We start from the raw sequence: 72,089 nt of genomic DNA on the forward strand, positions 1-72,089 counted from the left end.
ACCTATTGATTTCGTCCACAAGTTTTTATTGAGTTCCTACCAAGTGACAAACTATATACCAAGATCAGAGGGTGGGGTGCTTACACAACTCTGCCTTCCTCCGTTGAGTTTATCCCCTGAGAGAGACAGCTATGAAACAAGGAATCATAGAGATGAAAATTAAAAATAAACTAGTAAAATAAAGATATAAAAATAAACTGATAAAATAAAAAAATTTAAAAATGAAGAATAAAAGTGTACTGTAAGGTTATGTAATAGGGGAATGAATTTCGTCATGGTAGCTGTGGTCATCCCTGAGGAAGTGATGATTGAGCTGAGGCTGAAGTGTAGAATAGAAGTTACTTAAACAAAAGTGATGGTGGGAAGGAAGTTGGGTTGGGAAGAGCTTTTGGAAATGCCCACAAGAGGGTAGGAACGTGGCCTGATGAAGAAACTCGAATTCCTTGAAGAGAAGCATAATTCATTATTTTTAAAATCCCAGCAAAGTCTAAGTCTAACACATAATCACACTCAAAATCTGTTTGTTGAGTGATGCCTCAACATGGCAGATGGTGCCAAGGTAGCTCTCTGTCTAGTGACAGAGCCATCAACCAACCGCCCAAAGCAAGTAAGAAAGTGCAGCCCTCACACCCCAAAGCTTCTCCTGTAGTAAAGCTCCAAGAAAGCCATAAACTTTCCTTAGAGAAGTTCTATTACATGAATCCATCCTTCCTTGGCCTTTCATGTGTTCATTTGCTTATTCACCAAATTATACTGAGCACCTGATTGTGCTAGTCACTGTGGGGGATCCAAAAAAGATGAAAATGTAGCCTCAGCCTCAAAAAACTTTTGGTCTACAAGGACATTGTGATGTGCACTGATACGTATTCTACTCCCAAAGTGTGACAGGTTTGGGGGGCCTTTTCTAAAAGAAATGAAAAAGTTAAAATGTTGAAAATTTAACTACTTTTTCAAGATATAAACTCATTTTTAAAAGATAGAGTGAGGGGAAACATTTTATTTTCTATAATGAATGTCAATCAAACTTCACAATTTGAGTAGGATTTTTAAGTATGATTTTCTTCATAACATATTTTACTATTTAAAAAGGAAGAACAGATGTATTTTGGCAGACAAGTAAAATCTAGAAAACACAAAATTTGTTTTAGCAATTGGTATACAATATTTTGAAACAATACAATTATATAAAATTATAGCAGATCCTATGGCCTGTAAAATTTCCTTTGGCACATTTCATTTGGTAGAGTTCAACAGAGAATCTTTCTTAAATAAAAATTAAGTATCAACACAGTCCGTAAGTTAGGTTGTATATGTGGAAAGAACTATTCCTTGAGTTTCCAAAATCCTTTTCTTCCATGATAACCCACATAAAGCACGGCTAGTGAGGTATTTGGGCAAAACACTGTTAAGCAGACATACTCTAAGGAAAAAGTGCATAAACAAAAAAATTCTTCCTGTTTTTATAGAAATAACAGGTTAAATCTGAGCTTCTTGTTGAGGACCTATAATACTTTGGCAGAATCGAAATAAAGCCAGAGAAATGTCTTTGTTCAAGTCCCAGCAGCAGTGGTAGGTCTCCTTTTTTAGCATTACCAGATTCCACAACATAGTCAAGGAATCAATGAGTAAGGGTGATACTAAAAGTGACTCACGTCAAAAGTGAAGCCATGTGCACCTGGACATCTCCTCCGACACCTCCAACCTTGGGGTCTTCTTCTAAACCTTCGACCATCTCTTCAGATGAGGCAGGGTCAAGCATGGTGTCTGAATCACAAACCTGCAAAGAAGAAAGTAAAAAGTGAATTAAAGAAAATAAGACTATGATTATGCTCCCTCTAGTCAAAATTGGGCACATATATTATTGCCTTCAGACTTACTGTCACAAGGCCTCAATAAGCAAGTATCACAGGGATGACCGGGTTTGTTATATCATGGCCAATACACAAGGCTTATTTCTCAGCAAGCTCAATATTTAAGTTAGTGGCATTGCTGGCTAGGGCAGCTGAAGTGATGAGTTAGGTATGTTTTGCAAGGGGACCAGCTTTTTCTGGTTTGTCACGGATGCTCGTAATTTTGACAATGAGAGTCTCATGTCTTAGGTGACATCATAGGTTTCCAGGACTTGGAAAACATCTTGGGTTTGTCATTCTGGATATCTTTTTTTAAAAGTTGCTTTCATCAAGGCTTTTAGGCAACTTGTCCCTCAGGTCTGAAAGATGATTGGAAAATTCTATGAAAGTATTAAAAAGAAGGCATGTTTAACAGTAATTTTTTTCCTTCTATTTTAATATGGTGAATAGAAGACAGGAAAGCAATTCCTCTACAGCTGGATATGTAATTCTGGAGCAAGATGTCTATATAATCTTGGCTTAGCAAATGATACTATGTCAGAAAGGAAACTTGCATGACCTTCAGACCCGTTTTTTTTTTTCATTCTGGACTATTAAGTATTCATTTAGCAATTTGTATATAAAAGCAGATGTAAATTACCTAAAGCAGTTGTAGAAATTCTAATTGTTCTTAAAAACAATCTTTATATGGATCAAAAAAGCAATTTTGAAACCAAACAAACAACAACTTCAAGAAAATTATTGGGATTTTTCTATACCATGAACCCCTAACAGACATTTTGATTGGAGGCTCAAGGTGACAGAGTTATAAATAGTACTTTTGTTTCCAGTTTGATTTCTTTTTTTTTTCCCAGTCTGACTTCTGAATCAATTGAAAAATAGAACAGAGCTATGAGATAAGAAACCAAAATATCACCTGTATACACATAGAGCTAATTTGTAGAATAGGCTATATCTGTAAAGTAGCAGCCTTCATAATTATGTTTCCCAAATTAGACTTAGTCCTAAATAACATCTCTGTGGGGCAAGCCTCCTTCTGCAGATACAGTGTATCCTCCTTTGAAACATATGGCAGATACCTGCTCCTTGGTGGTGGCCCACTCTCAGAAGAAAGGTGGAAGGATGAGCTGGCTTCCCTTTACTCCTTCCATAACTCACCAAGTCACTGCTCTGATGGAGGAAGAATTGAGACAGCTGGGAAAATTTATGCCTATGGATGGAGCTTCTTCCAAATGATCAAAGAAAATTAGAAGTAGGAAAAGTGCTGATTAAAACCTCTCTATCCCTGATTAATACAAATAAGACATTAAAAGAAACAGGCTGAAAAGGGAGTCACTTGTGCTAAGGCCACATCAACAAACCAAAACTCAATACCTAACCTAATTGCAGTTTCAGCCTCTCCCAGGGATGCAACTTGTAACCAGTTAATTTGGAATTCCAAGGTCAGCATGAGTGAAGTAATCTGCCTGACAGATACCCCACCTTCCCCCAAAGAAAGGATACCTTGCCTTTTCCACCTCCTTCTACCTATAAAAGCCTCCCATTTATAAGGATCCTTGGGGCTCCTTTCTATCTGCTGAGATGAGATGCTACCCCATTCATGAATCATTAAATAAAACCAATTAGATCTTTAAATTGCTCAGCTGAATTTCTTTTCTTTCCTTTTCTTTTCTTTTCTTTTCTTTTCTTTTCTTTTCTTTTCTTTTCTTTTCTTCTCTTTCTTTCTTTCCCTTCCTTTCTTTCCCTTCCTTCCTTCCTTCCTGTCTTTCTTTTCTTTCTTTCTTTCTTTCTTTTCTTTCTTTCTTTTCTTTCTTTCTTTCTTTCTTTCTTTCTTTCTTTCTTCCTTTCTTTCTTTCTTTCTTTCTTTCTTTCTTTCTTTCTTTCTTTCTTTCTTTCTTTCTTTCTTTCTTTCTTTCTTTCTTTCTTTCTTTCTTTCTTTCTTTCTTTCTTTTTTCTTTAACAGATTTGTTGGCTGTGACGGGATCCAAAGTGAACTTGTGACAGCTTCTTGGACAAGAAATGCAGGTGTGGTACCCCTGACCCTTTGAGTTCTCTGTCTTTTTCACCATTTTTCAGGGCTACAGGTAAGTTCCTCTCAATTCTGAACTCTCTTTACATCAAGCTCTTGATCAGATTCGATTTCCAGTCTGGAGCAGGTCACCTTGAACTAGCAGATGGTTCCACCCAGAACCCAAGCCCCTAGCTCTTGGTTCAGATGATAGGTCCCCTTTTGATTGGATAATCTTAACCCTTGATTCTGCCCCCAGATTTCATGGTGGGAGCAGCTGGCAGTTTAGTCTGAAGTTACCCATTTGTTTGGAATCAGTTTGCAATCCCCTTTCTTTGGGACCTGTTGGGTCAGTCCTTTTTCTCCTAAAGGAAGGTGACCTTGCCTAAAAAAATTCACTTCTTGCTAGAAACTCCCTTGTCCCACCCCTTTCTACCTAGAAAATCTTCCATTCTGTACAGCTTTTTGGGGCTCCTATCTACTAAGATGGGATGCTCTGATGCATGAATCATTAAATAAAGAAAATTAGATGTTCAAATTTACTTAGTTGAATTTTGTTTTCTAACATTACTCTTTTTGGGGAATGCAATAAGTATAAACTGATGACAGTTGACATGTAATGAACCAGTTTCACATCCCCATCCAAACATTAAATGATGATTGGCAGATGTGAGTGCTGTCTGCAATTCCTATTATTTTGCCAACAAGTCTGGCAGTCCTGCATGAATTTAATCAAGATTTAGCTTAATTATTTATATCAAAAGTAATAATTTTTTATACTTCTACCACTACTTTACAAAAATAGTAGAAATTTGATATACCAGTTTTGAAAAAAAAACTAAGAAAATAATTTGTAGAAATATAGACTTTCACAGTCAAGGGGAATTTCTAGATACAGCGTGACCCTCTCACATACTTTGCTAAGGAATTATGTGGTATCCAGTTATAAAAAGTGAACTTTTCACCTCTCTGGATTTAATTAATTATAGCAATTTTAGGGTAACTTCTGAATTTCTTATTTTATTTTTTCTGATTTAGAAACAAAATAAATATACTTTCTAGATAAAACCCATTTATTATTTTCTTGGCATTCTATTTTGGTCCAGCATAGTCTCAGATATTTAGGGGAAAAAATTTAGACAGAATATAGACATAAGTTTTTCATTGTAGAAAATAGGATTTTACTAATACTTCAGTGTACACCCAAGGGTTCCAGGCCTCAGAGACCTAAACAAATTCCTCCAGTGGTGACATTTTGCCTCTCCCTTGTCCTGTCTGTCCCTGTTTTGCATGTGGCACAAGACAGGGAGGCCAGTAACTAAGGTAGTAAAAAGTAAAGGCAGACATTCAACCCACCTTTCAACCTCCCTGCGTCCTGAGAGTTTATGGCCACACCCACTTCTATTGACTTAAGCTGCAAAAGGCAAAAGCAGAAAGCTAAAATAAGACTAAAAACAACAGGAAAGGGGCCACCTAGAATTAATGTTCAAGTAACTCCGCCTGCTTGTGAGCATAAGCAAGCCAAGGGAACTGCCTCTTTGAAACGACTAAACTTGAACCAAACTTGTGCATATTTAAATTGGCCCTGCCCCTCCCAGTTTCCAACAGCACAGTGCCAGAAGTTCTCTGAGAGACATTGTTCACATGGTGAGTTTAACTGTCAGGCGGGAAAGCCCTCAGCAATCTCCTGGGAGGGGTTTGTTATAGTGGGATTAAACAGCTTTAAAGCAGTTCAGTCCTGGATGTTATTTGGTAATTCAGTGCCAACTAGAAAGCCACCATCTATGACAGTCCATGAAAGCATGTATGTTCCCAGACATAATAGGATTGATTTATTAGGGAGTAAAGAGTGTAACTTCAGCCCTTCTTAAAAGCAGCCTAGTAGAAACAGGATTTCTAGCTGTCTCCTCACCAATTAATGACAAGTGTGTAATTTCACGAATGTTGGCTATTTAGCTCTGGACTAGAAGCTGTGGGAGAAAGACACCAGTTCACACAGAGCTTAACCTCACACTGGGAAAAAACCACAGCACGTGACTTGCACACCAGAAACAACTATAGAACAAATCAACACATCCTTCTTTCCACACTGAATGTATCACTGTAATTTGTTTAAACTGCATGATTGCTAGTCATAGGGCTTCTCACTAGGCGATGTGCAAAGGAAGCAAAGTCACCAAATTTTGACTAAAATGAATGGAAAAATGCCAAGACAAGAAGATATTAATTGGGAGGAAGCAGCCACCTCAGTCTTAACCACAGAATCAACAACTAAGATGCATAAGACCCCTGCTCCTACTCCTTCACTGTTCTAGCCAAGAGTTAGTGTCCTTTTTTCCCCTTCCTATCTGAAACAGGAGTGGGCAAACTAAGGTCTGCAGGCCAGGTTCAGCCTGCCACCTGTTCTGATACAGCCTGTGTGCTAAAAAGGTTTTTGTCTTTTTAAATAGTTGAAAAACCTCCAAAAAGTTATTTTGAGACACATGAAAGTATGTGAAATCCACACTTCAATGTCCATCAGTAAAGTTTTATTGGAACCCAGGCATGTATATTCATTTTTTCTTCTTCTTCTTCTTTTTTTTTCTTTTTTGAGGAGGGAGGCGATTAGATTTACTTATTTATTTATTTGTTTAGAGGAGGTACTGGGAATTGAACCCAGGATCTTGTGGATGCTAAGCAAGCACTCTACCACTTGAGCTATACCCTCCCTGCCTGTTTTCATATTATCTATGGCTGCTTTCTCACTAAAACAGCAAAGCTGAAGAGCTGCAACACAGACTGTATGACCTGCATAAGCCTAAATTTACCATCAGAACTTTTACCAGCACAGTTTGCCAACCCTGGGCCTAAAATAATTGGATGCAGGGGGAGGTTTCTCTTTGGTAAAATTAAAAACAAACAAACAAACAAACAACAACACAAGTTGAGATAAAACACATTAAGTCCCAGGTTAATTCTACTAGGAATTTTAAAGTTGCCTCTTACGTCCGTGTGTTATGAACAACAGTAACTGCATAACAAACGTGAAAGATGACTGATAAACTACACTGTTTTCTTTAGCCAATATTTGTCTATTAGAAGAATACATCAAGAAACGTCCATTAAGTCTTGCGTTCCGTGCCTTACTACTTGTATGATCGTGAACAAATCATTTAGCACCATCATGATACCAGAGTGAGACACTGCATGCGAAAGTACTTCATAAGTTACAAAGCACCATAGAGAAGTGTGCTGCTGGTCTCGGGTAATCACCTTTCATCTTTTAATTCTTGCTAAGTAAACCCACATCTCAAAGATCATAACAATCATTACCAGGAAAAATGACTCAGTAGAATCACTAAAAGGAACAAGGAGCTGATTATCTATAAAAATATCTTATCACAACGAATAAATTCAAATGTATTGGGAACTACCTGTAGAAATTAGATAGACTTCTATAAGTCTATTATGTAAGCTGTTAGACTGTAAGTCCATTCCAACTCATCTCACTGATCTTAAAGTTAATCTACCCAACAACAACTTAAGTAAAAATCACCTGTAGAAATATTGTTACATATTTTACCAAATGCCTTTCAAATTCTAAGACCCAAGTCTGAAATGCCAAGTATCTGTGTTTCACCTTTTTTTTTTTTTTGACAAATTTCCTTTCAGACTGACTGGTGGATTCCCCACCTCCGTCTGCCCCAAACCACCTCAAAGGGCGCTGGGAGCTACACGGGAAGAGGAAACCTTAATTCTTGTTGCCTTCAAGGAAGAAACAGGTTGAAAATGAATCAAGATCGTCTGTTGCCACTGCCTTCATCCTCTGCTTGTTTGTGAGGTGCAACCCTTTCTTAACCTTGACCCTTCATCCTAACCTGGACCCAGTGAGACTATTTCTTTCTACCATGTTTGAAATTTGCTCTTGGTCATGACCCCACTACCTACTTTTCCTGCCACAACTTAACCACAAAATAAATGGAAAGTCTTCTTTTCTCCTCCTTCCCCTGGGACATTTCTCTAGTGGAAAGGGGTCAGCCAGAACAACACCAAGAACATCACAAATAGTTAGTTACCAGCAAACACAATATGGTGCCAGCCCCCTGAACTCCTAACCGTATTGGACCAGAGTAAACATACTACTGAAAGGGAAAGAAGAAGCTATGCAAAGCCTTGGAATAAGACAGATCTGAGCCCCCATCTACCCTTTATGAGTTATATACCCTTGGACTGGCTCCTTAACCTTAGACTCCTTACCTCACCTTTCTGAGTCTCCATCTCTCAGGTGGAAAATATGGATAATCATATCCACCTCATAAGGTTATTGTAATGGAGAATTACTTGGATAAAATATGTATAGCACTTACAAGAGCGAGCATATAATAAATGCTTAATAAAAGAAAACATATATATTGAGAAATGATAAATCAAAACAGAGGCACAAACTAAGGACACTAATCCAGTGAGGAAAGCAGTTCTTCTTATCATTACCGTAAATAAACTATGACACGCTCAGAGAGCAAAAATAACAGCCTAAATGTCCATCAACAGGTGACTGGATAAAGAAGATGTGGTATATTTATACAATGCAATACTACTTAACCATAAAAACCAACAACATAATGCCATTTGCAGCAACATGGATGCTCCTGGAGAATGTCATTCTAAGTTAAGTAAGCCAGAAAGAGAAAGAAAAATACCATATGAGATCGCTCATAGGTGGAATCTAAAAAAACAAAAACAAAAACAAACAAAAACAAACAAAAACAAAGTGTAAATACAGGACAGAAATAGACTCATAGACACAGAATACAGACTTGTGGTTGCCAGGGGGGTGGAGAGTGGGAAGGGATAGACTGGGATTTCAAAATTGTAGAATAGATAAACAAGATTACACAGTATAGCACAGGGAAATATACACAAAATGTTACAGTAGCTCACAGAGAAAAAAATGTGACAATGAGTGTGTATATGTCCATGTATGACTGAAAAATTGTGCTGAACACTGGAATTTGACACAACATTGTAAAATGATTATAAATCAATAAAAAATGTTAAAAAATAAATAAATAAATATTAAGAGCAAATAAATAAATAAATAAATAATGCCTGGTTCAATGCCCAACCAAATTAACTCTGTTTTTGAGAAGGCAATGTAAAAATCCTTAGACTGGGCTGTCTACTAAGGAAAATAAATAGTTTAGAGAGCAGTTTACAGCTGATTATGGTTGATGTATGGCCTGAATTTTATCCTCGGGTTACAATGTGTGAAAGTTTATCTACAGCAAACTTACATCAAAACTTACGAAAGTGTTTGTTGTATCTTGAGTCAGCATCTCTTCATTGACTTTGAGCCTGCTGAATGTGGTGCTACTTAAAACAGGAACATAACTTTTGGTTTGGGAAGTACATAAATGTATATGACACAATTTTATTTGTTTAATATAGACCCTGAGAACTGCATTGTTTGATGAAAAAAAGAGTATGTATAATTGGTAATTTGTGTGGGACCATTTGCATGCAGGAGGTAGGGAAACCAAAGAATTGGGACAAAAAAATAACTTTTACAAAAATACAATATTGCACACAATTTAAAATTTCTCATGTAACCAAAATGTCAATCAAGACTCATAGTGTATGGTCATTAATTATATCAAATGAACTTCTCGGACTTAATGTTATATGCTATTTTCATTTTTAAAAAAAACTTCTTTTCTATTTATTTGGATTCTGAATAAATGGGATTTACATGTAAGCATAAAACTAAATTTACCACCTTTGGATTAAGTGGCAAATATGAAATGGTAAATCATGGGAGTGGCAGATACAAAATCATAAAACCTAAGAATTTCAGAGCTAAAAAGACCCTTAGAAATTAATGAGGAAAATAATTCCAGAAAAAAAAAATCTGTCCTCAAAAGAACCAAAAAGATAACTTTTCTTTTAGGAGAGAGATGGGGAATGGGGAGGATGTTCCTCTCTTATATTATTTAGTTTAGGGTATAAAATCTCAAATCTAGCCAATGGAAAGCTTCCACTTCTGGACACCGAAGCAATTTGGCACTTTTTTATTACTCTTCTTGGATGAGATTAGGAAGACATATGCCTTATTCTGTAGAATGAATTACCCAATTGTTATACAATGATTCTTTTCATCAGTCAACCTCGCATCTTTTCAAAATATTAAAGTCAAAAAAAAAAGGAGTCCTTTGGTTTTTCTCCTTTCCTTTCTAGGAATGCTTATTCATGAGTAAAGTGTACAGAAGGTGTAAAGCAGAGGTGACAAGCCAGCTGGAAAAGTGAGAAACCAAATGTTGTCACCTCCATGTCTTAAGCCATGAAACGTACTTGTTCCAAATGATTGGAATTCTCATTCTAAATGAGGGAATCAGGAAATCCCATAATGATGGCCCTTAAACACCAACGTAAACCTAGAGTTGAATCTAGATTCGGATTTCCCCATTCCTAGTTCAATGTGTCCTTAAACTTACGATACTATAAAGGCCCCAGCTGCAACTGGAAGCCAATCATTTTGGCCAACTCCTTGCAAAGTTAAGCAGGGTTCTCCAGCCAGGTTAGCAAGTAGGAGCAGATGGTTAGTTTCTACCCCTAGCTCCCAGTCTCTCTTGTGTATTATTACTGATCTTTGCTTCCTTCCATCCTTAACCAACTTGAACTCCACATCCAATCACTTACAACACGCAGGAGCCAAGATCCTCAATCTTCTCTGCCTTTGTCTTTCAGCGGGTTCTGCTCTGTGACTCTTGGACCTTATGTCAGTTAGAATGGAAGATGAGAATGTATTAATTTGAACCTTAGAAATTTCCATTGCTATATGGCAGAAATGGTTAAGTATCTGGGGATTTGATGAGAAATGGCAGTATGAAATGTACTGGTTTCAGAATGCCAATTCTTTTTTTCCCTCGTTTGAATGCTTGGAATGGGCCGAGAGTCCAAAAAGGATTCAGGGTCCAGTTAACAGCTGTGGCTAGGGCCAGCCTATCTGGAGGCTTCATCCAGAAGGAAGGAAAGTTCTCAAGTATGTTTAGGGCTGAAGTGGAAAGCCTTTTCTAACATTTCATGTTTTGTATTTTTTTTCCTGGACAGGCACAATGTCAAATTGTCATGAATACAAACAAAATTCAAGACAAAAATGATGGGAAAATGAGATTCAGGAGGAGTAGGTTAAAAAAAAAAAAAAAGAAAACCCCACACAGTCACCTCTTGATTAGAAATGACAAATTAGCAACTGTTTCAACTAGAATTAAAGGCAAAATATCAAAACAGGTGTTCTCTCATGTTAGGGTTTTTCTTCAAATCCTCTGCAAGTTTCCAAGTCATCCCTTTCTTTAAATGTTTCATTGTATCTTCTCATCTGGGCTTCAAGTTGCAATCAGTAAATATGTAAAAAAGAACTGAGTTAATTAAAGCTACCTGAAATATGATAGTTCTAGAAGTTAGAAGAACTTGGGGGTGAAACTCTATCAACTCCCTAGAAGGAAGATTAATAGTCAGATGGTATTTTTTTAACATTTTTTATGGATTTATAATCATTTTACAATGTTGTGTCAATTCCAGTGTAGAGCACAATTTTTCAATTATACATGAACATATATATATATATATTCATTGCCACATTTTTTTCTGTGAGCTACCACAAGATCTTGTATATATTTCCCTGTGCTATACAGTATAAACTTGTTTATCTATTCTACAATTTTGAAATCCATAGTCAGATGGCATTAACTGAAGAAATGCTTCAAAACTCTCCAGAGGTTAACCAAATTAACTCTGTGGTGGCCACTGACACATACTATAGTTTTCAAGCAAGGACTGGACAATCACATAAAAAGTAACAATACTATTAACAAACTGTACTATAAACAGCAAGCTTTTTAATAATATTAACAACACCATCATTAACAACTTCTGCTGAGCCCCTTTGGATACATTCTTTGAAAGAATTATCCCAAACCTTTTGTGAGACTGGTTCCTTCTATCCAGATAACGAAGGTTTGGGAGGTGGCCTTGCTCAAGGTCAGCTGGCTGATAATACCTGTGATTAGAACCTCTGTCAAATGACATTGAAGCCAGTGCCCTTTCCCATCCCATTACCCAGAGAGACCCACTGGGCATACTTTGGGCCCACGAAGTCCCCTAAAAAAGAGATGGATCTCCTGAAAACTAGAATTTCACTTTGAAGAGAAGAGGAAGAGAGTCCAGGTGATATTTGAAGCCAGAGACATTTTTTCCTTTCCAATATTATCATGAGCAAAATCTACCACAGTGTCTGCAGAAAATTACAATGAGAAGACTCACAGGGACCCTGCTAACATCCTAAAAAAGAAAGCCTCGGTGAGAAATAGGAGAAGAGAAACCCTAAAGTGAGCAGGCAGGAAACTAATGAGAGACACAGCCTGTCTAATTTTCATGTAAGCAAACACCATCACAAATGGTTTCAAAGGCCAGTTGCAGGGAGTGAGGTAATGCTGTTTGGGGAGTGAAATAAACATGACTTAGATTTTTCTCTGGGAAGCTACTTTTTTTTTTTTCACCTTTTCTTCCCTATTTTTATTTTTCTATTCTTTTCCTTTGTGTCTACATTTTGAATTCCCTATTCTTTTAAATCAAATTTATTTTCAGCACACCCATTTGCTCTAGTCTCTGTGAAAAATAGTTTATAGCATGTCTTCGGGCCTGCAGATTTTCTCAGACTTCTCTGCTGGGACAGACACTATTTTCTTGCAAGGCTGGGGATTTTAAGCATCTGGAAAATAATGTTGGATTTGACTTGGCAGGTCCAAGGGGGCAGAGAAGGTAAGAGAGGGGAAAAGAAGGAAGGAAGGGTCTCCTATTCAAAATAATCCTATTTTCCAACCAATAACACTGCACAAGTTAAGCGCTTTCATAGTCTTAACCGTTTTATAAGATTTTTTTCCCCTCTCTTTCAGAATGTGCTCTCAACAGTCATGCTGTTTTCAAATGAACTGAAAGGAGTACTGTGTGCAGAAGGCACAGGATGGACTATAGCATACGACTGGACTGCAGTCCTCAAAAGGCGCTTTATGTAAATGGACGTTTGCCCTGGCAGATGTGGAAACCTACCTGCACATAATCCACACTCCGGCCCAGTGCTCTGAAGGCCGTGTCCACGACTTCTCTTTTGCCACCCCATTTCTGCATGATGCAGATACTTTTGTTGGACAAGACCAACTGGGTGACATGCTGTGAGCTTTCTTTGTGTGACTCCTCCGTCTCACCAGGACCCTTCTCGTGGAAGTTGTTCTTCCAGATGTAAGTGGCTGATTTGTCCCTGCCCATGACTTCACTGAAGATGTCCATCATGTAAAGGTCATCTTCCGAGTTCCCGTGACTTTAATTCTAGGGTAAGTTAGCCTTTTCACAGATTGCAAACACTTTCATAAATAGTGTAGATCTTCTTGATAGGCAGCAATGTGAAGAGTAACAGTTTTGTTCAAGTTAGTGGGGATATTTAAGTACTTTTTCATTTCTCGGTGCTCCAGAAAGGCAAACAAGTTTTGAGTGATGATGTGTAAGGCTAAAAAGGCACCATGTGAACTAGGGAAACATAAATATAAATACAAAGCATATCCAGTGAGAGATTTTGCATAAACAATTGCTTAGCGTAAGTTACCATTTAAAATCAATTTACTTAGCGTTCAAAAACTAGTTGAATTAAAGGAAAATATTAAGTATTATTTATCTGTGAATATAACAAAACCCTAAAGTTGGTGTGAGTGATTAACACTGGGGACACTGCATTGATACTAATTATGTCCCTCATTATAGTTCATTCTTAGAAAAAGAGGAAATAAGCTTCAATAAGAAAAAAAATGGATTGCTGTGATTTATAGTAAGAAATATGTATTTAGTCTTTGTCCCATTTCTGGTACAGAATATACTCTCAAGAAGAAATTTTCCTGCTAAGGTAGAAATGAAAAGATTTCTACTGTCTGGAACTTTAGGGTTTACCAAAGCATGTCTTTGAAAAATCTGTACAAAGTGTTCAGCAAAGGCCTTCCAATGGTCTTCTCTCTGAGGGCACAATATAATGTCAGACCAGTTTACCTTAGGGGACAATGCTTCTGCTATTGCTCCTATCAGCTCCTGAATATCAACTCCCAGGTAAGCCATTTTCTAGTCATTTGTGGGAGGGTCTGGGAGAAGTTCCAGCCATCTGTTTCCTCTTTGAGGGGGGCGTTCTCCAGGGGGGCACCTGGCTTGTCTGACAACGATAGCATAATTGTGGATGGAAAGAACATCCCATCGCAACCAGTCTAGGTCCCTGTGAGTAGAGTTGTGAGTGGCCACTGGTCTTTCTAACACCTATCTAAATTCGGTAGACTTCCCTAAAAGTGTGCAGATAAAAGGGCTTTACAATTTAGAAGATTCACTACTGTCCAGGGGACATGAATGATTTGCACTGGGGGTCTGGGCTACATCCACAAAGGACATTTCATAGGAAAGCCTGAAGCCAGCAGAACCAGATTATATAACTACACCCTAGAAAGCAGGCCTAGTTGTAAGGGACAGCCAAATGAGCCCTATCACCCACCCTGGATGATTCTGATAAATTTATTTCCCGGAGTTTTTGTATTTACATGAGTAATCTATATACCCAAGGCCTGGAGATCAGGCTGGATTTGCTCTCTATAAATCTTTTAAAGAAAGGGAAATCAAAACAGGCAGCTGGATGTTTAAGGGATTTTCTAGGGAGGCTGGAGAAGTTTGAAGATCTAAGGGCATTTGCTGAGGGGATGGGGTTAGATTTTTAATGGGGGATGTGGTTTAAACCAGGGGCCCAGAGATCCAAAAGATCTGGAGGGGCAGGGACAGGGAGTTTGGGAGAAGGGGAATCATGTTTGATGTGGACCTTACTTTTTGTTCTAAGTATAATTCTTGTTTTGTCTTGTTAAGGAATTCCCTAAGGCTGGCCATTATCCTCCTTTGTATTCACGTTTCAGCATGACCTTTCATGAGTACCAATAAGACAATTGACTAAGGTGAGAGCTCTTTATTTTTTTTTCTTTTAAATATAGCTAATTCAACGGATTAAATTGATGAGCAGGATCTATTCATCTCAATAGCTACTCAAACCAAGAAGCCTTTTTATGGCTCAACCACAAATGCAACAGACATCCCAAAGAAGAATGCAAAAGATACAGTCCTCACAGACCAAGAAAGTTTACTCTCAGTTAGCCTAAGAAAACAAAGGCCCTCGTACTCATAGGCAGTAAGAAGGGTGTAACAGAAACAAAGAACAAAACAAACAAAACAATCTCTTCCGTTTCCCATAAGAACATGAGACATCTCTAGACACAGCTCTGCTAACCTGTCACCTAGTCAGGCGTGACTAGAATGGGCTTTTCGAGCACGAACAAGGCAATGACGGTGGAGATGACAAAGACTGCTGTGGACTGGGACCCCTGTGAATGAAAAATACTGCAAACCATATCAGTAAACAAAGAATGCTGAAACCATCAAGTCATCGGTGGCTGCCGCCACCCCCCAGTGAAGACAAGCCTGCAGCCCGGCCTCTGCAGCCGCTCACAGTGGTGCACCCTGAGAATAAGACTCAGAATAAGAAAGGACAGGACCCTGGCCCTAGATAGCTAGGTGCTTGTCGAAGGAATGAATTCAATGAGCCCAAATATTTGCTTCCTCCCATACATAGAAAAGCGCTTAATTCTTTAACTTGAGATACCTGGTTTTCTTTAGATAACAAGTAATCTTTTATTGTTCCAACTACCTGGTCTTTGTTGTAAAGCTCCTATATATTCTAGCTCCTCCCTTACCTCTGGAGCAGCCCCTCAGAGCGATCTGTCATCCCAGCTTGACTCCTCCCGCCAAATAAAATATAACTCTCAACTTTTAGGCTGTGCATTTATTTCAGTCGACCCCCCTTATGAAAAACTCCCCTGAGAGCTTACATGATCAGACAAAGATGTTGCTGCTTGTGAATTTATGTCCCGGAATCCCAGTCTATTCAACTGGCTACCAAATGCACATCACTACGTGCACCTTCTGACTGATGGAGACCAGAGGAAATATTCTCACTGGTCACAAAGCCAAGTTCTCAAGACAGAGAACAAAACAAGAGTAAAATCTCATACCAGTGAGTCTCCTCTTAATGACCAATGACACAAAACACAAAAGCAAAAGAAAACAAAGACCAGGTCTGGGAGGAAAAGGATCAGTAGAAAAAAAGAGCACCCATAATCAAATTTTTACCAGAGTCACTAAGAAACCAAATCACAAATAAATCCCTACTAATCAAAATTTAGAGAAAAGAAAGAAAGAAACTTAACACCGTTCTCATTTCACCAGACCCTGCAGGCAGAGATCTAGAAGACTGACATGGTAAGAATTCTTACCTTCTGCTGGCTCTTGTCACAGGTCCCAGGATCTCAGCTGTAGCAGCTGGTGGAAATGTTGAGCGCCAAATTGTAAGAGAGTAAAACTTCTCCCTTCTTCCCTTCTAGGGTCTTTGGCTGATTAAACAATGGGACATGATATAAGATAGATTAACAGGAGTAAAAATAAATCACGTTCAACAAGAGCCCCATAAAGATGACTCAAAGAGCAGCCAGGTGTTGGAGGCTTATATACCATCCTGGGCTAAGAAAATGCCTGGGAGTCTGAGGATGCAATGGGAAGAAAGCTTATTCACAGGAAGGGAGGAGATGTTTGGAAAACACAGGTTGCCTTTGTTAACACAGATAAGTTTCTTATGTAAAAATGTATCTCTGGTATGAGCCCCCTTTACAGTGCAAATTTAGGCAATGAAGAGGGAAGTAAAGAGCTTTTATTGAATCTGCTGGGCTTTAATTGCCTTTAGCTCAATATAATCCTTATGCCAAAGAGACACATTTGGGGTGGCAAATTTTGCTCCTCTTCATCATACATTGAAGTGATGCTGAGTGATATGAATTACACTTAGGGGAACCTTAGTGTGGCTGCTCACAAATTGTGTTTCCTCTCTGTCTGATCATAGACTGCTTGATGTAGCCATGACGTTGCAGACTTACTGAGATACAAGGTGGTCCACTTCCAACAGAGACCCTTAAAAGACACAGGGTGGGACTCCTGCATTCCCTCTTTTCCTTCTGTAGGCTTGATGTACCTTTCAACAAGGTTCTAGGACATTTCAGAGCCCAAAGATAGAGGGAGTTTGGTCCTTAAATTTCCACATAGAAGGGACTCAGCCACCAATCAGGAATACTCACAAAACCAGGAGACCCATTTACTCATTAGGTCACTGGTTCATTATAAAAGGATACAACTCAGGGACAACCAGGTGGAAGAGAGGCACAGGGCAAGGTGTGGGGAAAGTCACGAAGCATCCATGTTCTCTCTGAGTGCACCACTGTCCCTGAATCTCCACATCCATCAACGCAGAAGCTCTCTGAACCCTCCCCTTTTGGGCGTTTATGGGGACTTCATCACATAGTCATGGTTGATTACATCATTGACCATCAGCAATTGAACTCAGTCTCCAGCCTCTCTCTCCTTCCCAGAGGCCTGAGTGTGGGACAGGAAGTTCCCACTGCCTACCCCCATGGCTGGCTCCATTGGCACCAGCCCCATCCTTAAGTGCTTTCCAAAAGTCACCTCATTAACAGAACAAATGACGTTTCTAATGTTGTAGGAAATCTGAAGGGTGATAGGAGCTTTGTGCCAGAAATAGGACAAAAACCAAATGTATATTTCTTATCATAATTAATCACAATATCATAGGTTTTCTTCCTTGAAGTTTCTTTCCTCCTTTTCCAAGAATGAATTTCAATGAGGGCATAATCGGTATAATTGCAGGGTCCAGATTTTTAATCACTCACAACAACCTTAGGTTTTCTTTGCCACATTTACATATAATTAATACTTAGCCTTTTCCTTTAAGTCAAATAGTTTTTGAAAGCTAAGTAAATTTATTTTCAATGGCAACTTGGGCTAAGCAATTATCTGCAAAATCTCTTGCTGGATATGCTAGTTGCAGTTTCCTATTCCACGGCAAGACAACTGAGTGTTGACATAACACTTATTCATATCTTGATTGTCACTAGTTGTGGGGCAATCCCGTCACTCAGCTCCAGCGACACCGTTCACATTCTAGTCCCTGGAGTCTTCACTGAGGTGGTCCTGAGTGGATGTGCATCACATGCAGGGTAACCGTGTGGCTCCTCACCAGCTGTGTTTCCCCTCCTTCTGAGCACACTGCTTGATGTGGCCATGGCACTGCAGTCCCTGGAAGTCTGAGATGGGCCACTTCCTATAGGGCTTTTAGAGGAGAGAATGGGCCTCCTGTGATACCCTTCCCATCCACAGTCTTGATGTACGTATCAGCAGGTCCTTGGGGATCGATCACAAAGCCCAAAGATTCAAGCAGCTTGGTCCTTGAACTGCCATCAGGAATACCTGCCTTGGATTCTTACGTTAACTAGAAATAATTTTTGAGTTTGTGTTTGTTTGTGTGCCCATTATACATATTGGGTTCAGTTTCCTTAACTCACTACAATCTACATAATGCAAAGGAGGCTGGAGACCAGGGTTTGAGCTGTGGACATTATTTTCCCTTGTTAAATGGAGATGATAGTACTTGTCAGTGACCCTTCAAAGGGCTGCAGTAAGGAGCAAAATCAAAGTGTTCATCAAAGTGTTTTAAAAAAAAACAGAAACACAATGCAGTTTAACGTGTCAGCTAACGTGGAAGCAAAAAAACAAATGAAATTAAAAAAACCAATGTGCATTCCACGTCTAGCGCTTGTACCGGACACTGCAGTATGTATCACATGAGCCTGACAATGGTGATCATGACCCAGATGCAAAGTCCAGGCTGCCGGGGAATGGTGAAATGCTGAGTTTTCAGTGAAAGGCAAAAGACGACAGCATCCCTTGTTAATTAAAGCAGATGACAGGATGCTGAAAACTCCCAAAAGTGTACATTAACCAATGCCTAAATGTGCTGGGAGCACCCGACTTGGAACTTGTCCTTTCCAAGACGTGAGTCATTCTCACAAGAGTGAAAAATTTCAAGGGAACTAAAACACACTCTGCCTGGGAGAAGCTTAAAAGTGTGTTTCAAATCACCATCACCAGCAAAAGAGCTGCCTGCCATTCTTTTCCGTTATTCACATTTTCCTTGCTTTTATCAGCACATGTGGACACAGAGAGTGTTCGCATCGCATCTGCTGGCCACTGCTGAAGTGGGAACACCCTCTGACATCATAGGCATCTACACAATGTCTTTCTGAAGCCCGGGAGAAGTTGCTAGTGAACTGCAGCAACAGAACCTTTCAGTTTCTGCGAGGTATCGTGTCATCGTCTAGTGTGACAGACGCAGCATCTCAGTGGAGGCCGAAGCGTTAAAAGGCACGTTTAGAGCCAGCATCACTGAGGGTACAGATGGATGTCAGGGACTGACACACAGGATGTGTTTCTTATAATTTCCCCTGGGTGATTGCAGAGATATGGGTACCATATGTGTGAGAATTTCTGAGACATTCCCCAATTTTATTTCATAAGCAAACTCTCCTTGTCAGACATAAGGTTTTATTGTTAAATTGGAAAACATGGTTAGTTGCATCGTAAATCGTAAGCACTTACTACTGATAGAATGATATTTAGAAACCTACTTTCCATAGATATTTTAATTTTTAAAAACTCATAATGTCATATGATTAGGAATTGTCTTTTACACCTCTATTCTGAAATAATAATAATCAATATTTATTGAACACTGGCTACTTGGTGCCATGCTAAGCAGTTTAATACATTCCATTTAATCTTCACAGCAAACCTACCAGGTCTTATTTAACCCATTTCACAAATTAGGATTCTAAGGCTCAGAGAAAAATATACAGCTGTTTATGGGTGGAGGTGATATTCACACCGAGGGGTATTTGACCCTGGAGACTATGACCTAGACCACTATACCTTATTATATCTTTTCACTAAAATATTCTCATAAATGTGGGAGATGATACCAGTTTCCCAGACCAAAATAATTTTCTCTACGTTTCTGAGAGGTGGGAAGACTAAAGTTTGCTTTGTCAGATACCAGGAACACAGATAACTAAATCATCTATTAGAATTTATTTTCCTTTGATATGAAGTCCCAAGTAATAGGAAGATAATGAGAATCAAATCTCATCTTGTTGATTTCTTTATTAGATATTAAAAATGAGATTAAACTTAGTGAATCTTCTCTGAGACACTGTAAATACCTAGCTGACTTCAGTGTTTTGTTTCAGAATTCAAAAGCCACTTGATTCTGCTAGCAGCCTTTTCTTCCCCCTCCCCGGGTGGGAAAAGTATACCTTTGGGGCAGCTATGAAGCTTCTGTAGTGTAAAGATGAACAATTATAAGTAAGAATATACCCTCAGACATAAATTTCCCCAAATACTTTCAAAACAGACATTTCTTAACCCTCTTTCACTATCGTATCAGAACATTGAGATTTTCATCTTTTGCATTTTATTAATTGGGGTAAATTTTTTATTTGAAATCTTTCAGCATGATCCTTCAGGACAAGATTTTATGAAGCATCTGTTTTGCACATCTGCACTATAGATAATTGCACTGAATCAATTTAGATAACCAGTCACAACTTTTTTTCCTAACAGAAAAAGCAGTTCGTAAACATTTTTTGATTTACTCGTGTCCAGTTTTAGGTTCTAGGTATAAACAACTTAGAAATGTTTACATTGCTTGGAAATCTCTACCTTTCAGTCGATGGCTAAGTAGTCCATAAAAATAAAGGCTGAATTTAGGTGTAAGAAAGAGGAACGATTAACGCAGTATTTGTCAGAGAGTAAAGTCTAAAACATGTTGGATTATTTACCTAAAACAGATCAAATGAACGAATTATGTTGCTTGGGACTCCTTTCAAAGTAAACTCCACCCTAGTTAGGGCCAGTGCGGATTTTGAAAGTCCAGAAATCAGAATGTCCATTTAAGATAATAAAATGGAGTAGCTAGGCAATGTCTGATGGAGCAGCACACTCTGGTTTTCACACTGTGGACGCCGGCCTTCACGATCAGTGTGATTTAGGCAGCTTTCTGGGATGGCACAGCTCCATGACCTCCATGTCCAGAGCAAATGTCTCCAGTTTACTGCAGAGTTGAAAGGAAAATCATGCTGCTGGTTGCAGTGGGTGCTGACAGTTCAATGACAAAGAAGCACAATGCAACACAAAGTCAGAGTTTATCCGCCCCTACAATTCTCATTGCAGTTCTGGTTGCTGGAACACCCAAGCTTAGCAAACTCAGCTTCAGAGAAAAGCATTCTAAGTAAAGATCCCAGAAATCGAGCTCAGCGGTGCCCCCCCTTTACATCGTCACATCACATCTGGCTGCTGTAATCGCTGGGCGCTTCCTCTTTCTCTGTCTCGCGCGGGCACATGTGGTACATGCTAGGGATCATACTTAGTCACCCCGGAAAAAAAATAAAAGAAAGAAAGAAAAAAGAAAAAGTAAATGGTCTCCAAGAGCTTTTCCAGAAATTGTAAGTTGCAAGCTGAGTGACTTTGCGAGTTTAGGCACGAGCGATTATGCGATTATTTTTATCAATTTGAAATCTAGTATTGTTACAATATTTATATCCATTAATCCACACACTGCTTTGTGTTTTGGTCCTAATGACATGCATGTGTGTGTGTGTGTGTGTGTGTGTGCACATGACCATGTATTGGCCTCTGGAACGGCCAGACTGAATTGGGATAGATTCCTGGTTCTTCCTCTAAAGTTAAGTAACCTTGATCCCTTGAACACAAAAGCACAAAGGACAGTAAGGGATATGGAAAGAATGTTGGTTTAGTGAATACATTGCTCAAGGTCACATCTAATAAACAGCTGGTTCTGGTACACAGAGTTTTCTTTAGCTCTCACCTAAATGTATGTTGTATGGGAGGAGGGAGCACTAAACCACTGATCATGTGTAGAATGATTAGAATTAGGGGTATTAGACAGGTGACACTAGCAAGGAATATGGACCCCTCCTTCTTTGTAATAAGACACATTCTGTTGGTGACCATTTGCCTGCTAATGGTGGATTAGGAAGTATGGTGAAAAGAGGTTAAAAAGCTGTGGTTCCCAAATGTCGATGAACATCCAAATCACTGCAGAATCTGCAAAAATTACTGACGTGTGGCTCCTACAACACCCTGAGTTAATTAGCCTAGAGTGCTGCAAGGGCATCGGGAGTTTTAAAATCTCCTTAACTGATTCCAATTGCAGCAAAGTTTGGCAATCACTGGGTTAAAAAGTCTAAGGAAACTTTCCTGGTGTCCTTCGCATGGATACACACCCCTTCTGTGAATTGCCTGTGTTGCCTCTGCTACTGTTCTGAACTAGAAATCCAAACAGAAGCACCCACATGAAGACTCCCAACAGCCTTCACGTTAGAGCCCATGACCCTCCCTTACTCCCTGTCTGACCTCCTCTCCCTTTTCTGGCTTTGAAGTTGGCCTTTTTCTTTCCAGTCTCACTGCACTTATTCTAGAAGAGACCCTGGAGCTGAGCTCACAGGATTAGAAAAGATGCCTTTCAAAGACCTTGTCACTGGGTCTGCTGTGTCTGGATCCAGAGATTTGGGTTTCAGATTTCTCTTTCTTTGCACCATCAATATTGATCAATGACTTCCTAAGATGACTATTCTCCCAAGTGTGCTATTGATTCCTGAACGTCACCATTCTAAACTTCATCCCTAAATTCACTGTTACAAAGGGGGAAATTACAGGAAGACTCAGCATGGAATCCTATTTCCACATGTCCCTCCATCAGTGCATGAGCACTGTCTCTATAGGTCATTCCCTATGTAGCCATGTGTACCACAGCACCAAGTCTCCACAAGAAGTCTTCCTGATTTCTCAGTCAGATGTGATTTCTCCTGAATTTGAGCCCCCATAAAATCTGACTAGTCCAGCTGCAGCATAGTCCAGTTCAAGGGTGTTACATTCAAGAATTCCTGGATTAAATTCCACCCACTCTTCTTACTAACACTGTGACTTTGAGTTGGTTACTTAACCTAAGGCAACTTTCTTTTCCTTTTTTTAATAAAGTTTTGTGTGTGTTGGGGGGGTGGATTAAGAACAATGTATGCCAAGTATCTAACTGAGCACCTGATATATTTTAGAGACTTGATAAATAACTGTTATTATTTTACTTTTTTTATGGGCCAGGTTATATTTTGCCTTATACTATGGTTATTTAAAAACTTCTTTGAGTATGCGTTTTATATGATGAAATCCACTAAAATGTGAACTGCATCCTATTCATTTTTAAATAATCTACTCCACAGTTGTATGCACTTAAGATACGTTCATTTATAAGTGTTTTGTTATTTAAATTGAATAAATATTTAAGAGTGAGATCTCCTTGTATTGGTTTTGACTCATATATCAGTGACAGTTTTCTAGATTGTGGGCAAGGCAGTATATATATGAACTCCACATAGATGACATTAAAAATATTATTGAATAATTTAAGATATATGCAGTGGGATGATACTTGGTCTATGCAGACTGCTGTTAGAGAGGAAAGAATTAAAACCAAGTTGGGGCGATGGAAATCATTTTTCTGCAGGGTGGGTTCCCCTATTCAGCTGTCATATCAGCTGCCACTGGTTCTATCCTTGCAACCTCCCAGTGAAACGCAGCCTGGGTGTGCATGGATCAAAAAGGACCCTAGAAAGAAACAGGAGGGTTTATGCTCTAATTCTCAATTACATTAACTCAAAGTACCCATATTATATTAAAGTCCAGAAGTTAATAATGTAACATACTATTTGTTCTTAGATTAAAAACGTAACTGTGTAATATAACTTTCCAAAGGGGAGCTCCACATTGACTCATAGATAAGAGCTTTCTGAAAGTGCCAGTAATAGAAAAATAAATAAATCAGTGAAAGATATGTGTTTAAAAATTCAAGAAACTTTGCTTTATAAGAAAATCTTAGCTGGTAAGGAAACCATGTATGAAATTTAATATTGTGGGGCTATTCTACAGACTTAATAAAAATGATTAGTTCCAATCTGACCTATGTTCTAGTTAAGTTTCTTGTTCATTTTTTGCACAATTCCTGTTTTCCAAGAAGGTAGATGATAAATATCATCTTTGCTTTGTGTGGAATGACTTTCAAAGTTGATGCTAGGCACCAATTTAAGACCTTGAATTTTTATAAGCACCATAGCCTTCTCTGATAATGTAAGGATTCAGATCTAGGTACAATACAAGCAACTCAGGTAATTTATATTTGCCAACACATCTACAATATGTTCTTCTATTGACCCAACTCAGATATTATATAAATAAGAAAAAGAGAATAGGAGAAATGAAATCCTAATTACAATGCTATAAGCAGAAATGTCTAACTAGAATTCTGAATTTGTCCCCAAATTCTAACGCATACACAACATAATGTACATACTAAAACAGGTACTTTAAAGAATTAAACTTCTATTGAAAATATGAAAGAATAGGCAAAATACTAGGAAAACCTTTGATGGAGTATGACAGTTATTAAAAAAAAAAAAAGAAAAGAAAGCAGTGTCAAAACTGAGTATTCCTAGCCTCTAAAAAAATACAATGAAAACTAATACAATGAATGAGTGAATTTGTACACATTGGAATGAAAGGAAGAAGTTTAAAATTTAAGAATTATTTTCAACTCTACTCTGTAAAATTTTAAATTTTATCTACCGAAAGTTTGATGCAGAAAACTATTTGTTGTACCCAACTCTATATAAATGCACATTTTAAGTATAAGCCTTTCATCATTGGCATGTGTGCTGACCTTTTAAAATGTTGTTTAAATGACCTTTAAAAACAATCATCATCCTATTTAAAACCTCCAAAGGTACATTATCAGGTCTTCAGCGCAATGAGAAACCTGCGGGGATGGAGGGAGGGCTCAGGGAACCTTGGAATCTACAAGGGGCACTGAAGTAGTTCTGTCTCTTTTCAGTCGCCTCCCCTCTTCAGCTACCAACTCCTTGGTTTTACTCTAATACTGAGCAGAAAGTCAACATATACTCAGGCCGGCAGTTCGGAGAAGCATTTTGTGGCCAATCAAGACTTGGCAATCTATTGCATCACACCTCCTCCCTGGGTTGGGCCGTCAAAGGCACTCCCAGTCCAGCCAAGTCAGCTGGAGAAGTGTAACGTTTTGGGCAGCTGTTCAGGAGACACCCGGCAGCCAAGGTCCCCAGAGGTTGGCAGTTGAGCAAAAACAGGTCCAAAGGGCTTCTGCGTGCACTTCTGGGAGCAGCGGGGCTGCACCGGCTCGCTGGGCTCCACCCGGAGGAACTTAAGATGGATGAGTCCAAGTACAACGGGGGAGCTTAGGGTTGGGAGGAGAGGAACTGGGCGAAGCTGGCACTTAGGGCTGTGTGCTAGGACCTGGGTCTTGTAAATCCTCTTCCCCAGGCACCGCCTTTAAGCCTCCCGTCCCTCTTTCCAGCCTTAATTATCCCTTCAAAGCCATTTTCCCTTGGTGGCGTTTTCGATGGCCAGAGGAAAAGCTTCTCTGGCCTCTCGTCCTCGCCCTCCCACGGACCCTCCGTTTAGACCTTCCCTGCTGTTCACAGGGACGCATTTCGAATCCCTCGCTCACGCTGGACGGGAACCAGCGTGAGGAGTTCCGCCCGAGGTGCTGGTTCAAACCATCCCGACCCAGACTCTGGCTCGCCTCCCAGGGTGGGCGTGGCAGGCCGCCACTCCGCGAAGAGACGCCGGGGACAGAATTTACTCTGTAGCTTTTGCGGTCAGTGTGTTCTCGTAATTTGTGTTATTTGAATACAAGCACATATTTTAGGGTGTTTTGGTGGACCCATCTTACACGGTACAGACACGAGTTGAAGCTTTAAAGAGCAGAGTTTGATCCAGTTTGTGCATCTGTTTGGTGAGAACTTGTCACCACTCATAGGTTTCTTGGCAACTGAGCTATTTTTACCTACAGAGAACTAAGGAAGAGCTGAAGGGCATTTAAGCAGCAAATTCCCAACTGTTTGGCATTAGGCTCTGTGAGCCGGCCCCGCATCTTCCCGGGCAGCTGCCTCCGCTCTGACGGCCCCGGAGCCCCGCTCCCAACTGACCAGACCGGTCCCGAGCCTGCTGTGCGGGGACCGTGGGAGCCGGCGGGACGCCCAGGCCCCTCACCCACACGACGCTCAGTACACGCTTGTCAAGGGGGAGACGCTGCCGAGAGACACGGATGATTCCTACCTTGGAGACCGTCTGCAGTTTATTTCAATTAATTTTCACGAGCAATGACCGATTCCCCCCACAGCTGCCGGGCACCGCGGGCCTGGATTACACTCTGGCTCAGAGGGTCTCTGTTGGTGGAATCTCAGCAGGTTTCTGAGCCTCTTTAATGCTCAGATACCTTCGGTGGTAAACTTGTAAAATAACGCCCACCCAGCAAACTTGTCATGGGAGTCACCTGGTACAGGGCCTGAGCTATACCTCAGCTCTGGGAAGGAGGGTAGAGGAGTCCTTGCTTTGACTTTTTCGCATTTTCTCTGTCTCTTCTTTTACACTGTCACCCAGTGACTATGGGACCCTATGCAGGGCTTTATTTTTAAAGAAGTGGAAGCTTCATTCCATTTCCATCAGTTCAAGGTAATGAGAAACTCCACTGTCCTGGATACTTGTCCTCAAGGAAGTGATCTATGCATGGGAAAGATGGTTGTGTATTTTCTCAAACTACATCATTATTACCACCATCACATTCTCATCACTGTCATTCTGCCTTCACCCTCATCAGTAATAATTATGCTTGACGCCTCGGTGTTTAATATAGCCCAGGCACTGTTCTAAAACCTGTCTGTGTAGAACCCATTTAAGCCCCACCATACCCCTTTGAATTTTTTTAGCTACTGTTCTTTTCTAGCAACGATGGAGAAGTGATCGTAACTGGGCTCTCAGTCACTAAAGCTAAACTTGCTGGGTTGAGTCCTTGTCTGCTGAGTGCTATCCTGTGACCTGGCCAATGTTATTAATCACTCTTTGCTCTACTATTCCCAAAAAAATGGTGATGAGTATGATGAGTACCTGTTTCATAAGAATATTATAAAGATTACATGAGTTGAAATCATACATAGTGTTTTGAGCATATTTCAGAGAGTCAGAATTGCACGAATGTTTGCTATTTCTTATCTCTGTATTTGAGGTGGGGAAACAGAGTTGGGGTGTAACTGACTAGACTAAGCTTGTGCAGTTATTAAACTCTGGCTCTGAGACTCAGCCATAGGCTGAATCTGATTCTGCAGCTTCCATTCAAATCCTCTACACGCCACATCTAAATAGAGTTTAATCGCTAAACCCATCAACCACTGGGGAACTGGTACAACGTCATCTGAACCTGAGGGCCTGGGTCTGGCACACAAGATCGGGGCTTACACGTCCCCGCAGGCTGGAGAGGAAGTGAAATGCAGTTTGGCTTGGAGATTTCCATGATGCTCTGGAAACAGGGTGGAGACACACTGATTTAAAAGCCTTCAAATCCTGGAGATTGAACTGCAGAAAAGGTCAAGAGCAGGGGTACGGAAATCTCTCGTTGGCCTTTTGAGGCCTGAGCTCGGTTGGAGTTCTAAAGGGCAGACAACAATCCCTCCCTGCCTTCCCTTTCCTCAGGGGCTCAGTAGACTAAGCCTGAGGACAGCCTGTTCTGAGTGCTGGTAGACGGCAGAGGTTGGACACCCAGGGAGGCTTAAGTTCCTGAGCGGAATGTGGAATCCAGCCTCTCTGCTGGAGGTAGCCAATGGTCTGGCTGCCCTGCCCGGAGAACAGCTTTGTCAGGAGGCTGTTCTCATAATCTCAACCCAGGCACTCCGCTGCCGGCTCTTTCTAGGATGCATTTAATAACAGCCGTGACTGAGGTTTGACTGAGAAGTTTGACTGTGAACGAAGTTACTGACTTCACATTTTAGAAGAACAAATGAACATTTTTTTCCCTCTGTTATTTTTATTATGTTCTGAAGCCAAATTTTTCTGGACTTCAGGAGTGTTTCTTGTGGGTTTTTTTTTTTTTTTCCTTTTTTTCTGTCAAAGCTGGCATCCCAAGTGTTGCAAGGCAGAGTTGATTCAGAAGTTATCTCCAAGCCTTCTATTTGGGGAGGTCCAAACAGCTCTAAGTGAAAACGAGCACGGCCAGCCCTAGGGGAGCCTAAAGTTGAAATATAGGATTTGTAATGGGGCCCAGTTGCTGGGAATCCTCCTGTTTGTTAGAAGGAGCTCAGGGTACTCAGGTTTTCCAGAATGCCGTGGTCTCTGCTCTGCCTGTAGAAAGCTGTGTACACAGCATACGGCTCCCTGATTTTTGTTTAAGCGTATTGGTTTTCCAAAAATGAAGACAGAGTTAGGTATCTTTAAGGATACAACAACTTGCTGTGCTTCCCTTTTCAGATCCATGGTCCTCAACATTCTTAGCTTATTCTGCAATGTGAGAGTATGCAATGATAAGGAATGAAAATGACTAGACTCTCTCTCTCGTCCCAGCTACATGTGTAAGATTGTGTGACTCTGGACTTCCATTCCTAGTACAAATGTTCCTTGTAGGCACAAATAATCCTCCACCTTTGGGCTTTGAAGAAAACAACTGCTTACTTCTGTGTAATAAAGCACATTTTTGCTTAGCAGCTTTGGGGACAACGTCTCACTCAATTTCCATTTAAAAATAGCCAAGAGTATTAGTGATAGACCACCAGGAGGCTCAGAAATTTTGTCTCAAGTTTTGTCTCCATAATATTTTATTGGAAGTTGGTCAGATCTAGGCTTGCTGCATCTCAGGGAGACTGACATCATTCTACAACCTCTTCAGAGAAGAAAATTAGAGAAAAGTATGGCTGAGAAGCAATTTAGGGAAAAAAATGAAATGGACCTTGTACTTAGGAAATTTCAAGTGTTAGAGAAATTTATCAGTTTCTGCATCTACCTATTATCTATATTCTAAAGAGGCATCCTGAGGATTTGGGAAGGATGAACAGAGAAATTTCTGACTGAGAATGAGGAGAGAGGAAGAACAGGAAGAGAAGCGCTCTTTGAGTTGAGGCGTTGACGTCAACATTTATCAGAGCAATGTTAACGAAACGAAGACAGAAGTACAAAGTATATGCGAATTACCTGGGCTATTGTTGAGATGCATAGATTCCTAAGGCCCTCCTGGAATCTATTAACTAAGAAATTTTAACCACTTGGGAATCTGAACTTTTAATGCACACACTATAGTAGAGGCAATTCCTATTTCCCTGCTTTAGGACAGAGATACATTTTCCCCCAGCTACCAACAGTATTGGCTGTTGTTGAATGACCGTTGAGTCACTCCCCAGGAACTTCCCAACACTGAATTAAGCTGCCTTGACCCCATGGTCAAGGGGTCTTTTCCCCTGCCTCCCATCCCAGAATACTCTTCATCCAATTATTGTTTGATATAGGGGGGCTGAGAATTAGCAAAAACAAATTAGCCTCCTTGTCTAAATTTAGGACAACTCTGGAGGGTCATTCCATTTCTAGAACCTCTGAGGGATACACTAAGGCCTTAGTTCCAACTGCATCTTAGCTCAACTTTTCCTCTGTCCATTCCTATTTCTTTCATTATCTTTCAGTTATTTTTTCCTAAAAACACACCAAACCAACCATCTGGGGAAAAAACAAGACCAGACCAAACCAAACCTTGATTTTAAGGTCTTTTTACTGAAGAACTGGATGGAAGACACACTGTAAATATTCTCATCTCTAGATTTTAGGAAAAATCAAGGCCCAAAGGCCTCAGGCTTGGGATATGGTGGAAAAGCCCAGGAATCTTTTTCAGTCTTCATGGGTTGCCACTTATACTCTTAAATCATTCAAAAGGAGCAGAGGGGACCAACTGGAAAGGACCACTGTGAAGAGCTTGTTCATTGTGCAAGTCACAGTAGAAATGGTGGCCACAAGAAACAGCAAGAACAAAGCAATGGAAGCAGGGTTAAGATGGCAGCTGCAACAGAGCCAGAAGACAGTTTGCTCCAGAGGTAGCCCAGTGGGGTGCCCAGCATACAGAGCAGCATCACCTCCCCTCACGAAAGGAGAGGACTTGGTCAGTCACTGCAGAGACGAGGTGTTCCGTGAGAAGTAGAGGTGATGGAAGACAGAGGGAGTTGGCATTCCCGCAGTCATGCTCATGAGGGTTCACCAAGAAACTCTTGTTACTGAATTGTGGGTTTCCTGTTAGGGTCTGGCACAACACATGCAACTGACACATGTGAAGTAGTCTGCTCTACCTCCCTCATCTTGAATTCCGCTCCGCATAGTTACCACAGGCAGGAGAGTGACCCTGCCTCACAGGCTACATCCATACAGATGACGGGCTGTAATGAGCTGAAGTGAGCCAATCACAATTTCTTCCTCAATGTCTTTATAATAAATTTCCCTCTTTAGTTAAATTAGCTCTACTCTGGGGGGGAGGGTATAGCTCAAGTGGTAGAGCACATGCTTAGCACACACAGGGTCCTGGGTTCAATCCCCAGAACCACCCCTAAAAAAATAAAAGAAATAAACTTAATTACCCTACCTGCACCCCCCAAAAAACCAAACCTAAAATAAATTACTCTTCAAAATTTTTTTTAAAAAAAGAATGATTTTTAAAAATTAGCTCTACTTTGTTTCTTCTAACTTGAAGAGATTTCTGATAATTAAGAAGGAACATAAATTATTTAGAAGGAACATAATATTCATGGAGCACTACTGTGTGCCAGGCATTCAAACAGGACTCAATTTACTAGCCAATTATGGTCAAAAATAATAGCAAGATATTTAATACTGAAAGTAATCACACTTGTAAAATATAGTAAAATGAACATTACTAAATAATCTCCAGCAAGGGATTGTAATCAATTCATTTTGGTTACCAAGGGTATAAGCTTTCCACAGCTGTCACTCTCATGCATTAGTATGCACTTCCAACCTTCAGCAAGGCTGAACTCGAGACTCCTCGCTCATATGCTGTCTGGAGAGGTGGGATGTGTACTTACTTGCTCGACATACTCACGCCTCTGTTCTTTCTAAGACTGAACATGGCTACTGTGATTTTATCATGATCTGGTTAAAAAATGCTTGCATCTGGGGATCGTACTGAAGACAGATTCCTGGGCCCAGCTGCAGGGTTTGATTCAGTGGGTCTGGGGTAGGGCCATGAGTTTACACTTCTAACAATTTCCCAGGTGATGCTGGTGCTGCGGGACAGAGGAAGACAGATGTACTGGGTAGCACTAGCTTACAGGTTAGTTTGATAGCAGAATGCCTGGACTTAAATTCCACCACCACAACTGACTAGCTTTATGATTTTAAGGGACCAAATCTCTTTAAGCCTCAGATTTCTCACCTGTAAAATGGCAATAATAATGGAACCCTTGGGACTGATGTGAGAACTAAAATAGCTGATCTATAAAATGTGCTTCTGGCAGGACCTGACACGTGACGTGTAGGTGTGGGCGTATTTAATGGTACAAAGAAGTTAACTGATTCCTAAAGAGCAGGGGTCGTTATGCTGTGGCCTGCAGTCCAGACCGCGCTTATCCATTGCCTGCATGGGTGATGCCAGGGAACCGAGGATAGTTCTAAAATGTTTAAATGATTGAAAAATACCAAGTGAAGAATATTTTCTAATGTGTGGAAATGACACAGAATTCAATTTTAGAGTTCATAAATAATGTCATTGGAACACGGCCACACAAATGTTTACATACTCCCTATGGATGCTTTTGTGGTGTAGTAGCAGAGTTGAGTAGTCACGTGACAGACCATATGGCCAGGAAAGCCTGTTTTGTTTACTGTCTGGCTCTTGACATTAAAAGATTGCCAGCATCTAATACAGCACCAAGCGACTTTTTAGTAAATTATTGAGACAAGAACCATCACTTTCTGGTGTCTAGGGTGGCAATGATGTTCAATGGTTACAGTGTTTTGCTTTGTTTTTAATGCAACTGTATCAAGGCAATGAAGGATTCTTAGGAACTGAATAATAAAAATAGGGAAATAAGATGAATTTGAGGGATATGTGGTAAAATGGAGTAACTACCATCAAAGCACCTCAAACCAGGAAATACTATTAGATGCCCCAACCCACTCTTTAAAGAAAGCAGTATTTATTGTCCTTTTCTGATTATGAAAGCAATATGTGATTATGGTATTTGGAAAATACAAAATGTATACAGAATAAAAATTGGTCATATTCCCAAGTCGAGATAACTACTCTTAAACATTTTTATCTGGAATGTTCCTATACAAAATGGTTATATATTTTTAATGTAACATTTCTCCAACATCCTCATATTCTCTGATAACATTGTGTTTAATGGGTAATGATAGTCTATTGTTTGTCTGGAAATGCCATAATTCTTTTAATTATTGCCTTCATTATTGGATCTTAAATTATTTTAAGATTCTTATTATTTGCAAATAATGCTATAACAAACTTGCTTACGACTTTTCGAAAAAAATCTGTGACTTTTTCCCACTATGACAAATTATGATAATTTTATAACTTTTGTCTAAATTTGGGCTGCTTTTAAGGGAAAGAGAAGAAAATTAGAGACAAGTGTTATGTTAGTTGGGGTGGTCTCTCTCTCTCTCATTTTCCCAAATTTCCAACCATACTAGCTTTGGAGATTTCCACTTTATGATTAGTAACATTAAATGACTTCTATAATCTTTGACTATGTTTATTTTTCTATATACCCCATTCATAAATCCATAATACCCTTACAATCAAAATAAATGCTTTGTTTTGTTTGAATAGCCCCCTTCCCTTAGAAAAAAAGGCAATAATCTTATCAAAAATATTTTATTTACAAAAAAATTCAATTATACTATACATCCTATACTGGAAATACATTGAATAATTGCTAAAATAAATACAGGCAATTAATTCAATCTTTTATAAGAATGAGAGAATTTGACATTTGAATGTTATCAAAGCTTAACTTAGAACATAAATAGTTAAAAAGGCAAACTCAAGTTTTAGTCTCATTTAATGGCATGGTGTGTTTGTTTCCCACAGGCTCTCCAATCAGTGAGAGTCTGAGTTGCAGAATATTCTGTACCTTTTTGTACTCTGAAGGTAGAATGTGCAGTTTTTTTCTTAGGCAGGATAGATGGAACATAGACGTCTGCATAAAAAGGAAACAGAAAGGCAGGAAGCACATGATCAAACACTTCTCTACATCGCTGCTTCATCAAAATACATTTTATGCAACTATTCATGTGCTCAGTTGTGTTCTAAACACAGGTCAACATGGCACCAACCACAAGGCAAGATGGGTCATGCTGAGTCCAGATGGATAACTGAGGCTCTGGAGTTGCTAAACTGACCAGGCAAAGATACCTGATCCATCCTTTTCCTTATGTGCCAATTCTTGATACAACTACCACTAAACCTGGATGTCACACCTACAATGTAACACACTTATGCAGGCCAAGAACAGGAGAGATGAAGCAATTATCTGTATAATTCAGGCAAAAAAAAAAAATCTTCCCTAGAAAGTAAAAGAGGATGCCTAGAGTTTGATTCTGCCCATTTTGAATCCATATGCTTTATCCTTTAATTTATCCAAGTTACCCATATAAACCCCATACTAACATGTAACGTGAACTGACAGGCTCAAAAAAATAAAAGGTAGGTAAAGTCTATGCAACCTATAGACAGGATCCAGTGAATTCAGGCCACAGAACAAAATGAGCTGCATTGTTTTTATACAAATCATACAGATAATTTTTTCCACTTCCCACTTTACTTAGCCTGGGAAAACTGTGAGAATCTCCAAAGGCTGCTTATCTTTGATACTCAGGTTTTGTCTAGTGCTGGATGCCTAGTGTTTGCTTTTGAGAACTAGCATTCCCTTTTTTTTAACCTTATGAAAAAAATTGCACTTTCCTACCCCTTTGGCCTTGATTTTCAATGATATCTTTTTTGTACACATAAGCATGAATTTCTACTCCCGAAGTGTGACAGGTGTATTGGCCTTTTCTAACAGAAATGAAACCAGTTAAAATATTGAAAGTTTAAATACTTTTTCACAGAAATAGACTATTCAATTTTAAAGGGAGAGAGAGAGAAACATTTTATTCTTTCTATCATGAACATCAGTCAACCAAGCTTCACATTTTGGGTAGGACTTTTTTAAGTATGAATTTTTTCAGAACCTATTTTATTAAAAAAGAGAGGAAGAACAGGTGTATTTTGGCAGAAAAGTAAAATATAAAATATGTAAAATTTGTCTTAAAATTGGCATACAAAATTTTAAAACACAGTACAATTATATAAAAATACAGCACAGCCAACAGCTTGTAAAATTTACTTTGGCATTTCATTTGGTAGAGTTAAACAGAAAAACCTTTCTAAAAAAAAAAAAATTAGCTATCAACACAGTCCATAAGTTAGGTTGTATATGTTGAAAGAACTTTTCCTTGAGTTTCCAAAATCCTTTTCTTCCATGATAACCCACATAAAGCATGACTAGTGAGGTATATAGGGCAAAACACTGTTAGGCGGATGTACAGTAAAGAAAAAGTGCATAAACAAAGAATTCTTCCCCATTTTCATAGAAATAACACGTTAAATCTGAGTTCTTCTTCTGGATGTATCATTTTACTTTGGCAGAATTACAATTAACCCATACAAATGTCTTTGTTCAAGTCCCAGCAGCAGTGATATGTCTCCTTTGGTGGCATTATCTGATGCCACAATACTGTGCAGTCCCTAGAGGAACTAAGGTTTTGTGTGTGTCTGCATTTGTGACTGCAAACATCAAACAACGTAAGATCATACATCAAGCACCATGTCATACTGTTGTCCCTTCTTCCGCCGGCCACATTTATTGATGAGAACCACATACAGTGTCAAAAGCATGACCCAATAGCATGCATAGAGCAACGTTCCAACAATTAAAACTGTCTGCTTGGATTCTGAGAATGGCTTTTTCGATTCCTTATAAATGGTGAAAATCACACCACCAAGGAGGATTGTAAACCAAACCGATACTGGAATGAGTCCTATGAAATTAACAACAATGGTTTTCCTTCCAGATGTGCCCCACCCAGCTTTGTTTATCGTTGCGATTGCAAACATCTTGGCAGGAAGTAAACTTGACATGTATAACACTGAGTAGAGGGACATGAAGACCATGACGATATTTCCTCTAAGGCAGCTGGCAAAAGATGATTTTATGAGACCTACTAACTGGACAGTTAACAAGAAGAGGAGGATGTTCCAAATTTTACCCCTGTAGAAGAGCTGGATGACTGTGGCAATGAGAAAGAAAGGGAAGAACCCAGTGATAACTGCTTCATAGGTCATCCACAAGTGATGTTTATGAAACCACATCGCGTTGTACAGCCACTCTCGGAAGTACGACTTGCTCCAACGGGTCTGCTGGTTTAACCATCTGAGATATTCTATAGGTGTTTCGGTAAGGCACTTGGACCGAGCTGTGTATTTTGTTGCATAGCCCAGACTCAGCACTCGGTTTGTTAGATGCCTGTCATCTCCAAAACTACATTGGCTGCCCATAAATTCTTGATTGTACCAGTCTTCCACAAATTCATGCAGTAAGGAGTTTCTGTACATCCCCAGAGGTCCACTAATGCACTGGACACATCCAAAATAAGACTGACAGGCCCTTTCTATGTTAAAAGCCATCCAGTATCTCACACTGCTGAGGAAGGAGATCCAGGAATCATACTTGTTTAAAATCTGCAAGAAGGAAAACATAAGTAAATAAAGGTAAACCTCAGCTAAAATCCCAACAAAATCTGCAGCATTATTTAGAGTCATATTTGCTTTTTTATCCTTTTATTTTGGCTTCTTTCATCTTTTTTGATATGATTTTATTTTATATTCTTTGATTCTTGACTAATTTGGTAAGTTGTGTTTATGTGTTGGGACGCTTGGACAATAATTTTTTTTTCTCCTGTTTCATCACTCTCTGTATTCTTTTAGCTGTGTGTTTTGTTTCTGGTTCTTGCTGTTACGTTCCAATATAGAGAATTTTTTAGGCTTTAGTTCTCAGCCTTTCAATTATTCCCCTATTTTATTCTACTGCCCACTATTTGAAGGTTTTTAAGTTCTATTCTCTCCCGTTCTGGTTAATTTTCAACTCATCCAACTCTATTATCCTGCTTCCTCCCCACTTTGAGCAATGCCAGGGATAAAACAGTTTCCTCCGGCTCTACCTCACCACTTGAATCCTGAAATAATACCTTACATAAAGGCTATTAAAAATTATCAGCTTTTTCTTGGCAGCGTATCTAAATTCTCTCCTCTGTCTCAGTTTTGTTCAGTTTTCATTTGGATTCCGCATGCTTCCTTTTTAGCACCAGGGTATTTCTTTGTCCATCTAGAGCATTTTCTTTGCCTTCACGATCACCATGCTTATACAGAATGGGTTATACAGCAACCCCAGACCTAAATTTAAAGTATGAATTCCATGTGCGTCTCATCTTTTGCTAAAATCTAATAGCATGTTTGCAAAGGGCTTATTTTAATTTTCATGTATTTTCACATATTTGTTTTCCCAGTCCACAAATTTCAAATCACCTTCATTAATGTTGTTTTCCTAATCGTTTCTCCATTGATAGAAAATGATGGGAAATAAATATTAGAAAACCCACTTATTCAATTATTCCTTTGACTTTCTCATTAACGTACATTTGAGTTTCAGACTCTTTGCTTCTTTTGTTTTCCAATTTGGATTTCTGACCAACCACGTATTGCTCACCTTTTAAATACGTACGAGATAGAACCCATCCCTTGCCAGACACCCATTTTTTAACCCTTGTACTAAATAAGTTCCAACATCATTTTACCAGAACGTTAAGTTGTGGCTCAAGAAGAAATGGTGGAAATCAGTACATATTTACATTATATATATACTGTATATAACTTATCAGCCACTATATACATGGGTTATATCCCAGGACTAAGCAAAGAAGTCCTAAATTATTTCAATTTAGACAGGAGAAGACAAAGTAAAAAATGTGTCTGAGGCACGTTGTAATGTGTCTCTAGCACCAGAAACGATACCTGGCACAAAGTTTGGCGTGTAGTAGTAAATACATGTTCAAGGAATCAATGAGTAAGCGTGCTACTGAAAGTGACTCATGCAAAAAGTGAAGCCATATGCACCTGGACATCTCCTCCGACACCTCCAACCATGGGGTCTTCTTCTAAAACTTTTACCATCTCGACAGATGAGGCAGGGTCAAGCATGGTGTCTGAATCACAAACCTGCAAAGAATTAAGAAATGAATTAAGGAAAGAAGATGAGTATGCGCCATATAATCAGAATTGGGCATATTACGCCTTCAGCCATACTGTCCCAAGGCGTCAATAAGCAAGTATCACAGGGATGAAAGTTCATTGTATCATGGCCAACACAAGGAGCTTGCAAACTCAGTTTTTAAGTTAATGACATTCCTGGATAGAACAGCTAAAGTGATGGGCCAGGGAGGCATGGCGTAGAAGGGTAACCAGTTTTTCCTGGTTTGCCACGGATGCTCCCAATTCTGGCAATGAACGTTTCATATCCCAGGTAACATCCTAGGTTTCCAGGACTTGGGAAACATCTTGGGTTGATCACCATAGATGTCTCTCTTTCTTTAAATTAAGAGATAAGAAGCCACAATGTCACCTGTATGCTCATAAAGCTGATGTGGAGAATAGGTTCTCTTTGTAGAGTAATAGCCTTCACAATTATGTTCCCCAGGCTTAGACTTACTTCTATGTGACATCTCTGTGGGGCAAGCCTTCTCCTGCAGGTACGGCGTGTGCCCTTCAAAAGGGATACAGGTCCCCGCTCCTTGGTGGTAGCCCACTCTCAGAAAAAAGGGGAAGACAGAGTGAGGCAACCCTTACTCCTCCCACACACACCCAGTCAGGGTAAGTCACTTCTCTTAGGGAAGACTGAGTGAGACAGCTGGGAAAAGTTACCACCTTTCCCACAGGTACATTATACCTGTGGACAGAGCTTCTTCCACATGATCAAAGGAAACCAAAAGTAGGAAGAGTGCTACCACCTCCCTATAATGAACACTAATCAGACAGTATTCTTTTCTGGAGAATGCAGCCAGGCCCTAGCAGATATAAACTGATCAAAGTTGACATGTAATAAACCAGTTTCACACCCTGATCCAAACAATAAATGACACGATGGGCAGAGACAGGAGTGTTACTTGCAGTTCCCATTGTTTTTCTATGTAGCCTGTCTACATTTATGAATTGGATCAAGATTTAGTCTATTTATATCAAAAGTAATCATTTTTACAGTTCTCTGAACTACTTTATTAAAATAGTAGGGATTCGATACATCAGTTTTGAATGAAAAAAATATAAAAGTAATTTGTGCGAGCATGAACTCTCAGAGTTGAAGGGACTTTATATATGTATATCACACGAGTCCCTCACATATATAGATAGGAAATCTCAACATTTAAAAAAAAATCTGTCTTAATTTTACCAATAGTTATTTTTTTCTGAAAAACATATGAATATATATTAATGAAGAATGTTGGTGAAAATCGCAATTTTAATGCATTGTTATAACTTATGAATTAAGGAATATATAGGGTATCCAGTTATAAAAAGTGAACTCATCACCTGGATTTAATTAATTATAATAATTTTAGAGTTAATTTCTGAATTTATTATTTAATTTATTTAGAAGCATCTAATTTCTAAATAACCTCCTGCCCCTTTTGGGGGTGGGGGTGGGGCATTCCGTATTGGTCCAGCATTGTCTCACATATTTTAGAGGAAAAAAAATTAGATAGCAGCTAGGCATTAGTAGTCTGTTAAAAAAAAAAATAGAATTATACTAACACTTGGATTTGTACCCAAGCATCCCAGGTCTCAAAAACCGGAACAAATTCCTCCAGGGGCGATGTTTTGCCTCTCTTCCGCCTTGTCGGCCACTGTTTTGCATATGGCATAAGCTTGGCAGGCCAGTGACTAAGGTAGTAAAAAGTAAAGGCAGACGTTCAACCCACCTTTCAACCTCCCTGCATCCTGAAAGTTTACGGTCACACCCACCTCTATTGACTCAAGCTGCAAAAGGCAAAACCAGAAAGCTAAAATAAGACTGAAAAAAAAAAAAAAAAACCAGGAAGGGTGCAATCTAGAATTAATGTTCAAGTAACTCCGCCTGCTTGTGAGCATAAGCAAGCCAAGGGAACTGCCTCTTTGAAACGACTAAACTTGAACCAAACTTGTGCATATTTAAATCGGCCCTGCCCCTCCCAGTTTCCAACAGCACAGTGCCAGAAGTTCTCTGAGAGACATTGTTCACATGGTGAGTTTAACTGTCAGGCGGGAAAGCCCTCAGCAATCTCCTGGGAGGGGTTTGTTATAGTGGGATTAAACAGTTTTAAAGCAGTTCAGTCCTGGATGTTATTTGGTAATTCAGTGCCAACTAGAAAGCCACCATCTATGACAGTCCATGAAAGCATGTATGTTCCCAGACATAATAGGATTGATTTATTAGGGAGTAAAGAGTGTAGCTTCAGCCCTTCTTAAAAGCAGCCTAGTAGAAACAGGATTTCTAGCTGTCTCCTCACCAATTAATGACAAGTGTGTAATTTCATGAATGTTGGCTATTTGGCTCAGGGCTAGAAGCTGTGGGAGAAAGACACCAGTTCACACAGAGCTTAATCTCACACTGGGGAAAAACCACAGCACGTGACTTGCACACCGGAAACAACTATAGAACAAATCAACACATCCTTCTGTCCACACTGAATGTATCACTGTAATTTGTTTAAACTGCATGATCGCTAGTCATAGGGCTTCTCACTAGGAGATGTGCAAAGGAAGCAAAGTCACCAAATTTTGACTAAAATGAATGGAAAAATGCCAAGATAAGAAGATATAATTGGGAGGAAGCAGCCACCTTAGTCTTAACCACAGAATCATCAACTAAGATGCATAAGACCCCTGCTCCTCCTCCTTCACTGTTCTAGCCAAGAGTTAGTGTCCATTTTTCCCCTTCCTATCTGAAACAGGAGTGGGCAAACTAAGGTCTACAGGCCAGGTTCAGCCTGCCACCTGTTCTGATACAGCCTGTGCGCTAAAAAGGTTTTTGTCTTTTTAAATAGTTGAAAAACCTCCAAAAAGTTATTTTGAGACACATGAAATTATATGAAATCCACACTTCAATGTCCATCAGTAAAGTTTTATTGGAACCCAGGCATGTATATTCATTTTTTCTTCTTCTTCTTCTTTTTTTTTCTTTTTTGAGGAGGGAGGCGATTAGATTTACTTATTTATTTATTTGTTTAGAGGAGGTACTGGGAATTGAACCCAGGATCTTGTGGATGCTAAGCAAGCACTCTACCACTTGAGCTATACCCTCCCTGCCTGTTTTCATATTATCTATGGCTGCTTTCTCACTAAAACAGCAAAGCTGAAGAGCTGCAACACAGACTGTATGACCTGCATAAGCCTGAATTTACCATCAGAACTTTTACCAGCACAGTTTGCCAACCCTGGGCCTAAAATAATTGGTTGCAGGAGGAGGGTTCTCTTTCTTAAATTTTTTTTAAAGTTGATAGAAAATAGTGTTTAAGCCTCAATTTTAATTCTAGCAGATTTTTTTTAAAGTTCCCTACAACTCCATGTGTTACAAATAAAATAACTGCATGAAAAGTATAAAACGCTCATAAACTAGATTGTATTCTTTAGCCAAGATTTGGCTATTACAAGAAAAAATACCCTCGGAATCAAGAAGAATTAAGTCTTAAGGCCAGTATCTCACTACTTCTATGACCGAGAATAGGTTGTTTACCATCACTATGATACCGGGGTGAGACATGGAATATAAGAGAATTCTGTAATTACAAAGCACAGTAGAGAAGTAAACCATCAATGTTAGGCACTAATCTTCAGATTTTTATACTTTAAATAAACCCGCACTTAAAAGATCATTACAATCTCTACCAGGAATAAATGACTTGGTAGAGAAAATCTCTAAAAGGGCATGGGAGTTGATCGCATATCAAGAATCTCTTATCATAATGAATAAATTCAAATGTGTCTGGAACTATCGATAATAGTTATAAACTCTAATTGTCTATATACATTACTTACTTATTAGACTATAAATCTGCTCCTACTTATCTCACGCAGTTTTAAGTTAGTCTACCTCACCACAGCTTAAATAAAAACCTCCTGTAGAAATATTGTTACATTTTACCAAATGGCTCTCAATTTCTAAGACCCAAGTCTAAAATGCCAAGTATCGACATAGAAGCAACCTAAATGTCCATCAACAGATGACTGGATAAAAAAATTGTGGTATATTTATACAATGGAATACTACTCAGCCATAAAAAGTGATAGCATGCCATTTGCAGCAACATGTATGTCCCTGGAGAATGTCATTCTAAGTGAAGTAAGCCAGAAAGAGAAAGAAAAATATTATATGATATCACTTATAAGTGAAATCTAAAAATAAAAAAAAGACAAATGAACTTATATGCAAAATAGAAACAGACTCACAGACATAGAATATGAACTTGTGGTTGCCAGTGGGAGAGGGATGGGAAGGGATAAACTGGGAGTTCGAGATTTGCAGATACTGACAGGTATATATAAAATAGATGAAAAAGTTTATACTGTATAGCACAGGGAAATATATTCAAGATCTTGTAGTAGCTCATAGTGAAAAAGAATATGAAAATGAATATATGTATATTCATGTATGACTGAAGAATTGTGCTGTACACCAGAAATTGGCACAACATTGTAAACTGACTATAACTGATTCAAAAAAATTTAATTAAAAAAAAAAAGCCAAGTATCCAAGTCTCCATGTTCAACTTTTTTAAAAACACACATTTCCTTTCCGACTGACTGGTGGATCCCCCACCTCTGTCTGCCCCAAACCACCGGAAAGGGCACTGAGAGCTACATGGCAAGAGGAAACTTTCATTACGCCGGCTGCCTTCAGTGAGGAAGCAGGTTGAAAATAAATCAAGACCCCTTCTGAGGCTGCTGCCTTTACTCTTTGCCTGCTTGTAAAGCTCAACCCCTCTTAACCTTGACCCTTCATCTTAGCCTGGACCCAGTGAGACTACTTCTACAACGTCTGACACTCACTTTTGTCATGATCACAATGCCCAGTTTCCCTTCCACAATTTAACCACATAGTAATTGGAGTCTCCCCACCCCTCCTTTCCCCCAGGACATTTCTCAAGCGAGAACGAATTGGCCAGAACAACAACAACAAAATCACCAGTAGTTATTTACTAGCAAACACAAGATGGTGCCAGCCCCCTGAACTCCCAACAGGACAGCGCCAGAGTAAACACAGTACTGAAAGGAAAAGAAAGCATTGTGTAAGCCCCGGAATCAGACAGATCTGAGTCCAGTCCACCATCTGCCAGTTATACACTAGCTTCTTAAACTTAGCCCCCTTACCTCACCTTTCTAAGTCTCCATCTCTCAGGTGAAAAATATGGATGATCATATCTACTTCATAGGTTTATTATAATGGAGAATTAATTAGATAATATATGGATAGCACTTATAAGGGCTAGCTCACAGCAAATGCTCAATAAAAGGAAGGCATAAATACTACAAAGTGATAAATCAAAACCATAGGCACAAATTAAGAGCATTAGTCCAATAAGGGAAAGGGTCCTTCTTATCATTACTGCAAATAAACTATGACTCCCTCAGAAAGCAGACACCAGTACCTACTCCACTGCCCAACAAATAAGTTAAACAAGTTGAATTGAGCTAAAAGCCCTTAGATTGGGTTATCTACCAGGGGAAAAAAACAGGGTAGAGAGCAGCTTACGGTAGATTATGAGCGGCAAAAACAAAATCATAAAATCTAAGAATTATAGGACTAAAAAACCTTCTGAAATTAATCAGTAAAACCATTCCAGAAAAAAAAAAGTCTTCAAGAACAAAGAAAGAAATTGCCTTTTTGGAGAGGGATGAGGGACCGGGGATGGGGGGGGGGGCGGGGGGATGATTCTCTCTCACAGTAATTTGGTGCGTGGTAGACGATGTCAAACCTAGCCAATAGAAAGCTTCTCAGTCATAGACACCTGAACAACTTGGCCTTTATTTGCTGTTCTTTTAAAAGGAATTAGGAAGACCTCTGCCTTCCCTGGTAGAATGTATTACCCAAACTGTTATAAAGTATTATTTGACTTCAGGCAACCTAGCCTGGAATCTTCTCAAGACATTAAGGTGAAAAAGGAATCATTTGGTTATCCTCTTTTCTTTTTCAGAAAGACTTATACATGAGTGAATGTTATAAAAGGTGCAAAACAAAGGTGACAAGCCAGCTGGAAAAATGAGAAACCAAAGGTTGTCACCTCTAAGGCTTAAGCCAGGAAAACTCTTATTCCAAATGATTGGAATTTTCATTCTAAAGGAAGGGAATGAGGAAATCGCATAATGGTGGCCTTAAATCAGGGTTTATATTCAAGAACTCAACTTGGAAAGGTAAGGGGGAATAGGTAGATTAAAAATGAAAAGAAAATTCTGGTGATACAGCCTCTCTCTCGCTCCATTTTTTGTTTTTTGGTTTTTTTTTGGTTGTTTTGATCCTACTCTTGCAAAGCATAGATGTATTGCTAGAAAGAAATTAAGACCGTACTGAATTAGATTCTTGAACTGGGAGTGATCCCAGAGATTATCTGTTCTACCAATTGAGGCCCATAGCGAGTAAACACCAGAGTTCAATCAAGAACTCAGATCTCCCCATTCTTATTTTAACGCGTTCTTAATTTCATTCTCTAAAATGATGGATACAAGGTCACATTAACATTCAACATCAACTTTCAGAAAATTTCAGAATACAGGAGGCATACAATAGGAACCAAATGTTCCCATTCTAGTCAAATGTTCTATACAATCAGTTCTCATTATTCATGGTAGCTATGTTCTACGAAGTTGCCATGAACAATTAATTAGCAAATACCAAAAAATTGCTTCCAGCACAAATACAGGGTTAGGTTCCCCAAAGCCCTTTGGTCACAACATTTTTGTCTAGTGACCAATTCTTAACCTTGTTTTATTAGTGTCACCTTATTTAATATATGTTGTTGACTCATTAACACTAAACTCACGTCCAACAGTACTACTGACTCATGCCTGAACAGCTCTCATCTAACAAATCTATTTTCTCCATAAGGCAATCACAGCCTTCTTGTGTTAGGAACCCTAGACAGCACTTCAACGCTACACTTGGGGACCATTTGAAAATGCTACATCACTAACAAGAAGCACAAAATTATGAAAAACATGATATTAAGTAGACTAAAGAAGACACTTGTTGACAGTATAAAAGCTGAAACATTTGACACAACATTGTAAAATGATTATAAATCAATAAAAAATGTTAAAAAAAAAAAAAGAAACACGCAGTTAGAAAGCACATTAAAAAAAAAAGCTGAAACAAAAAGGCAAAGCAGAAACTTGTTTGACCCCATCTGTGAACATAACATGCTCTTCAGGCAACTCAATTTTTTGGTCAGTCTGCACATGTCTGCAAATAATCACAAAAGCACTGCAACTATTGGCTTTGGGGTAGTAAGTAACTTTTAGTCTGCAGATTGACTTACAAATATAGAGTCCATAAGTAATGAGGGTCAACTCTACTATTATGAATGATTTAGTCTTTTCTCCTACTCAGAGAATCTTGGATAGCTATGGTACTGCCAATTAATAATAAAATTGCCTCCTATATAATCTTCCCTTTTAGAAAATGTTCATACTTATTGCCTGTTTTCTACCTGGGAACTTCTTAATGCACACACCAGACAATATTGGGTTTTTTTCCTTTGTCACATAGAATGGTGGCCACTTATGTTTTAATACCAATGTTCAATGAAGAGATATAGATAAAGCAGTTATCTTATCTGGATATCAAAGGATACTTTAAAAGTCTTCTGGTATTAAGTAAAAAATAATACAAAAGTAAATGTAATCTCAAAAGTGTTTTTCTTTTTAAAGGAAAAATAAAAAAGTATATGCTGGAAAGTATTAAATTTTATAGTCTATGATTGAGTCATGTATTTGCTGTAGATGATTTCAGTTTTGCTCATTTTACTTTTTACATCTTTGGAAAAGTTCCTCTGGAAAACACTTTGATTCAAAATTAAAGACAATCCTCCTCATTCTCCTCCTATTTCTAATTCCCTGTATCTTATTTTCTCACTCTTTGTTATTTTTCTTCTGTTTTTCTGTCTTTCTCTCTTTGGAAGCAGCCACTAGTATCACAGACGAATTTCCTACCCCACTGACTTTGTCCTAGACCGAAGCATCCCTCCGCTTTCCACGATACAGTAATTATTTGAGTGGCTACATGGCTCAAACAGGAATCACTAGAGAAGACGAGAGATGAGAGGGAGTGATATAAAGAGGTGGTCATTGATAAAGCCTTGTTCTGAAAGTGTCCAGAGGGAGACAATCCAGAAAGCTCAGACGTGCAGGTGGAAAGATTCACCTGGAGACAGAGGTGAGGCTGGGTACCCTCAACACTGTAAACAGGAGTCAGATCTTGACAGCCTTCGTTCAGAGTCTGTACTTTGCTGTTCTCTTTCATCGGAGGCAAGGTCATATGTTAGCAGTTAAGCAGGGAGGAGTTTGGGTAAGGCTCTGGGCGAGCGGTGAAGGCATGAAATAATAGACATGAGAGTAATCAGCAAGGCATCCATTCAAGATCAAGTGAAAAGAGTGCTGACCAGTGTCCAGGCCGCAGCTGCAACTGGAAGCCAACCATTTTGGCCATCTCCCTGCACAGTTAAGCAGTGTTCTCCAGCCAGGTTAGCAAGTAGGAGCAGATGGTCAGTTTCTTCCCCCAACCCCCATTTCCCTCCTGTGAATTAGAATTGAACTTCGCCTCCTTCCATCTCTAACCAACTTGAACGCCACATCCAATCACTTGTAATGCTCAGAGGAGCCAAGATCCTCAATCCTCACCCCTTCGTCTTTCCGTGGCTTCTGCTGTGCCGCTCTTAGACTCTGGGTCAGTCAGAATTGAAAGATAAGAGCACTCTATTAGACTGAATATTATGAAACTTCTGTTTTTACAGGGCATAAATCGTTAAGTATCAGGGATTTGATGAAGCATGGCCCAATAGTATTAAAGGTTTCGGAATGCCGAAAGATTTTTTTACCCTTGTTTGAGTGCTCTGAATAGGCTGAGTCTCAAGAGAATTCAGGGCCCAGCCAGTGGCTGTGGCTAGGGTCTGTCTATCTGGAGGCTTCATTCTGAAGGAAGGAAAGTTCTCAAGCCTGATTAGGGCAGCAGCAAAAAGCCCACTTGAACACATCATAGACTCATATTTTTTACCGGACAGGCACAAGTCAGGTTGTCAAGGATACAAACAAAATACAAAACAAGATGATGGGAGAAGGGGCTTTGGGAGAAGCAGTTAAAAAAAGAAAAAAAAAAAAGAAAAACCACACAATGACATCTTGATTAGAAATGGCAAATGTAGCAATTATTTTAATTAGAATTAAGTGCAAAAATGTCAAAACAGGTATTTTCTCATTTTAGGCCCAGAGCTTCGTACTTCAAATCCTCTGTAAGTTCCCTAGCCATTCCTTACTATAAAAGTTTCATTTTTATCGGCTCATCTAGGCCTGAAGTTGCACTACGTAAAAATGTAAAAATGTACTGTGTTAACTGAAACAACCCCATTTTTGAAAGTTCTAGGAGTTAGGAAAAACTTGGGAGCGAAACTCTAATCAGCTCCCTAGAATAGAGATTAATATACAGGCGGCATCCACTGAAGAAATGCCTCGAAACTCTTCAGAGATTAGCCAAATTAACCCTGAGATGGCCACTGATACACACTATAGTTTTTGAGTAAGGACTAGATGATCATATGAAAAATAATAATACTATTAGCAGTTAATGCTTTAGTAATATTAACAACACCATCATTAAGAACTTTGGCTGAGCCCCTCTGGATACATTGTTTGAAAGAATTATCTCAAACCTCTTGTGAGATTGGTTTTTTCTATCCAGGTAACCAAGGTTTGGGAGGTGGTCTTGCTCAAGGCCAACCACTGATCAGATACTTGTGATTAGCCCCTCTGCGGCTTGACTCTGAAGCCAGTGGCCATTCTCATCCCATTACACAGACAGACCCACCAGGCATCACCTTGGGCTCATAAAGGCCCCTAAGGCATATGATGGGTCCTCTGAAAACAAGGATTTCACATTGAAGAGAAGAGGAAGGGCATCCAGTGGGTATTTGAAGCCAGAAACATTTCTCCCTTTTCGGTAGTATCTGCAGAAAATTACGAGAAAACTCACAAGGACTCTAGTAATGCTCTAAAGAAGAAAGCCTCAGTGAGAAATAGAAGGGGAGAAACCTTGGAGTGAGCAGTTGGGAAACTAATGAGAGACACAGGCTGTCTAATTTTCATGCAAGCAAACACCATCACAAATGCTTTCAAAGGTCAAATTGCAGGGAGTGAGGTAATGCTGTTTGGGGAGTGAAATAAACATGACAGATTTTGTTCTCGGGAGGTTGTTTTGTTTTGTTTTCCTTTTCCCTCTTCTCTTTATCTGTCTCAGTTTTGAACTCCTACTTTTTTATATCAAAATTGTTTCCACCACCCCCATTTTGCCTAGACTCTGTGAGAAATATTTTATAGTTTCCCTTGGTGCTGCAGATTTTCTCAAGCTCCCTCTCCCGGAGTAGACACTACTTTCTTACAACGCTGGCAATTTTAAGAGTGTGGAAAATGATGTTGGAAGAGATTTGGCAGGTCCAAGGGGGCAGAGAAGGTAAGAGAGGGGAAAAGAAGGAAGGAAGGGTCTCCTATTCAAAATAATCCTATTTTCCAACCAATAACATTGCACAAGTTAAGCGCTTTCATAGTCTTAACCGTTTTATAAGATTTTTTTTCCCCTCTCTTTCAGAATGTGCTCTCAACAGTCATGCTGTTTTCAAATGAACTGAAAGGAGTACTGTGTGCAGAAGGCACAGGATGGACTATAGCATACGACTGGACTGGAGTCCTCAAAAGGTGCTTTATGTAAATGGACGTTTGCCCTGGCAGATGTGGAAACCTACCTGCACATAATCCACACTCCGGCCCAGTGCTCTGAAGGCCGTGTACATGACTTCTCTTTTGCCACCCCATTTCTGCATGATGCAGATACTTTTGTTGGACAAGACCAACTGGGTGACATGCTGTGAGCTTTCTTTGTGTGACTCCTCCGTCTCACCAGGACCCTTCTCGTGGAAGTTGTTCTTCCAGATGTAAGTGGCTGATTTGTCCCTGCCCATGACTTCACTGAAGATGTCCATCATGTAAAGGTCATCTTCCGAGTTCCCGTCTATGACCATGACGACTTTAATTCCAGGGTACGTTAGCCTTTTCACAGATTGCAAACATTTCCGTAAGTAGTCTGGATCTTCTTGATAGGCAGCAATGCAAAGAGCAACAGTTTTGTTCAACTTAATGGGGGTTTCCAGAGATTTTTTCATTTTTCGGTGCTCCAGAAAGGCAAACAGGCTTTGGATGATGAGGTGTGATGCTAAAAAGGCACCATACAGTCCAAAAGAGAAATAATAATTATCTGTTTGGATAAATTGGTAGCCAACAATATAAGCAGCTGTGATTCCAAGGAGGAGAGACACTCCAAAAAGTGTGGTTCCAATGATTCTCAGGATACATAGAAACCTCTCACAATGCATCTGGAAAACAATCACATGATACTCTCAGTTAATCTCTCCTGTCCCATATTTGTCATGTACATGGCACCATCAGGGGAGAGCGTTGAACTAGAAGCATTCAAAGAGTGCTAACCCTGAGTTCCTCACTTACCTGTATGAGTATCTGCACCTCAGTTAGCCCATATGCAAATTAGAGATAAGGATGCTCTCCCAGAACACCTCAGAGTAATCAAGAATCAAAGGAAATGACGGTGCAATGTACCATTGAAAAGCATAATGTGTTAAACAAATACATGGATGCATTACTTTTAGTGTGTTAGGTCATTTGTCCAAGGATGCACTCTATGTGGTCATAGCTAAGTGCAGAATCTAAACTTTTTAGTGAGCCAGTCTCCTCTTGCACTGTCTTGTTCCCTAACCAATACTGACCAGTGAAAACGCCACAGGTTTTGCTAAATTTTCTTACATGTAATTTTTTTTCTCATTGCCAATGCAAATCCCTCAGCTCACAGAATTTCCATGCAGCCAGCCGAGGTTGAGCATAAGGATATGTGGAGTCTGTCTTCCTAGATCTTCCATCAGTCAGCTGTGCGACCTTGAGACAGTCAATTTTCCTCTCTGGGTCTCAGTTTTGAAAATCCATTCAATGAAGATGTTTAGACTCGATCTTTTCCCAAGTCTCTGTGGCCATTAAAAATTCTTTACCTCTAGATACTCTGCATAGACGTTTATCAAAGGCCCTGAAATTCTGAACTACATTCCTTTGTTCATGTGGCTGGCTCCTTCATCCCCTAGCAGTCAACCTGGGGTTCAGGAACTTTACTGGAAGGCAGTAAGGACACAGTGAATGTGTGCAGAAATAAACAATGAATAACAAAGAAATTTACCTTCAATTTTCAATTTAATTTCAAAAGGTAAGTTGTCCTTTGTCTTAAAAGCCTTAACACGTTAGATCTAAAACACATTTCAGTTTTTAATAATAGCCAATTGTTTTCTTCCCTAGTGTTTGTGAATTTCCTGCAAATACTTTGAACTCGAGTATAGGAGGATCATAATTTTTCTATTTCCCAAAGTTCTCCCATTTTGAGCACAGAACAGGTGCCTGGTAGACCTCTTTAATTTTTTTTTTTCTTTTTGGTTTCCTGGACCCAATTCCAGCATGTGTAGCAGAGTGGTTTTCCCACACATGACACAAACAACTTTCTGGATGCCTGCTGGGTGTCCTACAGTTAAGTCAATTTTGACATCATATACACAACAGCATCAGATTCCATATATTAAGGCTGCAGTCCTACAAGCCTGCTCCACAACCCCCATCCAACTTCAGATGCCAGTTGCAAGCCTAGGTTGTTACCTGTAATTCTGATAAGCTGGTTAAAAATCAGAGGTTCACAAGATCCCATCCCATGTTCAATTAATTTGCTAGAATGGCTCACAGGACCAGGAAACCCATTTATTCACTAGATCACTGGTTTATTATAAAAGGATATGATTCCGGGACAGCCAAATTGAAAAGATGCATAAGGCAAGGTATGGGGGAAAAGACATGGAGTTCCATGCTCTCACTGAGTGCATCACTCTCCCTGAAATCCCACCAAGCCATAAGCTTTTGAGCCCTCTTCTTTTGGGTTTTTGGAGACTTCATTATGTAGGCACGGTTGATTACATCACCAGTTAGTAGCATTAGAACTCAGTCTCCAGCCTCTCTCCCCTTCCCAGAGGTCTGAGTGTGGGACGGGAAGTTCCCACCCTCTACCCACATTGTTGGCTCCACTGGCAACCAGCCCCATCCTTAAATGCTTTTCAAAAGTCACCTCATGAACAGAACAAATGACACTTCTAACGTTATAGGAAATCCCAAGGGTGATAGAAGCAATGTGCCAGAAATGGGACAAAGACCGAATGTATATTTCATATTGTAATTAATCACAATATCATAATATTTCCCCCTTGAAGTATTTTTCCTCTTCTTCTAAGAGAGAAGATAATTGGTAAAATTGCAGTTTTCCCACTTTCAAAGACACCAACCTCAGGGTTTTTTGGTCATTTTACATATAATTAATACTTAGCCTTTTCCTTTAAGTCAAATAGTTTTTGAAAGCTAAGTAAATTTATTTTCAATGGCAACTTGGGCTAAGCAATTATCTGCAAAATCTCTTGCTGGATATGCTAGTTGCAGTTTCCTATTCCACGGTAAGACAACTGAGTGTTGACATAACACTTATTCATATCTTGATTGTCACTAGTTGTGGGGCAATCCCGTCACTCAGCTCCAGCGACACCGTTCACATTCTAGTCCCTGGAGTCTTCACTGAGGTGGTCCTGAGTGGATGTGCATCACACGCAGGGTAACCGTGTGGCTCCTCACCAGCTATGTTTCCCCTCCTTCTGAGCACATTGTTTGATGTGGCCATGGCACTGCAGTCCCTGGAAGTCTGAGATGGGCCACTTCCTATAGGGCTTTTAGAGGAGAGAATGGGCCTCCTGTGATACCCTTCCCATCCACAGTCTTGATGTACGTATCAGCAGGTCCTTGGGGATCGATCACAAAGCCCAAAGATTCAAGCAGCTTGGTCCTTGAACTGCCATCAGGAATACCTGCCTTGGATTCTTATGTTAACTAGAAATAATTTTTGAGTTTGTGTTTGTTTGTGTGCCCATTATACATTTTGGGTTCAGTTTCCTTAACTCACTACAATCTACATAATGCAAAGGAGGCTGGAGACCAGGGTTTGAGCTGTGGACATTATTTTCTCTTGTTAAATGGAGATGATAGTACTTGTCAGTGACCCTTCAAAGGGCTGCAGTAAGGAGCAAAATCAAAGTGTTCATCAAAGTGTTTAAAAAAAAAAACAGAAACAATGCAGTTTAACGTGTCAGCTAACGTGGAAGCAAAAAAACAAATGAAATTAAAAAAACCAATGTGCGTTCCACGTCTAGCGCTTGTACCGGACACTGCAGTATGTATCACATGAGCCTGACAATGGTGATCATGACCCAGATGCAAAGTCCAGGCTGCCGGGGAATGGTGAAATGCTGAGTTTTCAGTGAAAGGCAAAAGACGACAGCATCCCTTGTTAATTAAAGCAGATGACAGGATGCTGAAAACTCCCAAAAGTGTACATTAACCAATGCCTAAATGTGCTGGGAGCACTCGACTTGGAACTTGTCCTTTCCAAGACGTGAGTCATTCTCACAAGAGTGAAAAATTTCAAGGGAACTAAAACACACTCTGCCTGGGAGAAGCTTAAAAGTGTGTTTCAAATCACCATCACCAGCAAAAGAGCTGCCTGCCATTCTTTTCCATTATTCACATTTTCCTTGCTTTTATCAGCACATGTGGACACAGAGAGTGTTCGCATCGCATCTGCTGGCCACTGCTGAAGTGGGAACACCCTCTGACATCATAGGCATCTACACAATGTCTTTCTGAAGCCCGGGAGAAGTTGCTAGTGAACTGCAGCAACAGAACCTTTCAGTTTCTGCGAGGTATCGTGTCATCGTCTAGTGTGACAGACGCAGCATCTCAGTGGAGGCCGAAGCGTTAAAAGGCACGTTTAGAGCCAGCATCACTGAGGGTACAGATGGATGTCAGGGACTGACACACAGGATGTTTTTCTTTATAATTTTAGAGATATGGGCACCATATGTGTGAGATTTACTGAGACAATCCCCAATTCAAGCACTCTATTTCATAAGCAAACTCTCCTTGTCAGACATATGGCTTTATTATTAAATTGGGAAACATGGTTAGTTGCATCCTAGATCATAAGAGTTTGCTGCTATACAGAAATATGATTTAGAAATCTACCTTCCATAAATACTGAAAACAAAACAGAACCGGGTTTTTTTGGACCAGTATGAGATTTTAGCCTACGAACTGATTTTTAAGTTGCTGTTGGACTTGGTATCAATTATTCACTAAGTCCAGTCTTCACAGAATTCTAGGCCAAATCAAGGATAGAATAGTTTGGTACACCATAATGTAAGCTCCCCAAAGTCAACAGATTATATATATATTTTATATATATATATATATTTAAATTTATTTTCACTAATGGCTAACAAAGTTAGGGGTGGGGGAAAGGCAACAGTTTCCAATAGCACTTCCTGAAACTGTTGATTTCCAATCTGAGCTCTGGGGTCAAGTTTAGGGCACGAGGGATAATGAGATCATCTTTCTTCAGTGTGAGCTCTAGTAGTCTTACCGTATTTATTGTCCATTAATCCACACCCTGCTTTGTGTTTTGATGTTAATGACTCACAAGTGTGTGTGTGTGTGTGCGTGCGTGCACACCCACATATATTGGCCCCTGGAACCAGACTGAGTTGGGATAACTTCCTGATAATCTTTAAGGACTTCTTTTATAGGTTAGGCAACCTGGAAAAAGTTGCATAATACTTGCCATCTTCAATTTCTTCGTCTATGAAATAGAGCTAATCACATTGACTTCACCTAACAGATTATACAAGTGAAAAAAAAAACTGATTTCAGTACCTAAAAAACAAGTATCAACAGTTAGGGCCCAGTGATGTGAGCTCTGTGTCAGTTACTACCCGGCCAGGAACCACCGAACAGGTCTGACCCTCCTTTCCTTTAGGCTGTTGATTGTTAGTTAAGGGACAACTGTGACATCATGGCCAGAGTACCAGGGCAGGGAATAAATGGATCCAATCCCAAGCTCTGCCTCATATTAACTGTTCAACCTTAGACAAAACACTTGAGGGTTCTAAGAATGAGCCATATGTCCTTGGACAATTAGTATCTCTGAACATCATATGATTAGGGGTGGGACTGAGACTTCATTCATTTCAATATTTCTTACCACTCATAGCTGAGCATCTAGAAGAAAGAATGTAGATGGAAAGTGGACATGCTCTTGTCATAGTCACCTGCACAAGGATGAGTGCAAAGAACAAATGCATTTTGGTACCTACTCTCTGAGCTTCGTTTTCACATGCACAAATAAGAATACCTTTCTGCAGGTTCACTAAGTAAAGAATATATAAAAATGTGTATATATATACACACACACACATATATATAATATATATAAAGAAAATATATATATATAAAATCAGCTTCAATGGGTTATTAATGGCTTCAATGTCTTGACATTTAATATTTATGTACTAAAATCCAGTGAAGATTGGATCGGTGGCTTTTTACTTGTAGACTAAAATACTTAAAACACACAAAAGCACAAAAGACAGTAAGGGATATTAAAAGAATGCTCGCTTAGTGAATACGTTGCTCAAGGTCACATCTGATAAGTAGCAGAACTGGTTCTGGAACATAGGTTTTCTTTAGCTCTAAACTGGTGTTGTATGGGAGGGGAGAATAAGTCTCAAATCACTGGAGAATCTGCAAAAATTACTGATGTGGCTCCTACAACACTCTTGAGTTAATTACCCTACGGTGCTACCAGGGCATCGGGAGTTTTAAAATCTCCTTAACTGATTCTAATTGCAGCAAAGTTTGGCAATCATGGGGTTAAAAAGTCTAAGGAAACTTTCCTGGTGTCCTTCGCATGGATACACACCCATCCTGTGAATTGCCTGTGTTGCCTCTGCTACTGTTCTGAACTAGAAATCCAAACAGAAGCACCCACATGAAGACTCCCAACAGCCTTCACGTTAGAGCCCATGACCCTCCCCTACTCTCTGTCTGACCTCCTCTCCCTTTCTGGCTTTGAAGTTGGCATTTTTCTTCCCAGTCTCACTGCACTTAGTCTAGAAGAGACCCTGGAGCTGAGCTCACACCTCTCTAAAACCTTTTTGCCTAAGCTGTGTCTGGATCCAGAGCTTCAGGTTTCAGATTTCTCTTCCTTTGCACCATCAATATTGATCAATGACTTCCTAAGATGACTATTCTCCCAAGTGTGCTATTGATTCCTGAACGTCACCATTCTAAACTTCATCCCTAAATTCACTATTACAAAGGGGGAAATCATGGAAAGACTCAGCATGGAATCCTAATTCCACGTGTCCCTCCATCAGTGCATGGGCACTGTCTCTATAGGTCATTCCCTATGTAGCCATGTGTACCACAGCGCCAAGTCTCTACAGAAAGTCTTCCTGATTTCTCAGTCAGATGTGATTTCTCCTGAATTTGAGCCCTCATAAAAATCTGACTAGTCCAGCTGCAGCATAGTCCAGTTCAAGGGTGTTACATTCAAGAATTCCACTCTCCTTACCAACACTGTGACTTAGTTGGTTGCTTAACCTTTCTGAGACAAGGTTTCTTTTTTTTCACAAAGTTCTCTTTGTTGGGCGGTTGGTCGGGGTGCTAGATATGTTATGTCAAGTATCTAACTCTGTGCCTGATACACATTAGACATGGGATAAATAGTAGCTATTATTTTACCTTTTTTATGGCCAGATTATATTTTGCCTTATACTATGGTGATTTGAAATCTTTGCGCGTGCTTTTTGTATGATGAGTTCCCTTCAGATGTGGACTACCTTTTACTCATTTTTAAATAATCTGGAGCACACATGTATCTGTTTAGGAGACATCCATTTATAAATATTTTATTATTTAAATTGGAATATTTAAGAGTGTTACCTCATATTTATTTGGACTCATAGCATTCTTCTAGATTGGGGGCAAGGCGGTATATATATATCATATTGCACATAGATGACATTCAAAATATTGAATAAGATATGCAGTGGGATGATTCTCAGTCTATGCAGATTGCTGCTAGAGGAAAGAATTAAAACCAAATTGGGGTGATCAAAATGATTTTTCTGCAGGGAGCTGTCCCCCCATTCAGCTGTCATAACAGCTGCCATTGGTTCTGTCCTTGCAATTTCTAGTGAAACAGCGTGGATATAATAACCCAGAAGGTGACAGTGGGGTTTATGCTCTAATTCTCCAATTACATTAACTCATAGCTCCCACATTATATAAAAGTCAAGAAGCTAATAATGTAACATGCTGCTTGTTCTTAGATTAAAAATATAGCTGTGTAATTTGGCTTTACCAAAGGGGATTTCCACATTGTTCCATGGACAAGGCCTTTCCCAGAGTGCCAATAATAAAACATACATGAATCGGTGAAAGGTATGTGTTTAAAAATTCAAGAAAAAATTGCTTTTAAAAAATCTTAGCTGGTAAGGAAACCATGTGTGAAAGGCATTTATGAAATTCAATATTGTGGAACTAACTATTCTACAGACCTAACAATGATTAGTTTCAGTATGACTTACTTTCTAGTAAGTTTCTTACTCATTTGTTGCACAATTCCTGTTTTCCAGGAGATAGCTGACTAAATATCTTTGTTTTGTGAAGGATGACTTTCAGATTTGATGCTAGTCACCGATGTAAGACCTTGAATTTTTATAAGCACCATAGCCTTCTCTGATAAGTAAGGATTCAAGTCTAGGTACAAGCAACTCAGGTAATTTGCATTTGTCAATACTTCTACAATACATTTTTCTATTCACTCAACTTAGGTATTATATAAATAAAAAAAGAAAATAGGAGAAATTATATTCTTATTTTACAGTGTTATAATCCAGAGATACATACCTAGAATTCTGATTTGTCCCAATATGTTTAATGCATACACAACATAATATGCATATTACAAAAGGTACTTTAAAGAGTTAAACTTTATTGAAAATTTAAAAGAATAGCCGAAATACTAAGAAAACTTTTGATGGAACGTGATAAGCATTAAAAAACAAAAACTAAAAACAGTACCTCAGCTGTCTGAGTACTTTTATGTAGCCTCTAGAAAAATCAGTGAAAACTAATATAATGAATCAACCTGCGCATACTGGAATGAAAGGAATAAGTTTAGAATTCAAGAGTTCTTTTCAACTCTATTCTGTAAAATTTTAAATTGTATCTACAAATAGTTTAATGGGCATAACTATTTGTTGTACCCAATTCTATATAAGTATGCATTTTAATATTAAGCCTTTCATCATTGGCATGTTTGAATGTGTGCTGACCTTTACAGTATTTTGTTAAAATGACCTTTTTTAAAAATCATATTCCTGTTTTAAACATCCAGAGGTACATTACTATATGCCTTCAATGTAATGAGAAACCTGCTGGAAAAAACCTTGAAATTTACAAGAGGCAGTGAAGTTGTTCCCCTTATCTGTCGCCTCCCTTTTCCAGCAAAGCTCAACTACCAACTTTCTTGGCTTTACTCTTAGACCGAGCTGAAAAGTCTATATATACTCAGGCCTCCAATTCGGGGGAAGCCCTTGGTGGCCAATCAGAATGTCCCAGTCTATTGCGTCACACCTCCCCCCTGGGTGTGACGTCAAAGGCAATCCCAGGCCAGCCACGTGGGCTGGAGTGTAGCGTTTCTGGGCAGCTGTTTGGGAGACACCCGGCAATAACGGTCCCCAAGGGTGTGGAACTGGGCAGGGAGGGGCCGACAGAGCTCCTACACCCACATTCTGGGATCAGGGTTGTAGCGGCTGGCTCACCCCGGAGGCGCGTGGGGTGGGTGACTCCCAAGTACTCCGCGCGGGCTTTTGAGGGGTGGACGGACAGTCTCGGGGGAAGCTGGCACCTAAGACTGTGTAATAGGACCCGGGTCTTGTAAACCCTCCTCCCTCAGGCACCGCCTCTTCGCTCCCAGCGCCTCTTTCCAGACTTAATTATTCCTTCAGAGCCATTTCCCCTCGGCTGCCTTGGCCTCGGTTTCCTTGGCTAGAGGAAAAGCCTCTCTCGCCTCCCCATCCTTGCACTCAAACAGACCCTCCTTTCAGACCCGCCCTCCTGTTCGCAGGGACCCATTTCGGAGCCCTAGCTCACTCTGGGCGGGAACCAGCGTGACGAATTCCGCCCAAAGTGTTGATTACGCATCCCAGTCCAGCCTCTGGCTCGCCTCCCACCTTCACCTCGGCTCCCACAGCCCCCCACCACGCCCCTACTCCGGGCCGAGCGCTCGGGACGGCACCCCCGAACCCCCACCCGACCGTGCCCCGCGCTGCAGCTGCGGAAAGGCGCCAGCGTGCTCGGTGCCACGTCGGAATTGGCTCCCAGGGCATTGCAGCTGCCTGTGCGCAGCGCGCGGTCCCCACGCAAGCCCTGCCCCGGGGCGGCCCAGGAGTAGAGAGAAGGGATGCGCGCCCTCCTCCCACTCGGGCCTTCGGGTGCCGCTGCCTGGGTCAGGGACCTCTGGCCGTAGCAAGGCTTCCAGAGCCGGGCTGAGGCGGGACAGACCCAGCCTGACACTTTAATGGGGTGCTGGGAGTGCAAAGGAGGGGAGGCGAGGGAAAAAAGGGGAGTGGCCGAATGAGGCCGGTAGCTGCTAGGAGGTGGCGAAGGACCCTCCTCCTCCCGGGCCGGAGCTGGGACCCCCGGATCGCTTTAACCCTTTGCATTCCAAGTAAGAAACGGGCTTCCCACTTAGAAGGAAAATGCGTTAGGCTATCCAGGGTTTCCCTCCCCACATCGAGTGTGTGGGAAAAAAGAAGGGATGGGAATGTAATGGGGAAGGGGGCGGAATGCATTTTCTTTAAACAGTGAAAATTCTTGTTTCCTAACTCGTGAGCCCCTCTGCAGCACCGGAAGATGCGGAATGGAAAAGTACATCCCGGGACGTGCAGCTTTTCCCAGGCAAAGAAGTTACCTGTGTTCCCAGAAAGGCAGCTGGTTTCTGGCGAGCGCCGCAGGGATGGGAAAAGACAGGGGATAGGTTGCTAAACCTGACAGTGATCTGAAATATCCCCTGATTTTCAGTCTGTTGGAAATTTTCAGACCTCAAACCTTTCTGTAGCAAATTGACTTAAATTTGTTTTTAACACTTACGTGGATAATATCTTCCCTCTCCCTGGCCTATTCGAGGACCCTCAGTGTTCACCAAATCGCGCCAGTGTAACGTACCTTGTTCAGCTCTTGGTCATAAAGTTGTCCTCAGCCTGTCTGTGTGGTCCCGGAGGGTCGGTGGCGGGCAATTTCCAAAACTGAGGTAATAGGAGATCAGATGAATTTGAGACGACCGGCCAAAAAAAATAAAAAATTTAAAAACAACATTTAAAAAGGATGGGGGAATCTTAAATGCTTAGGTCTCCCCCACTTAAAAAATCACTATTATTTCATATTTCCGTTGCACTTCAGTCTTCTAACTCAAAAGAAAATTTTGTCTCTGCTTTAAAAAATAAGTTAACTTTATTTTATTCTTTTGCTCCAGTTCCCCTCCCCTGATATCAGAAAGTCTCTTCTCTTTTTTGTATCAAAAAAAAAAAAAAAAAGTCCTGGTGAAAACTCAGCAGAACCCAGGAAGCGTAGAATCGGGAGAAAGTCTTTGGCTGGGGCTGGTTCAAGTCCCTGGTTCAATGGGCTGCTGGAAGCCAGGACTGTGTAATTCTTTCCAGACGTCTTGACTTCTTCCTCGCGGTTGTTGCCTTTCTGCCTCCTCCAACTTAAGGGGGTCTTAACAAGTGAGCTGGTGGGTGTTTTATTAGGGCGGAGGAGGGAGTGGGGGGTGAGGGGAGTGGAGAAGGGAGGTGCGGACTGGGGAACCGGAGGGGAGGGAACTGGGAGCGCGGGCGGGCGGGAGGCGGGGAGGGGGAGAAGAGAGAAATTGGCCATTCAAAGCTCTCGCTGAGCTAGAGGCCGGCTCCAAACTCCAATGAATTCAATTAAGTTGATTGCTAACGTGTGCAGCAAAACGCAGAGCACGCATGCTGGCCACCACCTGATTCCCTCCTTTCCTCCAGCGGTGGAGCCGGGAGACCACGCTTTGCAGATATCCCTCACTCCTCCGAGTTGCAAGGATTCCCTCTTCGCGGTGTACTGCCTGTACTGTTTAAGTCATTTGCTTTAAGGCCAAATGGTGCCCTTAAGGCTAAGTAATAGCCCTGGGGAAAGAGAGAGAGAGCTGGGAGTTGCGTGCGTGTGTGTGTGTGTGTGTGTGTGTACACACCTGGAACCTCCGAAAGCCGGCCGAGGCTCTCAAAAATCAGCGACTGGTCTAACACTCGTTAACTCTTTCTTCCCGGAAACTCAAAAGTTTCTGAGCTGATGTCAAGTGTCAAAAGTCCCCTTTAAACAGAGACTTCTGCTTGGGTGGGCGGGAAAAGTAGAAAAATAATTGTATTTTTTTCTTAACCTGGTCCCCTAACGCAGAAATATGCAAACCGCGAGCATAGTAAATAAAATATAATGAAATAAAAATCCCCCTCTAGAGGACTCCAAGAGAGCGCGCTTAAGAAAGCTATTTCTGAGGGAATGGCTTAGATGACTTTCGTTTCTTGCGAGCCTTTTAAGAAGATAACGAGTCAAAATACTTATTCTTGCTTCGTGATGGCCGTTTCTCATCTGTCTTCCAAAGACCCAAGACTGGGAATTTGTTTTCTCTTCTCCTTTCCCCACCCCCCACCCCTTTATTTCTCTTTGGTCCTCGCCAGCAAGCCTCCTGATGACTTAAAATGGGCAGTAGGTGGCACTGTTTGGGAAAAAATGAAAGTGAGTTTACATATTAACTGTTTCGGTTTTTGGAAATTCGTCTGAAGTTACAATAGGAAAAAAAGATTTCTTTTCTTTTCTCTTCTCTTCTTTTCTTTTCTTTTTATCCTTTCCCTTCCAAGGTCCCTCCGAGGTGTGGACTTCCTTCAAACTCGACTAGGCCTTGAAAACTGGGTTCTTGCTCCTTATCACATACCGTGTACAATAACGAACAAGTCAAAACAGAGAAGTCAGTAAACTGGGAGCGATGCTTTTCAACACGTCGCGCAGGATATGGTGCTGGGGGCTGTGATCAGAGGTCAAGAATTTTACTGCAATGCCAGGTGTCGGCCAACCGGGTCCCCGGGGGCCGACCTGCAAAGTACCATGCATTTCCGCCACCCCGCCCCCGCCCCACCCCCACCCCCACCCCCAGGCACAGCGGTTATACCTCCGGGAAGCATTACCTTGGCCTGATGACTTCGCACCGCTCCGGGGAAACCCACTTACTAATTTTCCCCTACAAACATTGCCGGCTTCAGCCTTTGTTTGAACCCTGCCTGAGGTGGTCAGCTCTTGAGAAACTGGCTTAAGTTTCCGAGCCCAGTTTCATCTCACTGAATCAGACTCCTGCTTCGTGATTTTTAGTTGTATGTGGTTTTTCAATGCTAAGTTACAATTTAAAATATATTATCTAGCTTAAGTACTCTAACATAAAAATGTGAATTAAACTTAGGAGTAGGGTGGAAATTGTGGGATGTCATGTGTCTAGATGTGGGACCCCACGGGGACACTTAACAGCTCTAAATTTCCATGAGTATTATTTGAAATGCAGGATTGCTGATTATTTCTTGGTAGCATTTAATTGTTTCTGTTCAACTGCTAATAGTTCAAGCAATGAGAATGTTTAGTAAAATTGGGTTTCTTTATTTAATAAAAACACATTTGTTGTTTGTCCCCTTCTCCTTGTAATTCATGATTCATAAAACAAAAGTAAAATGTCCCCTGATTAGAGGTGAATATAAAAGCTAATTACACATCCATGCATTTCTGTTTCTCTCCGGCCACCACGGCCCCCCGAAGAAGAGGGAACAGGCAAGTACATTTTAAAGTCAGAGTTGAAAGTTCCTTGGAGGCAGAATATTGTATCTACCAAGTTTTCTGAGAAGGGATCCAGAGTAAGAGAGACCTTAAATTCAAACCACACCTTTGAAGTAAGACTGCATGATGTGGGAACCATTTGTGTAATCCTGGAATCATATTTCACCTCTCTAGACCCTGATTCCCTAGTTGATAAATGGAGAAAATGCCTGCTTTACAAAATTGTTATGATGATAGACTGTGTTACATTATATTAAGAGATTAATGCAGCACCTCAGCTCTGCTTTAGGAGGTGGACCTTCCTAACGTAAGCCAGTAGTTCCTGATGCAGCTACGTGGGTATTCACAGGTCACCAGTACCCTTCTCCTGCTTTTCTGTTCTTTATATTTTCCTTGATACACATTAACTAAAATTTCATCCTGTGTTCACTTATTTGACCCACTGTCCCCTCACTGACTCTCATAGATTGAATTATTCTGTGTGCTCATGGATACGCTCCAAACCTTCACACTTAACTGAAATTCCTTTCTGAGTCCCAGGCCTTAATTATGGCCACCAGCCATCTAGTACCGATTCATAAGCAACAGATTAAGAGATGTGAGATCCAGTTTCATGAACAAGCTATGGCACCAACCAACTGAATAACATTCAATGCATAATTTAAAATTTAACTTCCTATTTTAAACGTGAGCTGTTTCAATCAGAAGATGACAGATGTTTCAGGTTTTGACATTCTAAGACCTGCCTTATCCTGGATCTATTATGTTTTCAACTATACGAGACAGCATAGGAAAGGACTCCAGAGGTGGGAGATTTACTGGCGACAGTATGAGTTGTTGGGAACCTCCTTCCTGCCACAACACAAAGCAAGCGTTTCTGTCTGAGAGGCAAAGTTTCACGAACAAGGATTTAGTACCTTCATAATTCTCTGCATAAGTGGTTCTCACACTTTTTGGGGTAAAGGACCTCTGTACACTCTTAAAAATTATTGAGGACTTAAAAAAAAAACTTGTTTATATGAGTTATAGGCATCAATGCTAATCAGTAATTACCACATTAGAAATAAAAGCTAACTGGGAGAGTTTTAAAAATATTTATTAATTCATTTAAAATAATAATGCACATAATGACCTGTCAACTTAGTAACATATTTTTGTGAAATATGGTATTGTTTTCCATTTTTTCAAATCTCGACTATCTGGCTTAATAGAAGAAAGCTTCTCATGTCTGCTTCATCATTCAATTGTTGTTCTGATATAAAAAACTTGGCTTCAAACAGATATATATAATTGGGAAATAGAGAAGTATTTTAATATTCTTTTTAGATATTCTTTGATGCTATGTCAAAACTTGACAAATAGTAATTTTTTAAAGGTAAAGGATCTAAAACAATAGGAATGAACTTTGTGTACTCTGTCACATTAAAATCTGTTAGTTTGTCTTTAAATGCGTCTTTTACAACCGTTCATGAATTTGTGACATCATGTATTGATCATTTTCCAACTGTTGGTACATTTCATTATTCCATATTTTAAAAATCACAATTATTAAATCACCACCAATCCTCATCCAAAAAGTCTTCAAATACTGGGAAGCTGTCATGGGCATGGTGGCAAATAAAGTTTACTGAGATTCTAATTTTCTCCTGAAAGCTCAGCTATTTTCACTAGCAACAAATAACGTCAGTGGTTTTGATCTCAGTGACAAGTTCACTTATTTTTCAAAAAAAAAAGTCCTCCAAATACCCAAGTCTGAATAATAGTAGTTTGTCAGTTGTTCTTTCGAGTAAAAATGGTATGCCATGATCCGAGTGGCCAGGTCCAACCCCAACTCAGTCTCACGAAATCTTGTTCTCCAGACAAACACGGCAGCTTGGTGTACAGTAAGCTGTGTACTTCCCATTGTTTAACATAGAATGTTAAAAGGACATACATTCAAGGGCTGACATTTGATGGAATTAGTAATTTTTACTGCTTTACCAAGGACTTTCTTGAATGAAATTTGCTTTTTATTTCCTGTAAGTGTATAGTTTGATGCTACTGCCTTGCTTCATGCTAAGGTATTAGCAGCTTTATTCCCCACTATTTTTGCACCCTAAGTGTAAACGTCAACACAGTGAAAAATGCAGATAATTTCTTCATCTTATTATAAAAATAGTGCTGATCTTGCTGATTCCCTGAAAGGGTCTTGGGGTACCCAAGGGTCTACAGACTACACTTTGGAAAATACCGGTTTGTATTAAGCATAACAAATGTAACAGTTTACAAAGCAGTGTTTTACTTTAGGAACACAGACAAACTCTTTCACATTGAGAAGAGATCCAGCAGTGGGAAGACGAATGTTAATAGTAGTCCTGTCATATGAAGTATGACTATAGGAAATAGAAATGCTTAGAATGACAGAAAAGGTTCAGAGAGCCTGGCCAACATTGGAAAGCTTTTCTAGGGCTGGCATATGTATGTGAGCTTTAACATAGTACATCAGTGGTGATTAAAAGACAGTGTATCTCAGCGTCACAAATGTAGAATTTTGTAAGAGTCCGAGTTGTGCAAGGATGGAAAGGGATTTCTCTGGAATTTAGTTTTCTAGTTTTCCCAGTTTGGATGATGAGTAGAGGTTTCCAGTAGCACTTAGAAACTGGACTACTTACTTTTAGTGATAATTCCAAGGCTGAGCCCTTGGGGCCTTAGGATTAATGCAAACCAACTTCTGAAGAAAGGGATGACTGTTTTTCACCTGTGGGTAGAGGTAGATATCAAAGCATCTATCAGACACCCAGGAAGTTAGACTGAACAGATTGGAAGAGATCACAATACTTATCGATTCGCTGATAGAAGAGGATGATTTTATTTCTCATCATAGTTTTCGAAGTTCTCACTGTATCAGATAGAATAATTTGTCAATTGTTGATAATTTCAAATTAGATTCTGAATATTACAGCTGTGCTTTAAAGATTACCCAAATGAAAGAAAAGGGACAAAAAACCCCTTTCCTCATCAGATACTCTATGATCATCTTTCAAGAGCCTGTTCCATGGGTGAGGGTGATGAAACGAGCTTTAAACTATTATATGACTTAGTCTAAACCCTAGAAGATGAATACTCAGAAGTACTTGCGATGAATGATTATGACTTAATTGACATCAAAATCCCCAAATACAACCATCTGAATGAATTATTTTTTTTAAAAAGGGAAAAAAAACCCTTGTATTTTAATTTTTTTTTTCTTAGTTTTTTTTTTTTTCGGGGGGGGAGGTAATTAGGTTTATTTACTTATTTATTTTAATTTTTTCTTTCTTTCTTTTTTAAATGAAGGTACTGGGGATTGAACCCAGGACCTCATGGACGCTAAGCCTACACTCTACCCCTTGAGCTCTACCCTCCCCCAAACCCTTATATTTTACAACTTTACCTTAAATCACTGAATACATGAGGACTTTGATTTCATGTCGTGGGACTATTTAAATTTTAAGAATTATCTCCAGACTCAGATGTGTTTCAGATTAGAGAGGCGCAAAGCGATTTCACATAGCCTAAATGACACATTTATCATTTGCATTGTTCTGATCCATATTACAGAAAAGGACAAAACTACTTCTTGATTTAAATGCCAACAATTGGTGTCAGCAAGCATTTGTGTTTTACATAACAAATCCATAAAAGCAGAAAGTGTTACTTGAAAGGAAATCTGAAATCTAATAGTCCTTTGATATTAAAATAGCCTTAATTGCAATGACTAAGGAGATGATTTTGAAATACAAGGGTCCACAAGCAATTGTTTATAGTTGTAATTGTGGAAATAGAGTCACATTATTTAAATCATCTTCCTTAGAGATCAGGTGGCACATCACACTTTTCCTGAAAAGCATAACAAGGTTTCCAGCTTTAAAAAATCTTAATATGCTTAATATGCTTAATTTCTGAAAATGAATGTATTTCTCATTAGAGGGGGTAATTAAAAGTTCTCCTTTTTATGATAATTAAGAAAAACAGACCCTGTTCCTAGAAAAGTGAATATATGCGCGAAAATGTCCATGTAATTTCAGGGGATTCATAGATTGCTTTCCCTCAAATCTATTCATGGACAAATTAAAAATTTCTTTGTCCAGGAGAAGTATTATTCAGCCTTTGAAAATACTATGAAATCTTAAAATCTTTTAATTCTTTAGAAATCGCATCATATATTTAAAAGTTTTTTTAAAAAAGACAAAGAGGGAAAATACTAAGCAAACTTTTTTATTGTCTCTAATGATTTACATTAATTTTTTTTCATGCATCAGTTTGGGGGAGGTGAAATCTCAAATTAAGGAATCCAGACATTTGGGAGAAGGCCATCCTAGGGGAACAGGAAACTGGGAATATAAGATTTTTAAAGAATCCATTCATTTCCCTTTCCTCAGGCACTGAAACCTGATTTTATATTTTAAGGAGAACAAGAAAATTCAAATTCTACTTTAAGCTTTTGGGGTAAGAAGCCTGTGTTCAAATACAGGCAGCTGAAATCCTTGGCAGGAAAATCCTGAATCAGTTCAGTAAAGTGGGACTTCCTACCTTTGTCCAAGCGAGGTGTTAGTCCAAAACCCAATTAGCAGAATTACCATTCCAAAGGCACCTGAGGACTGGCACTGCCGCTCTCAGTCCTAAAAATGCCATTAAGAAGTGTGACTGCGTGCTTCGGCTTAGTCACATCCTGCCTGCTACAGATTTCAGGATGACTTGAAGATGAAAGCAAGCTATTGTCATGCTAGTCAAAGGAATTACCTCCTCCTGGATTATGGAACTGTTCTCTCCCATACCATTGCTTTCTAGTATTTTAAAGTTTCAAGGTTCAACCCAGATCTGTGTGGGTCTGAGAACTTAGTATGCAATGGTGCCATCTACATATTATGCTTAAGCCAAGAACCAGGATATACTTTGATTTCCTTCCCAGTTCGCCTCTTGCAGATAGCACCTGTTGTTTGTTCAAACCAATTGTGTCAGGCACCTAATTAAGCAATTTGGGAAGTTGTCTTGTTGTTTATTTTGCAATGCCAGGTGGCTCCAAGAATCAGAGGTGAAAAGAAACTTAAAGACTTCTCAAAGTGTGCACTGAAGGCAGCCTCGGTTGCAATCTCCTGGCTGCTCTTAAAAAATACAGATCCGTGTCCAAACCCCAGACCCAGTTCACCAGAATTTACAGAGTGGTGAGTCCTGAGAATACACCTACTTTGAAAGCTTCCTCAGGTAATTTTATGCACTCTGAAACTTGGGAACTTCCACTTTAAGGATGTGGTAGATGAAGAAATCTGTTTCTTGGGCTTTTTACACATAGCTCTTAAATTTAGATTTTTTGATCTTTACTTGAGAAACAAAAGAAAAAAGAAAAACTCTCCTTTTGCAAAATGCAACTGAATTGTGAATTCCAAAGAATTTCTGTCTGATGACAGGATGTTTGTCTTGAACATGATAAGGCCTATATTATCAATAGGTTATCGGCGGACATACTAACCCGGTGATTTCTACCACAAGTAAGGCAATGTTGAGTGTAAAAATGAGGATGCTAGACCCTTTCTACCTGCTTGGGGCACCCACACAGTTACTTCTTGTGTGATTTTGGGCAAATTGTTTAATCTAAGTCTCAGCTTCTCTCTGAATAAACAAAGGTAGTAGTAAAACTTTACCTTAGAAGTTTGTGTTGGAAGTAAATAAAATTGTCCATCTAAAGCTCTGATCAGTATGCAGTAAATGTGGACCATAACTACTGGTGGTGTTGAAAAGACAAGGGCCTAAGAAATTGTCGGTTGTCATGAGATGTTCAGTTTCCTCTGTTCTGGTAGGTTTCCTGCTGCGGTGTTTCTAGAATATCCTTAGAATTCAAAAATGTAAAAAACCGGTCAAATCTTCTTGAAGATTTAAAAGCTATAGACTTGGTTTTTAATTCCTAAAGAAAACACATTTCAAGTGCTAATTGAATGCCAGCAGTAAGTGTATCACTCAGAAGGCATTTGATACATGAACAGTCACCAAGTTTACCTAAAGTATAAAAAGCCTCATGTCTAAGAATTAAAAGCCAAATTTAAAATACTTCTTTGAAATAGTTGAATGTGCTTTTTCTTGCATAATATGTTTACCCAAGGAAGCTAACTTAGAGCATCTAGTTTTCAGCAAATTCTTGCTTTACACCTATGTTTCCAGGCGAAAGCTCTGAGGTAAAGAGAGGTCAAGTGCATTGCCCCACGTCACACACAATGAGTCAGTGATTCAGGCCGGATTGAATCAGGGGTGTTTATGCCAGGGCCACTGGCAAGTGTCTTTGGTAGGAATATCCAAAAATAAATGGTTAATTAAAAATAAATCTTTACACCTCTGTTTTTAGAGTAAAGAGAAGGGATGTATTTGCTATTTTTCATGTCTTTATTTAATTTAAATTTCTAAATAATATAAAAGCTAATTCTAAATATAACAACTTGAACATGACTTCCCAACTCTCTTCCGAAGAACTAAATTTATGCTGTTTAACTGATTATGTTGAATTGGAAGCATAGAGGAAGAGTTTAGCTCTTAGAAATTCTGGCCAGCTTGGTCTCCCCTCTGTCATCTCTCCTCATTAGGAGTCATTGTGTGCATCACTGCCAAGTAGCGAGTGACCAGAAGTTTATGGAGTATCTGTGATGAGCCATCTACCATCTTGCCACTAACATTTGCAGGACTCAGCACAAGAGGCTCACTTGCCAGACATCTAAATGCCTAATATTTATATAAATTAAGCCAGTGAAATATTCAATAAAATTAGTTCCTCTTTCTACCTTGACAAATATACCTTCATACAATCTTGCAAGGCCAATTTCAAATTCAGAATTTCAAACACCTCAGCATTCTATGCCAGAACAGCAGTGCAAAAACACTACCAGCCACAAGTCCCCTGGTGTCAGTCTCCTCCTGCCTCTGGTCCTCAGACCATCCACATTTTCCCCTCACTCCTGACTACATCCCATAGTGTGATGGCTCTTCCACGCATGCACTGAATATAAAAGCTTACACATTTAGGGACATTCCAGAGTTCCCCAAATCAGGTAGCACTGCACCATTTTGTGGACCCCTCGCCTCCAGACCCAGGGTAGAAGTTTATGCTGGCTTTGGAAGTAGGCTCAGGACGGGGGCCCTTCATGCCGGGGTCTAAATGTGGTACTGCCAGGGGCCACACCAGGGAATCCATATAAGTCTAAATTGTTCCACTGTGAAATCTGGGCATCTCATTCTCCTAGAATATCACCACTTTCCACTGTCAACTCAGCAAAGGGCTACCTCCTTAGTCTGCTTTGGCCTTAAACATCCCAGCCTGATAGCAAAACTTTCTTGTACAGTACGCCAGGTAAAACAAGTTAGAGGACATTTTTATCTCAGTGCCTCTTAGTTCATTTGTCCTTTCTGCCTGAAATACCCTTTTCCCATCTCTGCCTGTATCAGTATTCTTATTATCTCTCCCTCTTCTTGTCTTTTATGATAATCCATGTCTACCTTTCCCCTCATGCTTACCCCTTACTAGTGATACAGTTATGTATATATGTATGTGTGTGTATATATATATATGTGTGTATATATATATATATGCAATCTCTCCCAGTTTTGGTTGCAGAATCTCTGAAGACTGGTCCTGTGACATTTATTTCCTTTCAATTCTTTGAAAATAGCTTTATCGTTTTTCTAGAAATCTTGTTTATTCCTCGTAAGTGAATCATACCACAACAGAGTACAAAAGAGTAAAAGCTCAGAAATGCTGCCAGTTTTTCACAGAGGCACATGGATTGATGTACGGAGATTACACAGAGAGGAACGCTTACTTTTTGTAACTTTTTTCTTCACTTAACCAAATGTTTTGTGTATTTTTAGTTAATGACATAGAGATCTATATCGTCCTTTTAACGACTATATATTATTCTACTCAAGTAATACTTTAGAATGGGTCTAGCCAATCTCTTTTGCTTGATAGTGTATTTTGTTCTTTTTCATCTATTATAAAAATACTAAAGACATGACCTTCATTTTCTTTTTGGGTATGTACAATTGTCCCTTTGGGATAAATTTATAAAACCAGGGTTTTTGTAATGTCTAAGGAATAGTCATTCACTTTTGTAACTCTTGGAGCACCTCATACAAAGCCTTAAAAATAACAGATATTTCATAAATACTGGCTGCATGAATGAATTAATGAGTAAGTTTATGATTAGACACTTAATATCTATATAACTGACCAAATGTAGTGCTATGGTTGGATGTTCTGGGAGGAGCCAACTCAAATGTGTGCTGCTTCTTAACACAGACAAAAAAAAATTAATTAATAGTAAGGCATGAAATAATCAGAATAAGAGACATCTGCAGTGAACATTATGTGTGTTTATTTGATCTTCCTTCCTAGCAATCCTAGGAGAGGATGAAACTGCTACATGCATCCATTTTGCACATAAGGAATCTTAAAATCAGAACAAATGACTTGCCCAAGGTCACATGACTTACAGGAGGTTCCTCACACTTTGTCTTTTCCACAAGTTCAGTATTTTCTTAAACATGCCACTCTGCCTATTAGCTAAATAACAGCTTTCCACAATTTCACCTTAATAAAGAACTCTGCCTCAGGAACGGTTTCTTAGAATAGCTATTTGTACAGGAGGACCCTCCTTTTACCAGAAAACACAAGCTGAAGGAGACTGACAACCTTCTGTTTCTTCAGTGACCTCTGACTGACCAGCTGCACCTAAGCATGACTAGGCGTTTTACAAAGAAACCGGCTTTGCCTTTTTCCAGCTGGTGAAGATTGCAAGTTTGCTGAAAATTTTGTGCCTTATTTAGGTGAGAAAGGAATGTGGCCTGCCTACTTACACACAGGTAGTTCACTTTAGACAAGGACAGACTCAACTCCATTTTTTGATTAACCCTTAGCACCAAGCATAATGCCTGGAACATGCAGGATTCAAAAATATGTTAAAGAAAGAGAGGAGAAAGGGAATAAGGGAGTCTAGTATCCTCTACAAAATATGATTCTTTAGCAGTGACTGTCATTGGCTAATTTTTATTTTGATAGATAAAACTTTCATCATTCCAGAACCTCTATATGTGACCGAGTCAATTAAGATTAAATCAAATTTCAAAGATTCTTTGTTCTTTTTTCTCTCTCCAAACAGTCCTATTTATATTTGGAATATGGGGCCTAATTTAAAAGGCTAGGAATTTGGTTTGTTCGTTTGTTTTTGAAATGGCAACAGTAAGATTAGGGGGAAAATAATTGTGATTTAAAAATAATTGTTTAAACAAATTGGCATAAATAGTGCTTAGTCTAAATTTTACAAATATTCCTTGCCTTTGTAGAGACAAACATAAAAATGTTTCTTAGCTATAAAAAGATTATTAATAAGTTGAAATATTTATATATTCATCCTTCCCATCCACATACGTTTTTAAGTAAATAGACCACATAGTGAAGATGTATTAGTCAGTCCCAATTTCAGATATAATAAACCCTTATTCACTTAATATACATCATATCATCCATGCAAGTCTTGAATTTAGGATTTCAAAACAAAAGTGGTGTCAGTACCTACAGCTAATAGAAATAATGTGTTCTGATAGGATCATATTGAAAATTACTGCCGTGTATCAGTCAGCTGAGGCTAAATTACACTACAGCACAAAGAACAACCTCAAAATAGAGTGACAGATAAAAGCAAAGGTTTATTTCTCACTGTATTTCAGGTATTTGGTTCATGGCTCTCCTTCAGGGTCCAGGCTGAGAGAACAGCTCCTGCCTGGGACATGGCTCATCTCAGGTTAAAGAAAAAAGAGAAGATGGTCGAGTAGGCTGGATTCAGGAAGCTTCTGCTTGGAAAGGACACACCACATTTCCGCTCATAGTTCATTGGCTTAAACATGTAAGAGGGTAAAGTTGACATGGGTGGGGTAAAACGTATAATTCTCCCACAGGGAGAGGCCCTAAAGGGGCAGGACATACAGGGAAAGGAGTGGAACGTTTAGTGCAACAGCACTACGTGAGTTTATTGTATAGTGACACCCTTTGTATGGTCTTCCCAGTTAGAGATCAAGAAGTTATCCTTTTGTCTGCCACTTCCCTCCTTCAACTAACATTCAAATTATTTTAATTTTACTTTCTAAATATTCCTCAAGTCTAATCTCCCCCTTCTATCTCATCTACCATTCCTTTTTTTCAGGTCCTCAGTATTCACAAAGAGTTCTTCCAGTCATTAATTAATTCCATACATAGCCACCAGTGTGAGGTATGCAAAGTGCACAAATCTAAAATGTCATTTTTCTTTCCACAAATATAATTTTATGATACAAGGATATATGAAACCAGCAGTAAAAATGAGTACAATTATAATGACAATATAATAAATATAAATAAATTAACTTACTTGGATAAAAAAGACAGATTTCCATCATGACTATCACACACACAAAAGAGTCTACAGATTTTTCCCTGAACAGACAAATGTTCAATAAAAAAGAAAGCCAAGCCGGAAAAAAAAAAAAAAAAAAAACCTTAGGAAAAAACTAATAGAAATTTGGAAATGATGAATAATACACAACAAATGAAAGCTAATTTAATGTAAGTTGCTACTTTACTAATACAAAATTGTAGGTAGGCCTACCTTTCTTATATTTTTGATTTGTTATTCATTTTGGCAATTAGCAATATTCTTTTTTTGTCTCTTAGTCATGTAAATTTATAAATTAGTAGTAGTAGAATAAAGTAACAGCTGTAGGATTATAAGAATATATGGATAAAAATAAATTAATAGCTGGTATTTTAAAAATTTGTCTGATTAATTATTTAGATACTTTACTATAAGTTTCCCTCACAGCACTGTTTTAACTATATCTCACATGTTTTGATATACTCTTTTTTAAATTTTTCGTTCTATTAAGTGTACTTTTTGATTTACCTTGAAAGTTCCTATTTGACCTCATGGATTATATTAAAGTGTTTTGTCTAGTTTTCACGTTTGGTGATTTTCTTCCCTTTTTGTTATCAGTTTCTAGT

At 39.5% G+C, this 72,089-nt stretch overlaps 1 protein-coding gene and 1 pseudogene across 1 annotated transcript; both read right to left on the minus strand.

The window, feature by feature from the left end:
* Window positions 1-1,648: 1,648 nt before the first annotated feature.
* On the minus strand, window positions 1,649-30,871 carry LOC102527858 (hyaluronan synthase 2-like; annotated as a pseudogene).
* A 3,053-nt stretch (window positions 30,872-33,924) lies between these two features.
* Window positions 33,925-58,943, minus strand: HAS2 (hyaluronan synthase 2). Its single transcript, XM_006211418.4, has 4 exons — window positions 58,394-58,943; window positions 47,929-48,555; window positions 37,010-37,111; window positions 33,925-35,578 (listed from the first exon to the last, which is right to left on the minus strand). The coding sequence occupies exons 2-4, from the start codon at window positions 48,553-48,555 to the stop codon at window positions 34,649-34,651; spliced, it is 1,659 nt and encodes a 552-aa protein (XP_006211480.1). The 5' UTR covers window positions 58,394-58,943; the 3' UTR covers window positions 33,925-34,648.
* Window positions 58,944-72,089: the final 13,146 nt, after the last annotated feature.

Source organism: Vicugna pacos, chromosome 25 (assembly GCF_048564905.1).
Source record: "Vicugna pacos chromosome 25, VicPac4, whole genome shotgun sequence".
Taxonomy (NCBI): Eukaryota; Metazoa; Chordata; class Mammalia; order Artiodactyla; family Camelidae; genus Vicugna; species Vicugna pacos.

Coding starts and splice junctions, on each gene's coding strand:
- HAS2 (XM_006211418.4), bottom strand. CDS start 48,555: ATGCATTGTGAGAGGTTTCTATGTATCCTGAGAATCATTGGAACCACA. Junction 37,112..47,928: donor GGAGTGTGGATTATGTGCAG/GTAGGTTTCCAC, acceptor AATTCTTTGCAG/GTTTGTGATTCAGACACCAT. Junction 35,579..37,009: donor GTGTCGGAGGAGATGTCCAG/GTGCATATGGCT, acceptor TCCTTCTTGCAG/ATTTTAAACAAGTATGATTC.